Source organism: Callorhinchus milii, unplaced genomic scaffold (genome assembly GCF_018977255.1).
Source record: "Callorhinchus milii isolate IMCB2004 unplaced genomic scaffold, IMCB_Cmil_1.0 Scaffold22, whole genome shotgun sequence".
NCBI classification, from domain to species: Eukaryota; Metazoa; Chordata; class Chondrichthyes; order Chimaeriformes; family Callorhinchidae; genus Callorhinchus; species Callorhinchus milii.
In genome coordinates this window covers 1045139-1117227 of record NW_024704763.1, presented here as the reverse complement: position 1 = coordinate 1117227, position 72089 = coordinate 1045139, and the positions used below count along the sequence as shown (strand labels likewise).

At 46.7% G+C, this 72089-nt stretch overlaps 1 protein-coding gene across 2 annotated transcripts; it reads right to left on the bottom strand.

Annotated features, from left to right (window-relative positions):
• Window positions 1-26138: 26138 nt before the first annotated feature.
• On the bottom strand, window positions 26139-52503 carry smad6b (SMAD family member 6b). 2 transcript variants are annotated; one of them, XM_042343033.1, is made up of 4 exons: window positions 51989-52503; window positions 48068-48124; window positions 46918-46995; window positions 26139-27065 (listed from the first exon to the last, which is right to left on the bottom strand). In XM_042343033.1, the coding sequence occupies exons 1-4, from the start codon at window positions 52464-52466 to the stop codon at window positions 26527-26529; spliced, it is 1152 nt and encodes a 383-aa protein (XP_042198967.1). In that variant the 5' UTR covers window positions 52467-52503; the 3' UTR covers window positions 26139-26526. The 2 variants fall into 2 exon arrangements, with proteins under 2 accessions (XP_042198967.1, XP_042198968.1); XM_042343034.1 differs by lacking the exon at window positions 48068-48124.
• Window positions 52504-72089: the final 19586 nt, after the last annotated feature.

Sequence of the window (72089 nt, the reverse complement as noted above, 5' to 3'; positions counted from 1 at the left end):
CACTGCGCTGGTGCCACCCCCACCCCCAGCAGTGCACTGGTGCCAGCCCCCACCCCCAGCCTTGCGCTGGTGCCAGCCCCCACCCCCAGCACTGCACTGGTGCCAGCCCCCACCCCCAGCACTGCGCTGGTGTGAGCCCCCACCCCCAGCACTGCGCTGGTGCCAGCCCCCTCCCAGCCTTGCGCTGGTGCCAGCCCCCCCCCAGCCTTGCGCTGGTGTGAGCCGCCACCCCCAGCACTGCGCTGGTGCTAGCCCCCCCCAGCCTTGCGCTGGTGCCAGCCCCCACCCAGCCTTGCGCTGGTGTGAGCCCAGGACAGACCCTCGGAAGCTGAGCCACGAGCCACAGCTGCAGTTTATATTGTGCCTCACATAACAAGGCAGCGGTTAACACTGGTGTTTACAGCACAGAGTCGAGCAGTGGGTTAAACAGTCTGGACAGACCGGCCTTTAAACCTCCGCCAACACAGAGCCTCGGGCCGCTGTTCTGAGTCCCCGTCCGTCCAGGTGGACACTAGAGAATTGATAGGCTTTGAGGCCAATTTCCCCAGAATTCCCACCGGACACACACTCAGAGCCAAGGGAGGAAGGTCAGGACTGACCGGGGAAACCGGGTGACATCACCAACTCTTCTCACAAGGCACCAAACTCTACTGAAGTACACATACACAGCCCCCACACGCACACCCACACACACCCACCCCCCCCCACACACACACACACACCTCCACACACACACACATCCCCCACACCCACACACATCCCTCACACCCCCCCCACACACACACACAAGCACGCTCTCTCCCTCCCCACCCCGAATTACAATTCAATAATAATAATCTTTACATTTGATACAGAGCCTGATCACGCCTGTTGAGACGTCTCAAAGCGCTTCACAGGATATGCTGTAAAGTGTAGTGACTGTGTATTTTTCGGGCAAAACACAGCAGTCAATTGCACACGGCAGCGTCCCACAAACATCTGTGGATTGAGTGACCAAATTCTTTTTTCTTAACTTCAGATTACCTTTCCCTCAACACTCCCTGACCAGGACCCCCACAGCCAGCGAGAAGCGATGCTGTATGACATTCCAGTGAGCGTCACTGGCAGTGATTATTGATTATTAATCAGTCACTGAAGGTGTCCACTCAATGGGCATCTGTTACTAACGAAGCTGATCACACACCATCTCGCCTGCCGAGCTTGTTTGACTATCGCCTCTGGGGGCAGCACAGGGGGGAGGAACGAAGCTGATCTCCAGTGTTAAAGGGTTGAGCTACAAGGGATGAGGGGCTTCACAGAATATACTGTAAAGTGTAGTGTCTGTATAATTCGTGGGTGAAACGCGGCAGCCAATTGCGCACAGTGGTGTCCCCACAAACAGTCGTGTATCGAGTGTCTCTTGATGTCTAATAACCAACTACATGATAACTACCACATCACAAGTCCCAGTTTTGCCCACTCCCCGCCCCCCACTGGAATCAAAATAAACATTAAATAAAATCTGACTTTAGGGAATTGGACAGGCCGGAGATTTGGGAAAGCGAGCTGGAGCCTGGAGTGTTTAGTTACAAGAACGCTGACCACATCTTTCACGGGGGCCACAGCACCCCACACAGATCAAACACTGTCTGCCATCCACCATAATATTTGGTCACATCCATAACTGTGATATTTTTATATGAATGAAGCTAATTGAATTACTTGGAGTGTAACAAGCTGTGCTCTGTCCAGATCTCACTCGCACGGTTAATGAATTAGATTCATTGTCTGGAAGAGAGAGAGAGAGAGAGAGAGAGAAAGAGAGAACGAAACTCTATCAATTGAAATGATTTAATTTTATGTTCTGTTGGTTTGTGCCTTTTTTTTCTCCTCACTCAGTAACGGCATCAATACCTCGCAGGTGTTTATTGTAAGACGCTGGGGGTATTTTATTCTGCTATGAGGGTTAACACACAACATATTTCGCCCACAAAATGTACAGTCACTCCATTTACAATATATCCTCTGAAGCGCTTTGAGACGTCCCAACAATGTAATAAGGCGATGTATCAAATGCAAGGATTATTATTATTATTATTATTATGTGATAATTAACACATATTGGGGATTAAAACATGTTGTGTGATAATTAGCACATATTTGGGAGTTAAAACGCGGCGTGGGATAATTAGCACATATTTGGGAGGGGGTAAAATAGGAGGTGGGGTGGGGGTCGGAGATCAGAGCTGCCAGAATCCTAAATGAGCAATGCGAGCGAGATAGAGAGAGAGAGAGAGAGAGACAGAGAGAGCGCTGAGAGCAGATGGCACATACACAGGAATAGTAAATAGTTGTAATTACTGAATCATGAGAGAGGAGAAAGGTAGAGTGAGGCCGGGCCGTGTGCTTCTGGGGGGAACTTTTGCGGAGAGACTTGGAGTCATTTTATTTTAATCCTTGAGAGGAATGCGGCTCCTTTGAACAGAAACACACAAGAAATATTAATTGCATCTCTCGTCTGCCACATCCATCTTCGCAAATGATCGGGAAAACGCTCTTTAATTTCCAAGGGAATCATTTTCAAATGGGAATCATGCAAATGAGTATCTTAGCTATTCATTTGTTTTACGGCCAGCAATTTGGAAACAAATGACTTACAGCTTTCTCAAAGAATTAAACGTGAGCTCGCTGGAGACCGCTTCACTACACAGCTTTGACACGGGGAATGACCTGCCACAGCAACAGCTCGCAAAGTGTTGGCATGGTAACTTTGGCTATCTTTTATGTAAATTGGGACATATGGATGCACTCTCCTGCCCCCCCCCCACCACCGTCCCCCCCCCACCCCCCCGTTTAACTAATCATCATAAAATTAGTCTCGATATATTTTTAATGCACCCACATATTACTTTTCATCCATATGCATGAAATTGCTTCACTTAAGGACAAACATAAAATCCCAGCGTTGAGCTCGTGATCGCTGTGTGTATGTGGTGGGGGCGGGTGTCGGTTGGAGGGTGGGGTGGGGGGTTATTACCCCCCCCACCCCCGGAAAGCGATCCGCCAATCCACAGGCAACCCGGGTTCCTACTCACTGCTCGGAAACTTGCCCAATGTTTCGCCGAGCCCGGGAATCGAACCCGTGTCCTCTTGTTTATGAGGCGAGCGCTGTCACCACTGTGTTATGGGATTCCACAAATTATGCTGTATTGTAATCCCTGCCCCCTACCCCCCCCCACACACACATACACACACACATACACACACACCACCTGGACAGGACGCAGGTGTTTAACAGCACACACTCTACCTGAAGAGAGCGCATAAGAACAGATTCCTGTTCTCGGTGCTGAGTGTTTGACAGACAGACAGCAGCACATTCTTCACATTCCTCCTCCCCGCGCCCCCCTGTGCCTCATTATCCGTCCACACAGAGCTCCAAAATGACACCCAATGTCTCTTTTCTCCACCAGTAATGGCACAATAAAAATAGGCCACTGTATAAGCAATGTAAAAAAAATCACAACAGGCTTTCAAACACAATAAAAGCAATTTAATTTGTTGGCACGTGGCTGTGGAACTCATGATCATCCTCTAATCTTCCAGGAGTATTTTGTTCTCCTCTGGGCTGTTGCGACTTTTATTGGAGCTGCTTTAAAAGCGCGTTACAATATCCAGTGTCGGAGCCCTGACTAAGATTGTCGCACTCACTGCTCGTCACTCCTCTGCTCTCCTCATCCCTCCTCTCCTCTCCTTTCCTCTCCCCTCCTCTCTCCTCTCCTCATCCCTCCCCTCCCCTCCTCTCCCCCCTCCTATCCCCTCCTCTCACTCCCTGCTCTTTCTGAGGAAGAGTCAACAACACTTTGCTTCAAAGACTTTGCATTAGTGAAGACTTGACTCCTTGATGGTGAGTTTCACAATGACTCCTTCATCCATTTTTTCTTCCCTAATCAATACCTTGTGTGGATAAAAACACCTTCACTGTCTACCCAGTGACCCTCACTCCCACCCCCGGCTCGGGTGCCCGGCTTGTATTATTAAGTGCCGTGGCACGTCCTTCCTATGTGACGGGTACTGTGTAAAGGTAAATTGGTTGTGTATTGTTGGACCGAATTCAACACTGGTCCAGTGTCGAGCCCAGTGGATACAACACTCCTGATCCCGAAAGGAGAAAGAACTTGCTCCGCGGGGAATTGCCAGTAATTGGTGTCGAGTGTAGTGACTGTTTTTTTTCTGTCGGGAAATGCAACAGCCAATTAAGGCTGAGAGCTGGCTTGTGGGGGGAGCGGGGGGAGGGGGATCTGGGCTCTCTGATGTGAGTTGGGGAGTTCGTTTCACTCACAAAATACACAGTCACTCCACTTTACAGTATATTCTGTGAAGCGCTTTGAGACGTCTTGAAGACGCTGCATCAAGTGCAAGGATTACTGTATTATTATTATATCATTATTATTAATATATTATTATTGTAGTGATTTCGTTGTAATGTTCCAGAACAAAGGGAAGTATCAACGCTCACACATTCCAGGCCAACACAGGCTCTCACTCGCTCAGGATCGATCATCAATCTTGTGAGTGTTTTTTTTTTTGCAAATGCTGCACTCTCTCTCTGTGCAAATTTCATTCATTGCTAATGAACCATGCAGAGAAATCCAGGTACATTACAGGCTTTACACACAGGAGGCTTTGGGATTACCTAAATGTGAAGTGATTCACTTGTTATTATTGGCCCGGGATGAGTTGATCTGGCGATAGGAGCAGAAATGGATATTAAAGCTACAGTTAAACTCCTGATAACTCGACACTGGCTGTACTTGTCGCTACCACTTAAGTCATCTTTGCTGTGAATTGCTGTCAATATCATGTCCCCCGCACAGCTCTGCCTCACCATCAGCGGTCAGGCCTTCAGCTTTTCTGCCCCCACCCTCTGCAAATCCATCCTGGAATCCGTCCACCTTGCCCCCTCTCTTGGCTGCCGGGTTTCACCCACAAAACACACAGTCACTCCACTTTACAGTGTATCCTGCGAAGCGCTTTGAGATGTCTCAACGACGCGATAAGGCGCTGTGTCAAATGCCAGGATTATTATCATTATACTGTTGAAAGTAACCTTTTGCTGAGTAAGACACCCTTCCCTTTCCCTTTCGAAATTAAAAGTATTGAACAGCACAATTGTTACTCTTGTCATTTCTAAACTACCTAAATGCAAAAAAAAATGCTCGCAGATATAGAGAGACAAGTAATCAGTCAATCAACCTGCCGGTAGTTATAATTATACAGAACGCACTTTGCTAAACCAAGTAATGAGGTGAGGAAACAAGTGAGTTCCTTAATAGGTTTATTTAAGGGGATATCTTTTCTGTGTGTGTGTGTGTTTCAGTGTGTGTGTGTGTCTATGGTCTATGTGTCTGTGTATGTGTGTGTGTGTATGTGTGTGTCCGTGTGTCCGTGTCCCTGTGTGTGTGTGCTTATAGCCACTGACTATTAAGACAAGTTATACAGCTCTGCGGTTACTGGTATGTAAAGAAAGACATTTGCGGAGAGATCATTGCACCTCAATAATCATGATAATTTTTAGATATGATAATCGCCAGGAAAATATCTATTAACGCAAACCCTATTTGGTGAAACCAACAGGGCCTCATTCGTCACTGCGATCTGCTCCCAGGCTCCTCACCACAGGAGGGTAATAGCATGACTTAAATTGCTTGATGGTGCCCTCAGGGATGAAACATGAGATCTGAAATGAGGTTTGAAATGTGATAAAAGGATAATCTAGCATACATCCACGGCATATGTTCATTACCTGCTGAAACAGTCAGGTTGGTGATCTGCGGGGGGCGGAGGGAGGGCTGGACCCTAATAATAATAATAATAATAATCCTTTGCTTTTGACACAGCGCTTAATCACGTCTTCAAGACGTCTCAAAGCGCTTCACAGGACAGACTGTAAAGTGAATTGAATGTGTATTTTGTGGGCGAAACGCTTATGACAGGGTCGACTGACAGTCTTGGCTTGGCCGGGGAGATGGTCTTTAACTTAACCTTGGATGGACAGGGGAATTATTAACCCCCCCCGCTCCCTTGTTCACTGCCAGGGAAAAGGGAGTGGTTTGATGTGGTGGATGTAGGGAAGAGAAGTCAATCTGTGCTCAATTGGCTGCCCCATTTCGCCCACAAAATACGCAGTCACTCCACTGTACAGTGTATCCCGGGAAGCAATTTGCGACGTTTCAAAGACATAATAAGGCACCGTATCAAATACAAAGATTATTATTATTGTTATTATTATAGGCTGGACGCATACACACTGGTTGAGGTTTATCTTTGCTAAACGCTATGCAGAGAATTCTAGTCACAGCTACAGGCCAGGCTGGCAGTCTCCCCCTAATCCCCCAGTCTAATGGAATAGGATCCCATTGTGGTTTAAGTGTTCACGGCAGAAAGCAAACAGAAGCAGTGAAGTAAAGTGTCATCCTGCACTGCTCTACGCTCCACTACATATACAACCATCTTCTCACGGCAATTTCTCAAATGACTTTTTATGCAAAACCAGTGCAGTGGCATTTTAAGCTAAATGTTATTAGTGGCGTTTCAGCTCCGTAATCCTGGCCTTGCTTCTGTCAGTTCCCCTTCACTCCCCAACTCTCTCACTCCCTCACCTCACTCCCCCTCTCTCCAAACCTCACCAACCCCTACCTTCTCTCACTCTCCCTCTCTCCCTCACTCCCCCTCCTCCCTTCTCCACAGGTCACAGATGGGACCTCAGTTTAACGTCTCATGCAAAGGATGGCATCTCCGACAGTACAGTGTTTCCCCCCCCAGCATCGCTCGATCTTGAGCATCAGCCTAGACTGCGAGCTCAAAGTCCCCAACTCGGGGGCTCGAACCCACAACCTCCTGACTGACTGACTGACTGACTGATACCTGGGCTGGAGCCCAGGCTTTTCTGCTCAGCAAAGTAGAAGATTGCATTGAGCAGAATAGTGTCCAGTTATCAGCACTGTGCACAGCTGCTCCTCTCGATCCTCAGCCACTCGGTTATTATTATTATTATTACATCACGTTGCAGGAGGAGGAAAAAAAAACTAGCCACGGCTAGCTCCTCACTGAAGAATAACCCTCTTCTTCAGGCCTGTTGTTAATACGCCCCGGGGTGAAATAAGTCTTCAGAAACGAGTGTTGTCTTTAGCGATGATCTGAGCTAACACGGCATCTCCGAGCTCAGGCTGATGGACATCCTGGACCGAGTCCAAAGGAAGGCAGTGTGAGGGGAGGAGAGGCTAATGTAATGCTCCACTACAAACACTCCGCTCTGCCGTTCAGCAAACGAGAGAGAGAGAATCGACAATCAGTCGCTAATCAATCCACAACAGGATGATGACCTCACAGGGACATATGGTGTTAGAGAGAGAGTGGGAGAGAGTGAGAGAGAAAACTGGGCTGAAAGAGTTTGTTTAATTAATCGCCCCTTTCCCACAGACAGACAGTGATTAATCCTCGTGTTGCCTTCTGTGCTCTGGGAGCAGGCAGCGTTCAGCAACATGTGGCCGTCTTGTCACCAGCTCTGTGTGTGCTGGTAAACACACTTGCCCGCCCGCCCGCCCACCCGCCCGCCCGCTCGCCAGTCTAACACACCACCGTTTAAAGTGACGATGGACTCTCTCGTCGATCTGCTCTGCGTCTCTGCCTTTTGCCCACAAAAATACACAGTCAGTTCACTCTACAGTGTGTCCTGTGAAGCACTTTGAGACGTCTCGAAGACGTGATCAGGTGCTGTGTCAAATGCCAGGATTATTATTATTATTATTATCTTGAAAAGCTTCACAGGAGTTTACTGTCAAGTAGTGACGGTGCATTGAGGAGTTCCGTGTACAGCCCACAAAAGTACACAGTCACTACACTTGACAAATCGCTGTAAAGCACTCGGAGGAACTTTGACATTCTAGGAGGTTTGTATTGTACGAAAAGATTACTTGCAAAGATTATTAATATAACATTGCATTAAGCAGCAACGCTGTCAAAAAGTAATTAATTTCTGTGTGTGTGTATATTTTGGTTTATTAGCGATTAACCCAGTAAAGGGTGTAAATTGGCTCCATTGGGAATAATGAGATAATAATGAAGCAGAAATACATTTGGAAGGCGACACGCAAGGCAAAAAATTCCCCAAAATTACATTGTTTAATAGACACATAAAATGTTGTCAGAGTTTATTAATTATTGGTTATTTATTTACCGTAGACTGGAAATTACTTCACTTACTAGAAGCTCTGCCAATCATTAAAAGTACGCAAACCCTCTTTCTTTCTTTCTTTTTTTTTGCAAAATAATAATAATAACGATCCTTGTAGCTGGTATAGTGCCTTACCACGTAGTGGAGATGTCTCAAATTATTATTATTATTATTATTTGTATTATTATTACTATTATCTCTCGTGGAGCACTAGGGGGCACTCTGACCTGGCAGTGAGAGCCAAAGGGGATGGCAGAATCCCCCCCCCCCCCCACCCACTCCACTCCCACCCAATTTTTTACGGAACGTTTTTCCTGGGAATAATTGCTTCCCTTTTGCCCGGACCATTTGGGAAATGTTTGGTTGAAAGAAACCACATCTGTCGTCCCTCTGCAACATCACATCTGGATTTCCTTACTTCGTTAAAATGAAAATGTTTTATTTTAATATCTTTGTTAGAAAGGATACTTCAATATATTTTGGACTTTTTCCCACCTCCCTCCCTCCCCGCCTCTCTCTCTCTCTCGCTCACTCCCTCCCTCTCACTCCACGCTAAAAGGTAAAATGCTTTATAGTGAGAGCCACTAACACCGCCCTCCGCCCCACCCACCCCCACCTGTACGGTACACACACTGCTCGAGAGAGACTGACATAAATACTGATATAAAGGTAGCGGGAATTCGCACTGTGCCAATTTAGGCTCAACTAATAAATAGTCTGGGAAAGGAACATAGAAAGAGAAGAGGGTGTGCAAATTAACAGGGATTGTTGGGTGCTGGGTGGGGTGGGGGGGCGCATGGTCAGAGATGCCGTCCTTCTGATCAGACCTTAAACCCAGCTCCCGCCTGTGGCTGTTCACGGTAAAATATCCTGTAGGGCTATTGGTAAAGAGAAGGGAGTTTCTCTCTCCCAGTGTCCTGGTCGACAGCCCCTCAGGTAAATCAGTCACTTGGTTCCCGGCTGTTTGTAGGGACTTCGTTGTGTTACAGATGAAACGTTAAACTGAAGTCCCGTCTCTGCCTCTTCAGGTGGATATTAAAGATCCCGCAGCGCTATTGGAAAAGAGAAGGGAATTTTTCTCTCTCTCTCTTTCTCCCCCTGTTTCCTGGCCGACAATCACCCTCCCCCCCACCCCACTCTCCTTCCCCCCCCCACCCCACCCCTCCTCACAGGTAGAATTGGTTACTCACCCTATCGAGTTGCCTTTTTTTTGATGCCGGCATTTATTTATTTATTTAAGATGATAAATGTATTTATTTAAGAAGATGAATCCAAGTCGGAAAACAGCTCCGAGTGAATCTTATCGTCACCTTTCAAAATACAATGATTACAATTTAAACAAAGAAAAAGTTTTAAGGAAATTATAATAATAATAATCTGGTCACTCAATCCTCAACTGTTTGCGGGTAATTAACTGCTGTGTGTAGTGTAATTAATTGGCGGATCACGTTTCTTCCACAAAATATACAGTCGCTCCACTTTACAGCGTATTCTGTGAAGCGCTTTGAGGCGTCTCCAAGATGTGATGAGGCGCTGTATGAAATGCAGGGATTATTAATACTATTATTATTGTTATTAATATTGTTATCTTTGAATGGGAACGTGTTGGAGCATTTTGGTGCTGGGCTCCACTGTGTCGTATTGTCCACGAGGTGGCAGCTGTCATTGAGGAATCTGCCCATAAACATATTGCTCTCTCACACACACAAACTACACACACACACAAACTACGCACACACAGGACAGTCAGAAGGGCTTTGATTTGATGGGAAGGGCAATGCTGTCACCTTGTGCTTCTGCTTGAGGTGTAAGCGGTGTTACCAGAGGGGAGAAATCTAATCTAATGCCCGGGCTCTGGTTGGCAGAGTTTGCGACAGGGACAAGAGTATAATCGCTTCGTCAGGGTATCTTAAGTTGCAAATTCACCAAAACACGTAGCCTCCAAAAGAGCAACTGACCTCCCGCTGCGTTCACCAGGGGTTTAACAGCAAACCAGGCTCTCTCAAGCTCGGGTTTGTGAGAAAAATAAAGGGAGTTTTGTGACTCCGCGGACAGCAGTAAGCAGACTAACAAAGCTCAGCAGCTTTCAGTTACTAACTCCATCTGACCCAATCCGCAAACTGGGAATGCCGTCCCCCTTCTGACCCAGTTTACTCCCATTTCTTGTTCAACCTTCTGCTTGAGGTGTAAGCGTTGCTATCAGAGGGGCGAAACCTTGGGCAAGTTTCCTTACTCCACACGCCTCTGTTTATTCAGCCTTAAGTAAGAACCCGGTTGTTATAATAATAATAATAATAATAATAATAATAATAATAATAATAATAATAGTCGATTGGCGGATCGCTTTCCGGGGGCAAAAATCCCTCCAGTAAAAAATCGATCACTCAATCTGCGACTGTTTGTGGGACACTGCTGTGCGTCATTGCCCACAAAATACAGTTATTTTACAATATATCCTGTGAAGCGCCTTGAGACGTTCAGAGATGTGATAAAGTGCTGCATCAGACAAAAATGTAAGGATTATTATAATTATTTGATATATTGTGAAGTGCTCTGAGATGTCCTCCTGGCAGAAAAAGGGCAGTATAAACACACGTTGTGTTGTGTTGTGTTGTGTTGATCGCTTCAGCCCAGTCCCCATTACAGTGAGGTCCGACCTTGTCAAAATACTGTCCTGTTAGCCCAGCCAAACAGGAAACGTGCAGCTTTAATCTCAGCTGCTGTTGTCCGCTGGCTGGGTGCACAGAGGCCCCTGTCGCTTGTTTTCGTGCACAGTTGTGTTTGGCTGGAGCTGCTCCCTGTCTGTCTCCGGCCAGTTCTCACCAGCGCCAGCTCTTATCGGGAGAGGAAGAGGATGCGAGAGAGCGAGCGAGCGAGCGAACCAAGTGAACACAACCAGATCAGAAGTTTCCAGAAGAAAACGGAGGGAATCCTTGTTGTTACGGTTACTCTCTCTGGGGCTCTCTTTATAACATCTCTGTGGTCCAGGTCAAAGATTAGGTTAGCCTTGTGTCTGCTGTACTGCGTGCGCCCTGTGGCAGGGTCTTGACTCACTGTAGACCGGAGTCTCTGCCTCTGTGACTGTACAATGTCCTATAGTCAGATGGACGGTGTGAGCTACAGTCAGGGCAGGGGTGGGGGAATCTATTTGGGCCGTGTCCCTTGGAGTCCTGTAGTGTAGCAGTTGGCGAGCTTGCCTCGCAAGTGAGAGGACTTAGGTTCAATTCCCAGGTCGGGGCGAAACCTTAGGCAAGTTTCCTTACTCCCCACATCTCTGTTTAACCAACAGTGAGTAGGAACCCGGTTGTTCGTCAATTGGTGGATCGCTTTCCCGATAAGAGCTGGCGCAGAGAGAGAGAGAGAGAGAGACAGGCAGCAGCTCCAAACATACACAACTCTGCACAACTCACTGGTAATAATCCCTCAAAAAAATGGTCACTCAATCCACGACGGTTTGTGGGACGTCACTGGGAGCAATTTGGCTGCCGCGTTTCACCCACAAAACATACAGTCAATTCATTCATTTTACAGTGTATCCTGTGAAGCGCTTTGAGACGTCTTGAAGATGTGATCAGGCTCTGTGTCAAATGCAAGGATTATTATTATTATAGAGCGAGAGATAGGGAGAGAGGGAGGGAGGGAGGGAGCCACTGGTAGAGGTGGAGAGGGGCTGCCTTGCTGACCCCAGTGATAGTCTTGCTCCGGCCGGGCTGGGAGTCTGGCTGGTGTCTGGCCGCTGGGAGCTGAGGAGCCAGCAGGTCTGGTTACTGTGGTTCTGGCTATCGAGTCCATCAGATAAGCGGGAGGTCAGGGCCGCGGATGGCTGCTGACTGCTCACTGCCCAATCCACAGCCAGACAGGGCACAGGAGCCCAGCTAATCACTGTCTAATCTGCAGTCACAATCCAGTTAGAAACAGCTCTTGGGCCCCAGATACCGACCGACAGGCTGCGGAGAGAGAGAGAGAGAGAGAGATCAGCTCCTGTATAATAATAATAATACTAGTCCTTGCATTTGATATGTCGCGGTATCACGTCTTCGAGACGTCTCAAAGCGCTTCACAGGATACACTGTAAAGTGGAGTGACTGTGTATTTTGTGGGCGAAACGCGGCAGCCAATTGCGCACAGTCAGAGTGAACCACACTCTACACAGACACCACAGTGATGCTCACTCACTCGCTCTCCACACAACCTTATCTCTCCTCCTCACTGGGCTCCGCACCATTCCACACATTCCTCCTTGCACACTAATCCGCACCCCCCGACCCCTCCCCCCCGCGCCCCCCACCCCTCTCCCCCCCAGCCCCTCCCCCTTCTGTTTTTTTAAAAAACAGAAATTTAAAAGGCAGTTTGTCTGTCTCTGTGTCCAAAACAAAATATGCCCATCGCAATGTCTTCTTGTTCAGTCGGGTGCCCGACACACGCGGGAACCTCTCACCGTGCTTAAGAGCATCCCACCTACACATGGAAATCCCAGAGATAGGTTGTTGGAATGGAATGCGCTCTCTCTCTCTCTCTCTCTCTCTCCCTGGAGGGACCCCCCCACCTGCTTACCTAATTCTGGAGAGTATTAGGCCCAGGTTGGCAAGAGTCAAAGCTTGGGGGGAGCCCCGAGTGTGTGTTGGGGGTAACTGCTGGAGCCTAACCAGCTAAAACCACATTGTTTGCCATTGATAGCGCTGTCTGGCCAGCTTTCCCGCTGCTTGTCCAGCTGGGACCACCCTCCCCATCAGGGCTTTGGCTGCAGGGTTGCTTCATTTGGCCCACAAAATACACAGTCACTTCACTTTACGGTGTATCCTTGGAGCGTTTTGAGACGTCTCAACGGCGTGATGAGACGCTGCATCAAATGTAAGGATTATCATTATTATTCAGTGCTTTGATCTGAATCAAACAAAGCTCAGGTAACGACGACGACAACAACAACAACAACTTGCATCTATAGGTTGCCTGACTGTCCCGCGGGGCTGTGTCTGGGAGCGCTGAGGCCACGGAGCTTCATCAAAAGGACCAGCAACTTCCAACGCACATGTGTGTGTCAGTAACCGGAGACTTACTCACCTCAGACAATGGCTCCAGTTAGGTGCTGTGGCAGTGTAACACACACACACACACACACAGTCACAATCAGTGGCACTCGCCAGCCCCCAGTCTGATTGTTATACCTGGCGTGTGGCTGCTCCCCAGACAGCGAGCCTTTCAGAGACGTGTGATTAGCTGTTGATCACGTCCCAGGTCAAACACACTCTGTATGGCTGTTTGTAACTCATGTCAATACGATAGAGGGCGACCGGGGGAGAACCAAAGGGAAAGTCTGCAGAGGCTGAAATGACCATTGTTACAGTTTGAAAGGGGTTTATTAGTCTATTATGCATTATTTTTAAACTGTGTGTAAGCGTACGTACACACAGGGCACTTGCAGCTCACAGTCTAAGCTGACGCTCCTGTCTGTCTCTGTTCAGGTGGACCTTAAGGATCCCTCAGCGCTGTTAAGAAAGAGAAGGGAGTTTCTCTCTCTCTCCCCTGGTGTCTTGGCCAACAATCCCCCCCACCCCAGCCCCACAGATAAAGTCAGTCACTCTCTTCATAACTTCAAGACAAAATGGCCTCGCAGGCTGAGAGCGGGTGGAATTCAGGAGCCTCTGTCAAAGTGTAGCAGGTTTTAATGGAATTCTGTAGCCTTGAAGCCAACACTTCCAGGTCAGTGTTGTAAGTGACTTAAATGAGCATCTGTTTTGCAGATACACACCTGCTAATAACATGGGATCTGACATGATTTTACACAGTAAAACATGCCCAGGACAGCTGAAATATCTGAGGCTACAGAATGCCCCTCCGGCTCTCTCTCTCTCTCTCTGTAGTTTTTGTTCTTCCTTTAATGATAATCCTTGCATTTGATACAGCGCCTTATCACGTCTTCAAAACGTCTCAAAGCGCTTCACAGCATTTACTGTATATTTTGTGGGCGAAACGCGGCAGCCAATTTCGCACAGCAGCATCTCTCAAACACTCACAAATTGAGTGACCGAATTTGTCTTTGTTAGGGGATTATTACCCCCCGGAAAGCGATCCGCCAATCGACTAAGAACCGGGTTTCTACGTACTGCCGGGCAAACAGAGGCGTGTGTGTGTGGAATAAGTAAATTTGCCCAATGTTTCGCCCTGACCCGCCCGGGAATCGAACCCCGGGTCCTCTCGCTTGTGAGGCGAGCGCTCTAACCACTGAGCTCCAGGACACCACAAAGTGGGGGAAGAGTCAGGCTCGGGGCTGTTTCATACGCGGGAGAACAAACACAGTGTCGTTCTCAAACACGGAGCTTTGTTTGTTCCGCTGACAACTCCACACTGACTCATTGTCACCAGTCGAACCCCCCCCCCCCCGCGCTCCCCCCAATCGGTGCGGTGGGGGAGTGGGGGGAGGCGGTTCGACTGGTGACAATGAGTCAGTTCCTCTGGTCAGAGACAGTGTGGCTTGTGATGATGCCAGACAAGAGTCCGGTAGACAGCTCCCCCCACCCCCCACTCTCTCTCCCACCACTGTCCCCCCGCCCCCCCACCGCAGGCCTGCGAGAGCTGACTTGTAGCTTTGTGTTGTGTGAGCCCTGATCTCACGCAGTCCCAGTTGGTGTTGACTCTGTCTGTAGAGACTCAGACCCCGAGTCGCCAGTGCTGGGCATCCAATGTCGCCAGACAGCGAGTGTGGGTTGGATCCGGGACACTCACACACACACACACACACACACTATACTGCTGTACTGAGATGTCAGGCCAGATGGCAGTGCCCACAGGCTTGACACAGCACAGCACAGACACCCCGCACAGGCTGGCGACTGTCTGTGTGCGTGTGAGACTTTGCCCCTGTTTTTTGTTCTGCCCGGACTGACAAGACGAGTCCTAAAGAAGACAAGTCCATAATAAAAGGGTGTCCTCGGCACCGGGCAGAGATCCAGCCACTCAACACTGTGTCCTGTGAGGCGCTTTGAGTCGTCTCAACAACATGATAAGGGGCTAAATCAAATGTGAGGTTTATTATTATTATTTCTCCCCCTCACTCACTCACTCACTCACTCACTCACTCACTCACTCACTCACTCACTCACTCACTCACTCACTCGCTCACTCGCTCACTCAGCCTCTCCCTCACTCACACACTCACTCACTCACTCACTCTCTCACTCACTCTCACACTCACTCACTCACTCACTCACTCACTCACTCACTCACTCACTCACTCACTCGCTCACTCGCTCACTCAGCCTCTCCCTCACTCACACACTCACTCACTCACTCAGTCTCTTACTCACTCACACACTCACTTAGTCTCTCCCTCACTCACACACTCACTCAGTCTCTCCCTCACTCACACACTCACTCACCCAGTCTCTCACTCACTCTCACACTCACTTAGTCTCTCACTCACTCACTCACTCACTTAGTCTCTCACTCACTCTCACACGCACTCAGTCTCTCACTCACTCAGGCACTCACTCACTCATTCACACACACACTCACTCACTCACTCACTCAGTTACTCACTCACTTATTCACAAGGCATGAAGGGAATGGTTACGGAGTCATTGTCTGCTTTAAAAAAGCAGTCACTCCACTTTGCAGTATGTTCTGTGAAGCGCTTTGAGACGTCTCAATGACGTGATAAGGGCCCAGTATCAAATGCGAGGATTAGTATTATTAGCATTATATATAAAAAGGATCTAATTAATGTTCAGCAGTGAAGCTTCCTCCTCCTCCGCAGCCTCTGTAGCTCACACACAGGATTGCCCACCTCTATGAAGCCTGGCTGTGCCTGGCCGGTCAAGCCCTCACTCTCCACACCGAGTTTGTCTCCTCTCGCCCTGTCTCCTCGGGTTACTGGCTGCTTCCCTCTTCCTTTGTAGCTGTGCCAGGGAGGCTCCGTGCGCTGATCAAATGACGTCCGTTTAAAGGAAAGCTAGAAATTCTATCTAACGTTGTGATTCCCCCACCCCCTCTCCCGCTCAACTCAAAGAGAAGTCGGTGCAGATCATGAACGAGGGAATCATGAACGAGGGACATTTGTGGAGACTGTGGGTGTGTGTGTGGGTTTGTGTGTACGTGAGTGTTTGTCCCCGTGTGAGGAGCACTGTATAAATGCAAGTTGTTCTATATCAGTGACACACATCAGTCACACACACAGAAAGTCCCTCTTTCAACGAGTGTTTGTGTGTGTGTAAATGTGGGAATCCATGTGTACATATGAGTATTTGTGTACGTTACACGTGTGTGTGTGCGTCACTGGCTGTCCACAGCATCTCAAAGCTCTCTCGCTCTCTCTTGCGAGGGTGTGCCTGGCTTTGCATCAGGTGTTGATGGAATTTGTGAATGACTATGATTAGATGCCTTACACCAGTGAAAGTGACAGATTGTTTGGAAACTTCAACTACAGGAATGCAAATAAGGCTTATCACAGCACACACTCGGTGTGGCAGCTCACATACTCACACCTCCGTATACTCACACTCACGCACTGTGCCAGGTTCCATATACTAACACACACGCACGCACACAGGACACATTACAGGGTATATTATCGCTAACTGTATTTTTTACATAAAAAACATATTGTTACTCTGCAAACAATGGAAGTGCTGGGAGCTGGTGACGAGCGGTGAAGGGTCACTTCCTGGCTGGCTTTTGCTGTATTGACTTCAATATTTTGGACGCTTTCGGAGGGAATGTTTAAACGAATGTTTGAAGATCAGATTTTATCTTTACACAAGAGTTTGTTTATTGTACCTCACTCACACCGCACTCACTGCCTGTGGTCACTGAGACACGCGGTACATGGGTACGAGAGACCGACTGGCAGTGTATGTCTGTATGTGAAGAGAATGTCTGTGAGTGACTATTTGTGTGTGAGTGAGCGCCTGTGTGTTTGAGTGAGTGCCTGAGTGTGTGCGTATGGTAGTTAGTAGGTGAGTGTGAGAGTGGGAGTGAGTGCGTGTGGGAGTGAGTGTGTGTGTGAATGAGTGTGAGGGAGAGACACAATTGGCCTCTGTGCTAACCTGCGATAGAGCTACTGCACATTTCCTTCAATGAAACCTTGGGACGAGACAAGTTATCTCAGTGTCTGGAATCTAATCATTCCTGTTTGCTGTTCCGAGACCCCGACATTTCTACGCATGTTCCCGGCTGTAGGTTATTTGAAAAACGTTTTACAATTAAATTAAAACAATTCTGGGAGAGAGAGAGAGGGTGGGGTGGGGGGAAACAGGGCTTTAAAGACAGAAAATAGCCGGTGTGAGATGGCGGGTAACATCCTGATCAAATAAACACAGGCCACAATTTATACACAGCTTGTCCTTGGCTCATCATTTAAATTATCTTTAAGATTGAGAGCAATCAGCGAGGAGGATATGTGCTGGACTCACACATACTGTCTGACACTCACTTCCTTTTATTCCAACAAGGTTCGGTCATTGGATTAGAGACACTCACCTCGCCCTGGTGTTTCTCTCTTACATGAGTCAATCTCTTCCCACTTTCCCGCCTCCTCCCTCCCTCCCTCCCTCCCTCCCTCCCTCACCATTCCCTTTAATATTCCTCCTCTTCCAAGGATCTAACTCATTCCTACAGTGAGACCTTCTGATCTCATTCATGCCAGAGAAGCAGTGTATTGATTAATAACCATATTTGATTCAATGTCCCAAACCTCTTCACTGGTTTACTCTAACATGCACTGTAGTGACTGTGTGTTTTGTGGATGAATACAGCAGCCAATTTGCACACAGCAACAACCCCACAAACAGACATGAAGTGAGTGACCAATTTTACTACTACTACTACTAATAATCCTTGCATTTGATGTAGCGCTTTTCATGTCTTCTCGACGTCTCAAAGCGCTTCACAGAATATGCTGTAAAGTGAATTGACTGTATATTTGTGGGCGAACGCGGCAGCCAATTGCGAACAGCAATGTCCCACAAACAGTCGTGGGTTGAAAATGACCAATTTATTATTGTTTTGTTTTTTTGGAGGGATTATTATTAGGCTCTGTGTGGAGTAAGGAAACTTGCCCAAGGTCTCGCCCTGCCTGGGATTGAACCCAGGTGTCTCGCGTGCGAGGCAAGTGCTCTAACCACTGAGCTACAGGACTTTTAACTGGGGGATTGTCGGCCAGGACACTGAGAGAGGGAGGGAGAAAGAGAGAGAGAGAAACTCCCTTCTCTTTTTGAGCGGGGCTGCGGTCAGTTTTGGACCCGGGAGGAATGTGGTGATGGAGGGACGTGGGTCGTAAGATGCCTGGGCAGCAGTTAAGCCGTCGCTTGTTCTGCAGTAAACAAGAGGGTTCGACTGAAGGAAAGGGTGTCAGTTGCTAAGTGACTCTGTGCTGTGCTCAAGGCATCATCACCAACATTCAGCTCCTCTTTGTGGCACTTTGGGGAAAGAGGAATATCTGAGCTTTGACTGATGCCAACCACAGACCACACAGCCTTTGTTTCAAGAGATGCTTGAGCAGGGCACACATCTCCCACAAAGGCCAGCCGGGAGTCAGTCCAGTGCCTCCGTAACATTCTTCCGCTCAAACCCGGTACTGTTGACAAGAGCAGAAAGTGTGCAATCTTAACTCTAGAAGGCTCCTCACTTTCGTTCAAGGTTTGCCATAATTTACAGCCTGACCAGAGCCGGGTTCCCTTCCCCCTTCCTGTCCCCCCCACAGCATCCCAGGCCGCCTCTCCCCCTACATTTAAAAAAAACGTGGTCACTGAATCCACTCTACTGGTGTGTGTGTGTTTGTGTGGGGCGCTGTTGTACGCAATTGGCTGCCGCATTGCTCCCACAAAACACAGTCAATTCACTTTACCCCTGTGAGGAGCTCGGAGACGTCTGAACGACGGGATAAAGTGCTGTAAATATCAAAGGCACGGAGTATTATCCTAAAGGTTTTATAATTCATTCTCTTTCATAATTCATTCGTTTGGGTTGTAATTGGGTCCAAAGAGTTTGTCGGGGAATTAGTGTGTGGGATTTTTGGTGAAACGGACACATTTGTGTTGTGTTTTGTTGCAGACTCCACAGTTGCTGACGCATTGGGATATCTTAGCCCCCGGTCTGTGCTGCTGGTGCCTCTCTGTCTCTCCTCACTGGGCCGGCTGCTGGGATAGGGGCTTGTCAGCGACAGCCTCCAGCGCTCACCAACCTCTCCTCTCTGTTATTATACAGAGTCATACACGTACACACACAATCACTTACATACACACACACGTACACAATCACACGCACACAATCACACATACACAATCACGCACATACACAATCACGCACATACACACGCATACACAATCACACACACAATCACACGTACACAATCACGCACACAATCACACATACACAATCACGCACATACACACGCATACACAATCACACACACAATCACACGTACACAATCACGCACATACACACACATACACAATCACACGCACAATCACATGTACACAATCACGCACACAATCACACATACACAATCACACGCACAATCAAACACACACAATCACGCACGTACACACACGCACACACTGACGGATTGAAGCAAAGGAGCCCAGGGCTGCTGTGACGTCTTTGACTATGTATCAAATGCCAGGATTATTATTGTTATTATTATTATTAAAAAGGCCGTTATCGGTGTCGGTGGCTGTGACGGACTCCGTCTACACCCCACCGCTCACTAGCCAACATCGGGCAGCCACACGGCTGACCTCCGACTCTTTAGGGGAATGCGTCTGCGACACTCGCTCACTGCGTTTGTTTATTCTCCCCGCAAGTCCCACCCTCCGCGCTCCCTCCACCACACCCCACACCCCCTTACCTTCCTCCCCCTTTCCCCCTCTTCTCCCCTCCCCTATTTCCCAATGAGATTCCGCGGGTCAGGAAACCAAGAGTAATAACAAAGCTGCAATTTTTTTTAATAAGCTCGCTTCAAAGTCGCATTCCTCTCTGGATCTTGCATGTTAAGCGCAGCACAGACTCCGCATGTTAAGAGACTTTGGATCCCGTGCAGCAATGACTGCATTTCCGGAACCTTCCCCCCCACCCCCCCCCCCCTCCCCATTTAGTCTCAAAAAATGTGGAACACATTAACGGGCAAAATACACTTATTACTTAGGCTTGGCTTTAAAGTACGGAGTTTCTTGGATTTATTATTTTATGGGGTTGCAGTAAAACCTTTCTCAAGTCTTTGAAATTCCATCCCCGTCTCGGGCGAGTGAGTCCCTGTAGGGCCCCAGGTCACCATCTCTCGTCAGACTCGGGTTTTTAACCCTTTCTACGCCCTAAAACACCCCAAAACTCTGGAACCCTCTTCCTCTATCCCTCCACCTTGCCTTTTTCCTTCCCCATCTTCAGGTCAAGGTCACGCCTCAAGACCAGTACCTTCGGTCACCTCTCCCCCCCCCCTCCCCAGCTACCAACCACCCAAACTAGCAACAAACACGACAACAACAACTTGCATTAATATCGCGCCTCTCACACAGGCGGCGTCTCAGGAACCACCCAAACTAACAATGAACACTTCACGGCCTAACCAGCAGTAACTAAACTAATCGGCAAGCGCTTACGGTACAGTAAGTAGCAGCGATCAGGAACCTGCGGCCTGGTCAGCACAATAGCTGCCCATCGGCAGATCTCAGCTCTGTTAGTGTGTGTAGTGCAGACCGGCCGGGCTCCTGAACTGCTGACAAACAGATTTCACACGAGATTCCTATCTGCTCTCAAGATGGTCCTTGAACCCTCATTAGATGGTGTCTGAAGCCGGACTAATTCGTGAACCTTCAGCATGAAAGGAAACGGATAAAATCTTTCAAATCTCTGAAGGGCCCCGAATTGGGAAGGCACCGAGACTGTTTGCTCTGTGTAAGGAAATACCTACTTTCAGGCCCTTTTACTGCTGTGTCCAATCAGCCTTTTCATGCTGGTTTGCTATTTCCCTGCTCAAAACCCAGCACTGTCACACAGACCAGCATGGATGCTGTGTATCTCTCTCTACCGCCCCACTCCCCGCCTGCACCACCACCTCCACCCCCACCAGCTGTGCTCCGCAGCCCATTCCCCTCACCTTTGCCCGTGCCAGCTCTTTGCAAGAACTATTCGCTTGGCCCCACTCCCCTGCCTTTCCCCCAACCCCCTTCTAATCCCAACCCCCAGCTCAGGTGCAAATCCTGGACTGTCCAGGCCTTGAACATAGTAATAATTTTGGTCACTCAATCCACGGCTGTTTGTGGGGACGCTGCTGTGCGCAATTGGCTGCCGCATTTCACCCACAAAATACCCAGTCAATTCACTTTATAGTGTATCCTGTGAAGCGCTTTGAGACGTCTTGAAGACGTGATAAGGTGCTGTATCAAATGCAAGGATTATTATTATTATTAAATATTACCTGGTCCAAATCTCTCCCATTCACAAATAGTTGTTTTTTTCTGCACTTACTTCATGGCAAGAGTCTAAGTGACAGTTTGGCAGATTTCAGAGATACTAATTACATGATGGTACATGCATTGAATTCAAATGCTTCTGGATGTGAGTCACCTCACCTGCATCTCTGCCCGCATCAAAAAAAAGTTGTCGATGCCAACAAACAGAAATTTGCCTGTGCGCAAATACCTGAAACTAAAGAGAAACGGCAGAACATAGCTGGAAATCACCAAGCAGATAGTCAATACAGTCTGCGATTTCTCTCTCTCTCTCTCTCTCCTCCCCCTCTGTATTATATTGATGCACATTTCATCTGTCTGTTTCCTGTGCCAGCCAGTCCCATTCTCAGACTCCAGCTCCCTATCATTCACCTCCTGACTCCACCAACAGCAAATTAAGTTTATAATAATAATAATCCTTGCATTTGATACAACGCCTTATCATATCTTCGAGACATCTCAAAGCGCTTCACAGGATATACTGTAAAGTGAATTGACTGTGTATTTTGTGGTCGAAACTGCTTTATACAGTGCCTTTCACGTTGGGAGGAAGGATGTCCCAAGACACTGGACAATGAGGGGTTTGCAGCCGAGCTGCGGGTTGGGATCAGAGTGGGGTGGGGGGGCGACAGGGGTGGGGTTGGGAAGGTGACCGAGAGCATGGTCCGAAAGGAAGGTCTTGAGACTGATGGAAGGAGAATGCGGGAGAAAAGCAGATGTAATATTGACCATTGTTTGTGTGTAGGAGCCGAGGCTGGGTGGGTTAATATTGTGTGCTAAGGGAGGGTTCTGTTACTACAAAGCCTTTCTATAAGTCGCTGTAATGAAGGCGAAGAGGGGAATGTTTTGCTGATTTCTGTGATCAAACAGCATTTGCGTGCAAAGTGATGTAAACAAACCTGGAGCTCAGAGCGTGCCGAACAAACACAAATTCCTCTGAACACAGGCCAGAGACTATGGATTTGTCACACTTCACTAACATTCCACATTATTTATGACGCTTGTTCTGGCTTTTACTGCCTTCTGCGTTGATGGAGTGTTGTGTTTCAGAGCTGAGTTTCTCCCCCTCCCCCTCCCCTCTATCCCCCCACCCTCCCATCACCCGCTCCCCACCAAGGCCTGGTCTTAATAATAAATAAATACATATATACATACATTGCATAAGCATTACACATCACACGGTGCCTTTCACTTTAGGAGGCTCTCGAAGCGCTTCACAGGATTCAATGTAAAGTGTAGTGACTGTGCATTTTGATGGGTGAATTTGCTGGCGGCAGGCAATTTGCGCACTGCCACGTCCCACACTGCATTCAGCCCGCCCAGTGAATCCAGGCTAATTATAATAGCACAATATTATCTTTACTCTTGAGAATCAATGCTCCCAAGATGCTACCCCTACGTGAAGGCCACTGTAATAAATGTAAGCTGTGGTTTTGCAATTTACACCCTCTCAGAAACCAGAGGACAACTTGGGAGAAAGGAACAGACTTCTCAGCTGCTCACTGGTGGCACAGGGTCCTGCTCCCAGAGTTAAACACGGCGATTTAGGATTTCACTCTTGAATGGCCTGGCTCTAATTTTAAGATAATTATCCCCCTTATTCTGGATTCCCCCTCCCACCAGAGGAAATAGTTTCTCTGTATCAACCTATCGAATCCCTTTATTATTTTAAGAACTTCATTTGAACAGGTCGGTGCTCGTTGTCCAGCCTGGCCTTCCATCCGATCACACTGGCAAATCTAGAGGACGTTCCAAGGTTCTTCGAGCAGGCGGTGTGTCTTTAAACCCACGGCCGTGTCTCCTGGCCACAGGTCAAGCCGGCTGTGCCTGGCCGTCAGGTGGAGTTGGCTGTTTGGCTGAGAGGTAATTAGTGGACGGGGCCCTTTGTCACAAACCCTGGAGAAACACAATGTGAAATGAAGGTAAATGAAATCAAGGCAAGTCAAGTAAAGTCCTGACTCACTTCAGTCCTTGAGGTATCTGGCGTTGAGAGCTTCAGCCCTGATGTTAATGTGCGAATGAACGTGTTGCTTTCTCGCTCTTCTCTACCGTGATGTGTGTAGTCAGTGACAAGAGGGAATGTACAGCTCCCCCCTCCCCATGGCTGGTGGGTACAGGCACTGGCCACGGTGGGAATGGGCTGCACTGACCACAAGCTCCCAGACTCAACCTCTGGTCTTGTGCCTTTGATCAACTCGCCTTTAACAGAACTGGGGCCTGCGAGCGAGTGTGAGTGAGTGAGTGAGTGTGAATGAATGTGAGTGTGTGTTGGGATGGCGGGGAGTGGTGGTGGGGGGGGGGGGGGGGTTAGGTCAAGCTGCCCTTTGACCCTGCAGCTGTGTGCGGCGATGGCCATGATTTGAGGTCAGGTGATGTCACCAACGTAATAAACACACGCTGTCTGTGCGCAGGTGTTGGAAGTTTAGCCTCTGGTCCTCACTCTGTGAGGCTGAGCTCAGTGACTTGAGCCACTGCCCGTCATTACCACTTACATTGACACTCGATTCCTATTTCATGTAAAAAAGATGGGGCGGGGAGGGGGGAAGGGTTGCATTGGGGGGGGTTGTCACATGGACCCAAAGGCAAAGGAATTTCTTAAAAGAGAAACAGCCCCAATGTACAAGACTTAGGTGGACCCCACGCAGTGGAGGACGCGGAGAGGTTAAGAGAACCCCCCCCCGGATTTTCTTCCTTCCTTTCCTGATGGAAGAGGCCAACAGGAAGTCAGCTCCAAAGATCATTGACAAAGTGAATTCCAATGATTTTCATCCAAATAATGTCAAGTTAGTCAACACCCCCACCCCCCCAATTAACACTTAACAAAGCAGAAAATGTTTGATGTACAAATATTCTTTTGAAGATTGCGCATGTTTTCTGAATGGTGACTGTGGCAAAACCTTGACAGTCTGCTCAGTCACTAACTTGGCCCATGGTAATAATAATAATAATGATAACCCTTATCATGTCGTACTCAAGAGACTGAGGATCTTAGATTGTTGCGGTAACGTCAAGTTTGAATGTATTCTTCCCTCTTCCCCAGCAAACAACACAAGATTCCATTTATGGAGCGCCTTTCACGTCGGGAGGACGTCCCAAACACAAACTCCTCCCCCAAAACACACATAACCTCCCCTCCACCACCCAAAACCCACACGTTAGTTACATCCTCTATACACATGCAGATTCACACTCCCACTTCTTTCTCCTCCCTAAGCCCAGGGCACTGAGGCTGACCAGAAGCCTAGGTGGGGCTAACACTAGAGGGGAATGTCTTGGCCCAAATAGCCACTCGGGCAAGTGATAGAGGGACTTTATCCATGGGACTTTACCCCAGCACATGAGTCAATGCCTCCAGTGTAGGGCGAGCGGGAGAAATCGGCCTATTAACTAAATGCCCCTTTTCATTATCACTAAAACTAGAGAAGGAAAGCGATCAGAGGAAAAAGGGCTGTCACAGACATGAACACATGCCCAGGCTCGATTCCATAAATCATTGAGATATCACTGGGCTGATTAATAATATTTCAGTGAGATTGTAGGTGCGGAACTACAGTTAATAAATTTTTGGGAATGTTGTGTAACATCTGTTGTTAATTTATGGCCAGGGCTGGTTGTGATAGTCTAATGAATGTCTCGCTCTATCTTCCTCACTCAGCCCATGAAATCCTCACCCAATAACAACCTCTTTTCAGTGTCAGTGAATGTTACACACTTCACTGTTTGATTTGTTAAGAGACTACGCGAGAGGCAAAACCATGGAGCAAGTATCTGTGCTGGGAACAACCCTGCCGTGAAACCTAGGGATTTATATCACATCCACGGCACCTCATTCATGTAGAAGTATCTCACTCACATTACTGTGAATAATGTTTACTTATCATTTAATAAGTAGACGTTCTTAAACATAATGCATCTCTCGCGTGCCACTGAATTATATAGGAAGAATCCTCGCATCAGACAGATCATTTCAAAACGTTCCAGTTTTCCAGTGAAGTGTAGTGACCGTGTCTGTAGACAAATGCTAGTATTATACAAGGAATAAAGTATATTATATCAAACACACCCGAGCGTTACGGCTCTGTAACACACGAGTATAATACCCACAGGACTGTTGTGCCTCAGTAACAGAGTATCATTAAACAATCTGTCGTACAGGTCCCAGGTTTGTTTCCTGTTTTGTGCTTATTGATTACCTGATCATAATCAGGGCTCCAGTGGGGACCGGAGTCTCTGATTCTCTCTCCAGACACTAACTTGTAGGACAGACTCCAGAACTGTTCTGGGGGATGTTGTCGGGATCGAACCCGTGACATTCGTTGATGCTAACTTTCCGTTTTTGTTAATGGAAAAGGCGCAGAACGAAGTTTGGCCGGTGAGTAATGTTTCAGCCTCTCACCATCAAAGCTGGACTGAAATCCTGGTGTTGCAACACTCCGCCTCCTCCCTCTCTCTCACCACCATTGAACAGAGACCAGACACAAGGATGTATAATGCGAATACTTTATTATCAATGAGTGACTCATTCTTGTTGTTTTACTGGTAGTTAGCTTCTTGTCTGGGCATTAATAGCATGGTGGAACTATACACCAAAACTCAGCAGCCTCTCCTACTTTTGCTGTATAATTTATCTCTGTGTTGAATGAATATATATATAAACCAAAGTGCATTTTCCTGTTGTGTTCTGTATTCATACACATTGCACCATACATAAATAATTACAATGTAAAAATGACTCCGTATTTACAAGTATAATATATATTTCATATAATATATAAAACTTTATATTAAATCTAGGTAGATGATATTTGGAATAGTCTGGTTTTACTTAGTATAGGATTGCCTCCGCGGATGGAGGAGGGACTTGCTTTGTTATCTGTTGTTGTTGTTCAGCATGATCTCCAGCCAGCAAGGGCAAGACGTTATAAACTGTCTGGAATAGCAGGGGCCCCAGCCTTTAGCGAAGCTGATTCGAACGCTATTGGGATCGTAAGGTCCGTCTGCGTAATCCGTCATCTGCTGCAGAAGGCACGATTTTTCATAGTCGAAAACCTTTATGGAATATCCTGGCATGACTTTACGCACGATTAAAGTCCTGGAGTTGGGAATGTCCAGTGTGGGGGAGTTGACAAAGATGGGGTGCTCAGTCCGGTTGTAAGCCCAGACTCCGTCCGGTTCCTTGCTCAGTAAGATCCCGTAGCCAATTTTGCTTCGAGTCCTTTTGACAGTCTCACTCCTGTTGTCCAGTGCCAACTGTCCCAGGCAGAAGCCGTTACCGTGAGGTAGGTCGTAGAAGATGCTGACGGAGTGTTCGTAGACGGTGTAGAGACGTCCCACCCTGGTCCGGTGCTCCCAATACGCCACAATACACCAGTGGCTCTGTTTTGAGGTGTCGGGAGACAGACTGGCATCTGGAAGGAGACAAGGCACCAGGTCACAAGAGGAAACTCACAGGAGAGCATCTTTAGTAATAATAATAATCCTTGCATTTGACATCGCGCCTTATCATGTCTTCGAGGCGTCTCAAAGTGCTTCACAGGATACACTGTAAAGCGTAGTGACTGTATATTTTGTGGGCGAAACGCAACAACCAATTCCCCCACCACCCCCCGCACAAATCATTTACGAAACCTCACTTTCCCTCAACAGGGCAACACTTCTCTCCCCTTCCCCGCAATGAAATGACTGCCCCACGTTCTACAACTCAAGTGACTGTGCCAAGCCTCAGTTATCAAGTGTAGGTTTGAGCTACACAGGGGCAGGAGTTGCATACTCAATATGGGGAAGGGGGGAAAACTGGGTTGTGAAGAGAGTGGTGGGTACACTAACCTATTGAGTCCATTCTTGTAAACGTTCTGTCAGCGAAGTCGTACACACACACACGATCTCTCCCCTGTACACACACAATCTCTCTCTCACACACAATCTACCTACTTTTTCTAAAAAAAAGCCTAACAGCTTCTATCTGGGCATCAATCCCAGGTCTGTGAGCCAAGCCGGGGTAGAGCAGGGGGCGGGGGGAAGGGGGCTTGGGGAGGGGGGAGGTGCTCCCATCTCCTGACAGTGCATTCAGCTCCCTGACAACTTATCAGCAGACACTGCTCTCTCGACCCTCCTGCCTTCATGCCATCAGCTCCAATTAGCTCGCATGGAGGGTGATGCCATTATTTTCCTTCACTGATCCTATTTGCCAAAACAGATTTGAAGCCTGCCAGTGGTCCCATTCTCCAGTCCCCCCCACCCCCCCCACCTCCCCATCCTGTCTCCTCCCATTAAACATCGCTCTTTGAAAAGCACAATTCTTTCACAAGACGCGCATTTGTTTACAGAATGCACATAGCAGCTTTGTCTCTCTCTCTCTCTGTCTCTCTCTGTCTCTCTCTAGCCTCCCTTCCTCCCTCCACCGCCCACCTCAAGCTCACGACTGACCTCAGGCTCCTCAGAGATCCGAGCTGTTACCTCAATGCAGTTCACAGTCCCAGTCTGCAACTCGCAGGCATCTGAGTGTTTTTTTTAAAAAAAATGTGTGTGTGTGTGTGGGGGGAAGAGAAATATAGAGATCCCAGAATCCCAGTTGACTGCTTAGAGACATTCTTCGCACTATTTTATACTAATAATAATCCTTGCATCGGTCAGGAGAAGTCTCAAAGCGCTTCACAGGATACACTGTGAAGCAGATTGACTGTATCTCACAATTTTTTTAAATTTTCTTTTTTTAAAAAAGGGATTATTGTCCCCGGCAAAGCGATCCGACAATCGAAAACAATCAGGTTCCTACTTATTGCTGGTAAACAGAGGTGTGTGGAGTAAGGAAACTTCCTAACGTTTTATTTGCAAAGCGCTACCCAAATTTAAAAACCAAACCCTGAACAAATGGATGGTTTTGCTTTCCTGTAACACAGCCAACTGCCATTAACCATTTCACTGGACTTCTCTCTACGAACAGCTCTATCTCCACTTCATTGTGGACTTTCCTCCTCCGCTCATTTCATTCTGATCTCCACAACAACACATCCTAAACCCACGCAGGAAGTTTAGGAAAAGAAAGTTACCGCACAGAAACCGCACTGGTGGTCTCCTTGTGAGTTACTTAATATAATCGCCTGGTTATCTTCTCATCCCAAGGACGGCACCTCCAGCAACCCAGAGTACCCCCCCTGCCATCAGTGCCTTAAAGCTCTCTGAGACGCTAACCCTTTATAGAGGGCGCTATATAAGTGCAAGTTGCTGTTGTATCACTTGTAAAAAGCACTTTGAGACGTCTCGAAGACGTGATAAGGAACTATATCAAATGCATGGATTATTATTATTATATTATTAGTAACTTGAGTGTCAGGCTGACCCACAACCTTCTGTCCCAGAGGAGAGAGCGCAACCAACTGAGCCAAGCAGACAGTTTTCTACAAATGCGATGAGAATTACCCACCCAACTCCCCAGATACCCAAAACAATGTTCCCTAACCCGCCTCCAACTCTAAATTACTCACACTCTACTCCTGTTACTTAATTAGAGCAACTCCCCTCTGGTATTACACATGCCAGTCTAGTGTTGGCATCATTAGCACAGAATATCTGAACAAGAAAAAGGCCTTTCATACCATCTGACATGACAATCCTTGTCCAGGGATTAATACAGAGGCTTCTGTTGGGTAGATCTTGGTTCATTCAGTGAACTCAAGACCAATGCAATGAGCATATGTGCATGTCCACCCTTCCACTAATGCCTGGGGTTGCACTAGCTTTTACACTGGATCACATCAGTATGTGACCAGGGAGTGAACAAATTGTGGAGTCGGGTTAGTCTGGTCTTGTATTTCTTGGCAATGACTTTCACTCAAGTTGTATTTTTTACGGACACAATATAGGAACCATAACCTTATCCAGGGTGACCAAACCGTCACAATACCGTTACAATGTCTGATAAGTCTTAAAGAAATGCTGATTTTTTTTAAGATAAAAGGGTAGATATGACGACTGTTTGGTCACCCTGTTGTAACCGTGTCATATGTTTCTAAGCGTGTCACACAGTGAGTTACTTTGAAGTGTAGTGGTGGTTGTTCAGGCAAACATGGCAGCTAATTGGCACCAGCAGCCACATTCCACACACTCACCAATGATAAGACTGGAAAAGGAAGGAATACTGGGAAGAAAATCAGGGACCCCCCCCCACCCCCTGCTCTCCGTTCAAATAGTGTCACAGGATCTGCAACAGGCACCTGAAATACCCCTCCCTAACATGGACTTAAACCCAACAGGGAGAGCGGACTGCTGACTCATCATAATTGCTTACCAAGAGATAAGGGAATCAAATGGGTTAAAGTAGCCATCAATGTATGGTTAACGAGAAAGAAGAGGCCGTAAGATTGTGAGAAGGAAGAAGGATTTTGAGTAAGCGAGAGAGAAAAAAAAACAAGCAAATAGACTTAAATTAAAGACCTGTGCCTCAAAAAAAAAGCTATTTCACAGGAAAATAGCCAGGGGTCTGGTCTGGCTTGGCTTGCTCTCCGTGCTGGGATGAGAAGGCTGGCTTGTGATGTGCCGCCTTGATTAAGCTCCACTCAAATGGATTATTTTTCATTCTTTTTATCTCGAAGTGTATTCAAACAAATCTTCTAAAAAATGAACTCGAAACCCTGACGAGAAGCGGCCCCTAATACAAGGGGCCACACAGTCTCATCCAGAGCCAAAGATTAGTGTCTGCCTCCAGCCATTAGGTGCTACCATTCCACAGCAGCAAAAGGGGGGGAATTTGGGGAGATAAAAGCGAACAAGGCAAAGAAAGAAGTTGCAGTGTTATACAGCACTTTATAAAGCCAGAACAGCCCCAGTGGGTCACAATAATTTAATGCCAAATAATAATGTTGTGGCTGTTTTTGTAATAATACAGCAGGTCATTTGCACAAAGCAAAGTCCCACGAACAGCTATGAAGTAAACGCTCAATTTATCTGAAGCAGTTAGTGAGGACAGCAAGAGAAACTATTCCGTTTCCCAAACACGTCTCTAATGTCCACCAGAACAGGCACAGACATCACCTCGGTTTATTATCTCATCTGAAGGATGGCACCTCTGCCAATCTAGCCTTCCCCCAGCACTGTGCTGGATGCAGTTTCAGCCCGGACTGTGAGCTGAAAGTCCCCACATGGAGCTTGAACCCACAACATCAGGAATCTTTTCCTTGAGCCAGGTTTGAGACCACCACCAGGATTCAAATATTTTAATCCTCATCAATCCTCACCCACACACTGGTGAACTTCCACTCCACTGGCCCTTCCGACGGGGCCGTTTTGGTAAATATTTTCTCATGACACAACAGAGGTTTTTATGTAAGAAAACACGATGCACAAAGGGTGGGAACGTGGTGCCGATCGCTTCTGTTTCAGAGGCTGTTTGACTTGCTGTGCGTGGAAGTCTAACCTCCCACCCCACGCCCCAGTGCAGTGGTAAAGCCTACATTTTAAACAACTATTATCTCAGCCCAGCTCCAGCTTATAACAGCAACATTCAGGCCCGGCGTCACAGTTATCTCTTCCATCAAAGCCAAGCTTATCACCCGCCACTGGCTCCCCAGCTCCGCTCAGCTCTTTCTCTTGCTGTTGACATGCTGGCTGGCGGCGTTTCTAAAGCCGCCACCGTTTCCTCTGCCCCGACTGGACTCGTTAATCGACTCGCACAGTAATTTTACAACAGGGAGGAAACACTTTGTTTCTTTTTAAATCTTAATAAGTAATGAGGAGGGACTGCAGAGAAAGCAAAACTTTGGGAGAGGGAGTCAGTGCGAGCGCGGGCGAGGGGAGAAGCCAATCAAACAAACCAGGGCATTTCAGTCAGTCAGTCAGTGTGGTCTGGCCTCTGGAGCCTCTGATAAAGGGAAGTAACTAACTGAATGCAATTTGATCCATTAATCCTTTGCCTTAGAAGGAAACCTTCAGTTTTTTTNGGTAGTGAGGTACAATAGTGAAGGGTGTCGGTGTGTGTCAGCCTGGCTCAGTTGGTAGCACTCTCCCTCTGACTCAGAAGGTTTGGGGTTGAAGCCCACGTCGGGATTTGGAACTCATCCAGTCTCGGCTGACACTTCAGGGCGCGCTGGGAGAGTGCTGCATTGTTGGAGACGCTGTCTTTCAGATGAGACCTTAAACCAATGTCCAAATCGTGCTTATTCAGATGGACATTAAAGATCATCACTACCAGAAACAGACCCTCTCCCCCGGAAACATTTTACGGTCGAGAACTGCGCTTGGCGATGCCAAGCATCTTGCCATCCCATGTGTTACCAGGAACGTCCACTTTGCTTTGTTGGGAGTAAAATTCCTGATGAATACGATCCTTTGAGCTCCTCGGCTGAAAAGCCCTGTTTTTTCTCCCCTTCTCTAATGTCCAGCCCAGATCTCAGTGCAGACACACAATGGGGATCAGTACACATCCTAGCACATTAGCAGCTCTACAATGGGGTAGCAGAAAGGGTGTGTTCCTTCTCTCTCTCCTTTTCATTTGTTTACCTCCTCCAGCTGCCAAAATAACCGCGTCAAGTTCAAGTTACCCTTCCTCAACTTTCTAAGCACACTTTAACTGGGGGAGAGGACGGGGAGGAAAGACAGAGTTTGCTGCTAGACTCTAGCAAGCTTCACTTGAAACAGTCGAAAGTTTGGACAAAGCAGGAAACTTCAGGATTAATTGACGATAACTGATGCAGTAACCTTTAACATGCAAGAGGTCTTTGCGTCAGAGAGTGCCCCTACGACCCTCTCCCACCCTCCTCCCACTCCACATGCCTTGCTCCAGCCAAAGTGTTTCAGTAAGCCAGGCTTGAGATGTGTTTGCCGGTCTGTGGGCACTTATAGATCCCTTGGCTCGTTTCCTCTCCCAGGGTTCTCTCAGATTGCTGCTTGTTATCTATCCCAGGCACCACTGACATTCCGGGGGTTGGGTTAGGGAGGTTCCTGCAAGGACCTTATTACAAAATGTAGATGTCAAGTCTGTGAGCGCAGAGAGACCGATGACAGAACACAGCGGGAAAAGCAGGAGCTTCAACTGTCCAGAGCCTTAAACGTCCAAGTGCTTTACCGTAATGATTATCAAATGTCCTCGTATGTTCTGTTGGCAAATACAGCAGAGGTCGTTTTACAAGCAGCCATGGAGTAAAAGTGATTAATCGGTAGGACTGTTCGCCAGGAGAGTGGGGGAAACCCCTTCCTCTTTTCCAATAATGTACAAGATCTTTCAATTCCACCTGACGTGTTAACATCACCTGAGCCCTTCTCTGCAGCCTCCTTTACACTTTTAGATTTGCACTCATGAGGTCTCAGGCTGACTGACAATGGCTGTCAAATTCCCACTGAAAAGAATGAAAATTCCTGAAATTCTTTGTTGTGAAAGGGTGAATGAAGACTGGCTGCTTTTGGAGTTGGGCTCCACAGGTCTCTAATTAGCCCTGGGAATGCAAGCCTCTCTCTCTCTCTCTCTGCAAATTAATATCATGGTCATTTATGATTTTTTAGGGGACATACCTAAAGCTTTTGCCAATTTGTGAAGCATTTAATAAGTGCGAGAAAGTAATTTGGTCCATCCAGTCTCCACAGATGACACCACTTTGGAAAGAGGGCTCCTAGCGGCTGAACTCCCCCCCCCATTGTGCACTTCTGTTGGCTTTTCTCTATCTGAAAGTAGTTGTTTTCTCAAAGATGCATAAGACTGGAAAGCTCTGCCTAACTTGACATTCCGAAATTTTTTCCAATTGTGTCCTGGAGAATGAATTCCCAAAAAATCCATTGGGATGTTTCAATGGGAGACAAGATAAATGTGGGTCACAAAGGTATTGAGGGATATGGAGAAAAGGCAGGGAAATAAGATTAAAAGATCTGCCATTAACAGGATAGCGGAACGAGTCTGAACAGCCGGTCAGTCCCTTCCTGTTCCTGCGGGCTACATGACGACTTGAGATCGACCATCAGTAAAATTACAACCTGTCGAACACTCCTTCGGGCAAACAACCAGTGTCTAATTACGTAGCTGAGAAGTATTTTCCCATGGACCAGATTGAGAGGAACCAAAGAGACGTCTATATTTTACAAAGTTACTGTCATTATCTTCAATTAAGCCAAATGTGGAGCCGTGGCAGGGAGTCAATCCAAAACACCACCAGAGCAGAGTCACAAAGGCCTGAGCTACAGCGACAGGAGACCTGGGTTTGTGTTCCATTTTCCCGTGTAATCAGAACCTCATTGAAGGTGTGGGAGCAAACGTTTACAACGCCGCTCGGAAGGAGGCCATTTGGTCCATGGTATCTGTGCTGGTGTTGGCTCACCCCGGATCCAACTCCTCTAAACCGATTCCCCCGCTCTTTCCTCACACCCATTATTATCTTTCCTCAAGTATTTGGCCAACGCTATTGTGCCTTCCTCATCCATTTATGGGTAAGGCACCGAGTTAAAAAGTTCAATATTGGGAGAGCAAGAAGGTAAATCCCAAAGTAGTGGTTAGGTGACAGCACGTTTGGGATTTAAATGCAATGTAGAGCCTAGGAAAAGGGAAAGACTAAGGAAGAGAAGGAGTCTGTAGAGTGTAAGAAGATGGATAGGCCTAGAATTCCATAGGCCCGGGAAAGAATGAGTTAAAGGAGGCAATGAAGTGAGATTCTAATGCAATGAGGATGTAGGTAGGAGGAAGATCTAGAGATTAGCTCCACTGAGATCAATGACATCTCTAGGTGGCTTCTACTCGTCCTGAGGTTAGTGAAAATTATAAACGTGCAGCTCTGCGCTAGGGGCCGTCAGCGGGTCAATAAAACCTCTGGAATGAGGTCCTGTACGAAAGGTAAGAAGTCAGCAGAATGTTCCCCATATTTCACGCGGGTGACAGGGCTTTCTCTGGCAATGCATAGTGCCGTGACCCTGACAGAGCGGGGCCTCTGAATGAAAGGAAACAGCCCTCAGCAGAGGCCTGGAGCGGTTTATACAAAGTGAGCTGAACCCAGGGTCAGCCCAGCATAATCAGAGCTGCTCCTAACCCGATCAGAGCTCATTAAAGCCATGGCAGTGTTGTTGTTAGCTGTGATGTCCAGAGTGGGGGGGGAGGGCAATGCAAACAAGTGGAACCCTCTTAAAAGCCAAATCCAAACTATTTATTTGTCCTTGAGAAGGCCATTCCTTCCTCTCCGTCTACCTCTTCACCAACACCCACTAGAGAAGCTACCACTCGCTCGCTCACCAGAGGTCGTTTGGACTCTGAAGGAAGAGAACATGTTTTTTCCTGGATCATTAAACTCTGTGAAATGAATACCACAGTCTACCGGGAACAGGTTACAGCAATAACTAGCTGCCAGCCATTCAGAACAGTCGTCTCTCCAGCACCTTCTTGTCCGCCTTGGTTTAATCAATACTGCTGTGGTCACTGCTGCTCCCCAGCCTCAGACACTCGAGTCTCCTTCCTGTGTGCAAGCACACACATACACACACTCCGCATACACACAATCACACACATACACCACAGCCACACACACAAGCACCCACGGGGTCTCCGGAATGAGCAGACACATGGAACTGTCAGGAACGCATTGACCCAAAACCGTCTTAGCCTCCTTAAGACCACTGTCTCTATCACATCTTGGGAGGCGTCTCAAAGCATTTCATAGAATATACTGTAGATTGCATTGACTGTATATTTTGTGGGCGAAACGCGGCAGCCAATTGCACACAGCAGCGTCCCACAAACAGTCGTGGATTGAGTGACCACATTATTGTTTTCTTTTGAAGGGATTATTATGTAAATGTCAATAATTATTATTTAAAATACTGGAATTTCAGACCTCACCGATGAGGTTTCTGAGGTGAACATGGAGAGTGTGCGGAACTCAGCTTGGTGCAAAGCAAAGGTGATGTGCTCCAATGGTTGGGTGAAATGATTTCCCCACCTATCTGCCCCAGGCTACAGCGCGGCCTTTTTCATTACTATTAGACTGAGCTGCTGTTGCTACTGGATCTCTTCCAGAGATGCACATCTTTGCAATGCCTTGCAGCAGTGTGTCTATGCTGGAACTGTCATCAGCGCTGTCTCTACTCTTTATATAGCAGCGATGGGAAAATAATGCAAGGCACCGGCAACCTACTATCTAGCAATTTCAGCCAGACTTTCTGGCTGCTTTCTGCTCCAGTCATGTGGTCGGTGCCTGCACTCATATCTGGAGGAGAGCCAACACTGTAAGGGAGCCACCAGGCAGAGTTTTCCAAAGTGCGTCAAGATATTGTCTCTATGTAACCCCAGGATCTGCCGTTTCCTTCAGACCCCGAGAGGAGGGGGCAGAATAACAGTGACTTGGACAGCCAGGGACCAGCCCGCCTGCCTGCAAGCCCCTGTGGTTGTGTAACAATACACGTGTTTTATAAATATGTTTTGGCAGAGCTGTTTTACTGAGCAGATAAGGCTCCAGTCAAATAGCATTAACCCTTCAAATCCTGCAGGCGCTCTTTCCTGGCTGTGTTAGTAAATGAAGTCACTCACTTCACTAGGTGTCTGTGAAGCTATTCCAGTGTGCGTTGGTGCCTCAAGAGAACATTCTTCCTGGTACGCCTGCAATGGATGCGCTAGAAGCCCCCCAAATTCTACCCAGTCTGAGACCGCAAGACTGTTTTGTCTTACAATTGAAGAACTGTGGAAACTTCTTAAATTGAGTTTAAACACCGAGAAGACCGTCACGAACAATCTAGAACACCAGCAATAAACACAGCCCTCCTTCAAACACACTCACTCCATCAGCCCTGACTCCCCCAAATGTTCTTATTGTCTTCCTTTCTTCCTCCCCCTTTTCAATACTGGGGTAGAGATCCCCAGACACCAGTGCCCTCTCATATGTTCTAGTGCCTTGGGATGTCCTCCAGATGTGAAAGGCGCTATACAAATGTAATCCTGTTGTTGTAGTGCAGAGAGGCAGCATGTTGATCACCCATGGAGGGTGCCTTCCAATGGGGAGGCCACAGCGGGCGCTCTCAGCCTCAACCACCGTCACGGAGAGAGGAAGGCCGTGTGGTTTGCTTTGATCATCAACTGTGTGGAGCGTCTTATCGACAGTGTGTTTGTCTGTCAACACCAGTGATGATGAGCACATCACACCGCAGGCTTTCACCCTATTGTTTTTACAATGTGAATAATAAGTAATGTTCAACACCACCAATCAATGAATTCGACAGTCGTCCCTCTCTCTCGCTCTCTCTCTCCCCCCGACGGACCAAGGCTGATGTAACAAGAGCCCTGAGCACCTCAGTGACTGGGCTTTGAAGTTGCTGTTGGCAGCGAGCGAGTTGTCGTCCTGTCCCAGTCGCTCGGAGCCTCAGAGTCTCCCCAGAACAACGCCACATTTGATAGCCAGGAGTTCAGATAAAGGTTGCTAAACTGAAGGTCATTGGTTGCATTTAAGGAATGCTGGGAGGCATTTACGACTCAAATCAAAACTGAGCTGGTGAAAAGGGGGGCGGAAACCGGATAAAACGACTCCATGCAAAATATCGTGAGAATACAGAACAATCTCAGAGGCACTGATAAGAGTCAATTGAGGTGTTCCAAGAGAGGGAGAGATAGATAAGAGTAAAGAGGAATATCAAAGGATACAAAGAAAAGGCGGGGACTTGCTTTAGATGTATTGGTGGAGCAGACATGAAAGGCTGAATCACCTTTTACTTCTTCCTTCCTAAATGGCAGCTCACGTTCTGGGTCACCAGGTCAGTCACTCGGTTGGCAATCTGTGCTTTAACATATTGCCCGTTCTTACATTGTGCACCAACAAGCAAAATAGGTTTCTCACCAAGCGTTTCAGAGAAACAGTGACTTCTTCCTACGTGGCTCAGTTAGTAAAGGCAAAGCCTAGTGTGGAACTGAACCATACAAGTCTAGGAGAATCTGGGAGCAGGAACCCTGGCTGATATTTCCCTCCATCAACTCAAGATAACCCTGAGATCAGACAGACCAAAGACTGAATCTGGGATCTTGCCTGTATATTTCAACATCACTTGAGCACTGCCTTTACTAACAGCCATCGGAGGAGCAAACCTCCAAATCCTCATCCTTCATTTCCCTGAATACCATTCGTCCTGCAGACATGAAAGGCACTCTATGAAAGCAATTTGTTGTCGAGTCCCATGTGCTGAGCCAGATGTCACCAGAGTTTTCACAATCTCTCTCCACATCCGTTTTCCCAGCGTCTCATTGACGAGACACAGTCTTTAAGGAGGGGAATCTTGCAAAAGCCTCGAGACCAGAAAAGCAGCCTTCATCTACCGAAAGAACCTTCGCAAACTAAAGGAGAACAAACTAAAGTACCCTCAGAAGCAGCTGAACGGAAGCCAGACACTTTATTCCTCAAGTAAAAACCACTTCATGCCTCTTACTACTGCAACTCTTCAGCACACAACTAAAATTGGACCAGTTAATGGACCAGTTAATCATTATGAAGCTCTCCATCAGCCCAGCCTCCATAATTTCACAAATCTGGGCCAAGGCCCCTTTTCCATTCCATTAACTATTGAAGTGTAGAATTGTCCGACTCAAAAAAGTTTTGGTTTTGTAAGGCCACCGCTCCATGTCAGACAGAGCTGTAGAGATCATGAAGGATCCAGATCTAATCGCTGGGTCTAGTCTGGCTTCTCGATCGCAATTGGGGCCCTTTGAGTAAAGAAACAATATTGGCCAGAATTCCCACTCTTCACTGCTATGCAGTGACTCCTGCTAAGCGCAGACATCAAGAGTGAGACCCAGTACCTGCACTTTCAGAAATATAGGTCCACTGGTCTCACAGCATACTCCTCCTTCCGTTGTTGTCAGTTGCTAACTTCAGAATATGTGCTACAGAAAGAGGAAGCAAGCCATGTTGGGAAAGTGGTTCTGTTTGAACAGGGCTACCTCCCACCTCCCTGCCTTCATGTGCTCTATGGATGTTGGAATAACCTCGCCTCCTCGCGGCTTTCTTTTGCTGAACACAAGGAACATAATCAACTGGATCCTGCCTCAGGCCACAAGCCACCCCCGCAACTTGAGGCACGTGGTATCGCAAGCCTGCCGAGGGTCAGAGGCCAAGGGGAGACGGGCTGTAAATCGTGTGTGATCTGGGCAAAGGCGGAGGAAGAAGGAAATGGGACTTCCCTTCCCAGAGCTGCCAATGGGTCTCCAGTGTTCCTGTTCCATAATACTCAGAACTCTGGGTGGTCCAAACAGTGAGGTAGGTACTTGAGGATGTGTCTAAAGTTCTTGCAACCCACCTTCAGAAGACATAGGCTAAATACTGCCTGGGGAGGCGAAGAAATATACCAGACTGGACCAACACTTGATTTATTAAGCCAGAATTATTCACACGCCACTAACAAAAGCTGCCAAAATCCCATCAAATTTCAACTCCAGTTGATTATATTTATACTTGACTTCTAATAAAACATCTAACTTTTTGTTTGAACAATAACTATTCAAAAGGCCCAGCTGGAGCAGAGTGAGAAAGGTTAAACACACACGTACTCCAGGCGGGAAAGGGTTTGAGTGACAGGCCCCCGAGTCCCCAGAACGGGACGATTAATTCCTCTCTGAAAACAGCCACAAACTGTGTATTTTACAGAACGGACGTCACCTTAATGGGCCACTTGCAACCTGAGCTCCCGTGTGAATATCACCTGTGACACTGCTCACCTCCGAAGATGACAGATGTTTGGTTAGACCTGATCCAAGGCCCGATTCCCTCATGGTCTTAAGCCTTAACACCAATGGGTTGAAGTCTATCCTGGGGATTTGGGGAAAACTCTAAATGCAGTCTTGAATCTGAGGACTGGGTTCAGTATGCTGCTCTGCTCATATACCTTTCACATGGTCTGTTAATCCAACTTATTTTTCCAGGTACTGACAGGTGTCCAACTCCTTCCCTTCCTCCAACAATCTCTAGGCTCTCAAAACCCAAGCTTCCCATCACTTAACCAAACTCTATCATCATCACCATCACCCTCCTTTACACCTCGGTGCAGTCATGCTAAAAGTAACCATCAATGGCAATGAATCGAAGAAAGATGAAGGTGGAATAAATATTCCGATACTGTCTGAATCTGCCACCAGGGCTGTGACACGGCTCATCTCTCAGTTGGTTGGTCTATGGAGTTCACTAGGGGTCAAGTTCCTTGTGAACAAGGCCAATGATGGTGGGGGCAAGGGACATGTCATTCAAAGCACTTGACCACAAAAGTATCAGGACAAAATAAAACACTGATAGAGCATTCTGAGTGGGAAACCTGACCAGCAAGTGACTAACAATAACAAGTCTAAATGGGGCATGCGTTTTCAGAACTCTGAATAACAATCCAAGTCATTTTTTTTCGCAAGGAAACTATTAAAATTTGTCACGGATTAATTGTGTTCCTTTTGGAAAAGAGGACAGAGATCTCCTTCAAGTTTGTGTCTTTAACGATTAATCACAGATATTCTAAATATTCCATGCCCTGAGACAAAAAAGCATGAAAGTAGGAGGCCCACTAAGGTTGGGCCTAATCTCCCCATCTTCCCCAACAAACAATGGGTTGGGAGTGAGCTTGAGCCACTGTTTTCTCTGTATCCCTTTCCCTGATGGCTCCTGCTTGCTCAGGAACTTCAGCTCAGTTACAGGTACCCTTGAAAAACAGACGTAAAGAAAAGAGGCACTATGAGACCAGGTACGAAACTGTAGTGAACAGCCCTACAGACCAGGCTCTCTCCCCTCCAAGCACACTGACCTCTGAGAGGAACAACTCATTTCGCAGCCAGCTGTTAATAATCGGCTACTTTTTTGGTTGCAGGCTTTTTAAATGGCCTGGGGTTTTCAGAGTTAAGATAACAACTGTAAACCAACAACACTCTGCGTATGAACAGGAAGGAGAAGGAAAAACTGGTGACAAGAGGAAGGGGACTTGTGAATAAGATTGCCGTGGTGACGGATTAGAGCTGGAGATGCAACCGCCCACACCAGCAATCAACAACCAGCTCTCCCTCCCAGCCCCGCTCTCAAATATCTACATTTTGCTGACAGACCCCGGCAGCTTTGAGCACCCACCTCAAACCCCGGCTGGGGGTTGTGTTCTGCCACTGTCGAGCACTGGGATGCCACCCTGCTTTGAGGGGCGCTGGAAGGACTCTGTTCGGCTGCAAGCCTGCTGGTCAATGCAGGGATTGTCTGGAACATGGCCCCAAATCCAGGCTTCATCTCTCCCCACATGGTTGAGCAGCCCGGAGAGCGGGGAATATAGATTATAGAGCGGGGATGATGAGCTGCAGCAGCTAGTTTGATCCCTTCACCTTACCTTACCCTACACCCCCACCTGTGGTTTGACGTGGCAGTGAGCCAGTGAGGAGCAGATAAAAGTTTTGCTCTCCCAAATCATTTTTGTAAGAACATAAGAACTTGCTGGACGAAACAAGACCAAGGTCTATCTAGTTCACCTTCCCCCCATCCTGGCAGTCGCTTGACACGTCGCGTCCCAAACTATATAATGAGAACATAAGAACTTTCTCGGCGAAAGAAGAAAACAATGTTGGGCTTATTTGGCCTCTCAGCCCCACCCACCGTTATCCAAAAAAGACCCACTGTTCTTCATCTGGACACTCAAAGCCACCACGGTTACCATGATCCTTGCACATTAAACCTAAATCAACCGTCTCAACGTGGCTCAAATTTGACTGTGATGAACACTCAAACTTTCTGGTGGAATCTCTGGTCAGAAGCAGACTCCAAAGAGTGACCTAAAGAACTGCCTGGAGGCCTCGTAAAAGATTTTCTCCCTTTTTTAATAAAAAAAATCCTTGCTCGTTCGGTTGCAAAGTATAATTATGGCAGTCAGAGTGCCTGCAGACAGGGTGGAGGCTCCAGTATTAATTCTAAGCAGCTGAAATTGGACAAACATTCCCACCACTATAAACATGTGTAACTAGTAGGGATCCGAGGAATAGCTTTAAGTTCCTGAACTAATTAAATGGTTTCAATAACATGCCTTTCGCACCATCTAATGCACTAGGGCTGCTTCTGTTTATTCTAAGCATTTCAATGCAGTCTGTACATTTCCTCATCAACTCCGCCCCGGAGTCTGTGTAACATGCCCAATGCATAGGGCTGAATTGGCTTCATGTTATTTATACAGGCCCTGGCCCTGAAATCCACTCTGTAAAACCATGTCGAATGGGGGTCTCGGCTTTCATAAGGCCTTAGCAACGAACAGCTCAGTGATATTACTGCGTCTCCTGTGGCAACCACAAGGCCAGACTGAGATCTCAGATACACGCTCACACGCTGTGGAATCCCCCGGCACGACAGTACCTGTGAGGTTCCCAATGCATTTCGCTCGTTGGTCAATTTCGATGAATTGGCTATATTCATCTAACTGTATTCCTCTTTCTCTTACCCGCCCCCCACTTCCGTCAACCACCCCCAGCTCACGTGCCCAGCCAGCAGCGTCAAGCACTTGGAAACGTGCTAAAAGTTGCTGTGTATTTCAATGTGAACTATTTATTGTTTGTAGGAAGTTGCTGGTGCAGATTCTGCAAAGGCTTCAAGATGTTTCTTTTCGGTGAGTTACTTCCTCTTCAACCGTGCCTACGGGCACCTCCCCACTCCCCCCTCCCACCCCGGCTCGGTGTCGTGCTCCGCCCATGTCAAGCGCTTTGGGACACTCACTACCCTGTGTGAGGGGCGCTATAGGGAAGCTCTCCAAACCAGCGCTCATTTAAAATCCCAAAGGGACGGGGATAGAGCTTTGGAAAGGAGAGAGTTCTTGAAAGATCAGGGCAAGGGCAAGCTTATTTGTGCTTGAAGCAAGTCAAATAAGACTTAACAGGAGATAAGAGTGTATACGGCTTGCAATCATTTTTAGCTCCGAGTTTCCCCGTGCAACCAGACATTATTAACAGCGGGGGAGTGGGGACTAGCTGGTAGCTCTTTCAAAGAGCGGCACAGGCACGATGGACCGAATGGTCTCCTTTTCGCTGTAAAATTCTATTATTGCACTGAAAGAGAAGGTGAGGTAGCCATTTGTTAGAAAGAAAAAAAATCTTAAGGCATTCCACTGCATGGTTCCTTTGCAGGAGTCTGTATAACAGGAGAGGGAAAGGGGGGCTGGGAGAAAAAAGCACATTGAGATTTAATCTTAGTAAAAATGCTTTTCATGAATGAATTCAATAACCATTATCCCAACTGGCTCCAGTTATCTTTGTGCCTGATGGAAGCTCATATGATGGATTAGCTGTAGTCGTTAGCATAAATCACCGTGCAGATGCCAGGTCTGCTTTTGAAGTGTGCAACGGGGAGAAAGAAGTTTTTTTTTCCCCCAAAAAAAGTTGCCGTGCTGATAAGATCACACAATGATTCATGCATCCAAGTTCCCAGTCTGTGCTGCACTCTGAATGCTGATGTTATCAATTCCAATTGTAAAGAAAAACTTACTTTAAGAAAATATATAAAGGGATTGTGCCCAGACACAGCCAATTAACCAAAACAAAACCGGCCTCAGCGCCCCTGGGCTAGGAATGGGGAGGGGGTGGAGGAGAGAGAGAGAAGGTAAGAGAGAATCAAATTAGTCAAGAGGCCTACTCACGATCACTATCCAACCTAGTCTAGGGATCTTGATCATACAGGGGACTTCAGAGCCACTGAATTAGAGGGGCAGGAAGATTGAGGAGAGAAGAGAAATGCAGGGTTTCATTGCTATCAGGTGGCTTCGACTGAAGGGTACACCTGGGTACGTGACAGTGAGGACAGGATCACACTCAGCTATGGTGTCCCCTCAACACTGCGTGTGCTGGTGCTCGGGCTCACATGCTGGAAGAGTGACCACTTACTTGCCTGGGTCCACATAAGCCAGCACCTTTAGGGGAGGACAGAAGACATTGGAACCGGAGATCACCCAGCACTAACATCCTTCAACTCAACCCTCACACCGCAATACTCTGCAAAAGCAAAGATGCTCCCATGTGCACTACAAACAGGTCCCGTCAAGTTCAGGAGAAGAATGTGAAGTCTGGCATTGTTCAGGATAAATCCTTTCACCCAATACCAGTTAATGGATCACACTCACAACAACATCGAATTAAGAGTCTTCACTGCCATATGGGTATGCCTGCCAGCTTCCTGAGCGAGAGAGAACGTGATCAGTTTAAACTCCTTTCACTTGAGACACAGCAGGAACCTCCTAGAAGATGTGACTGTACTTCGCTGAGCACCCACACCTTCCGCGTTTTCACTGAGGGACTTACCCACTTTTCTTTATTCTGGGAGGGGGTGGCGGGGGGGAGAAGAGAAGGAAGGGGGGGGGGGCGAAGAGAGAAAATGTGTAGGTGCATGTGTCAAGATCACATCCACCAATATTCTAGTTGTCTTGTCAAATCTGCTGAATAGCTACAATGCCCAGATAAACACTACCTGATTTGACCAAAGCAAGGGATTCTGTTCAGCTCTGAAAAACATGCTCACTCAAGAGAAATTCCGCTGACACCCGGGTGATATAAAACCTTTTAAGACTGACGATAGCACTCTGCCCTTCCCCCACCCGGTAATGCTCCACGGAGCAAAGGGTTTGAAACAAACAATGGTACACCCGTCCCAAAAATGTCTGTATTTACGCAGAAGATGGCCAGAGAGATAACCTTTCCTAACTTCAGGGGGGGAAAAAAACCTTCAGCTAATCAACCTTAAGTCCTCAAACAGAAAGAAAACAAAGAGGGCGAGGGGCCTGCTTTATTGCCCCTGTACTGTTAGGCAGTCACCGGCTTTACAATGGACTGCAAGCCATTACCAGGCTCGCACAAAGGGTTAATGTGAGCCCCCGGGGTTAACGCACAGTATGGGTCATCCCATCCTCTAGCTGTATGTGGGTCCATTGGGGGAACATTAATCACCTGTTGAGCCAGGCGGTTATTAGGGGGTTTCAATACCATGAGAGGTAGAGTTGGGAAAGGGCAGGATTGGATTACAGAATGAGCTGAATCACATTTTAGCTCTGAAGATCATTCCAGGCAGGGAGGTTTTTTTTTAATATCGGTGATACCATCTGTGTACATTTGTGGAAACTAGATTCTAATATAACAACAACATGCATTTATATAGCGGCCATCACACAGTGACGGAGTCCGATACCGAACCAGGAGAGTGAAGGTGACTGTAAGCACAATGAAAAAGGAAGGTGTTTAGGCGGGATTTGAAAGTGGGGAGGGAAGGCGGACGGATTTAGGGAGAGAGTTCCAGAGTTCCAAAACTTTCCTCGGTTCATTTATTGATTCTCTCTCTCTCACACACACACACCCACCCACCCACAAGTCCTGGCAGCCATTGAGACAATGTACTGTGCAATTACAAGCTTTTCAAGAAAACAAAAAAGTAAACCCAGTTTTGGCTGTTATTGTAATTTTAACAAAAGTAAACTGATTAAATAAAGCAATCCAAGTTTTGACTACCTTCCCTATCTTCTGCTGGCTCTGTGCAGGCACATCCATCACTTCATTTGGTTAAAAGATCCAAGAAGGAAGGCACTAGCCAAACAGACATTTTATCAGCATTTTTCTGAACTGGCGCACTCTTGAGCAACACTAGAAACTACTGGCATAGGGACCGACCACTACCCCAGTACAGTTACATCTGGGCATAGTTAAAAGTAATGATGCTCTTTCGACTGGTGTTTACCAGGGCTCCCAGCTCCTGATCAGCCTTTTATTGCTTCTAAAATAACCATAAACATCTTCCAGCCTATAGTCTAAAAATCCAGCCCCACATAGTATGGAAACTTTGCAACTCTGGCGCTGCATATAAAAATATTGTCCATTTTAAGGTGGTGTTATTCATTCAATGCTTTGTTATTCAGTTATAATTCTTACAGCAATCCTTGCATTTGATATAGTGCCTTATCACGTCGTTGAGACGTCTCAAAGCGCTTCACAGGATACACTGTGAAGTGTAGTGACTGTGTGTTTTGTGATTTTTATTGCATAGTCATTCTTAGCTTTATCATGCACTGCCCTTCAGCCTGATCTGCCAGGGGAGGGCTGGACTATCGGGGAGGACTGGATTCTTGGGGAAAGGGCTGGACAGGCACTAAGGGAGGGGCTAGACCAGCAGTGGGACAAAGTGGACACATCAGAGCGAGCAGTGGGGCTGGTTCCTTCGCAAGATCATAAAAAGTGAATGAGCAGCAGCAGAGAATCAGCCTCGCACTTTGATCTACAGCCTCGCTTGCACATATGGTATATATATTTTTCAAAAACAAATTAATGGCTTCAGTCATTCAGTGGAAAGCAGCAGATAGATTAACACTTAGTGAATCAGTACTTAAATATAAATTTCCCCTCCATGTTTCCCCAGCCCCAGTTAATTAGGTCCAGTCAGAAAACCAAGCGATTTACATTTCAAATGGTACTTTCTTGCTTGGAGGCAGCGTGACAAGATTGAAGGAACGGTTTCTCTGGCCCTACGCCAGCTCCATTTTCTCCCTGCCCTGAAGGGGAGCCACAGTAACTTTTCACCCTCCTCCCCTTTCTCTCTCTGCAACAGTTTGAAACCGCCAGAATCAAAAGAAACCACAGCAATGGTAACCTATCCGTGAACTGTTAGATCAATGCATCTTTTACAGGTTTAGAAAATATGAGCATCAGAATTGACACTCCACAATTAACAACCCAGAGAAAAAAAATCTTATCTGACAAATCCACTGCAATCACATCGCAACACACACAACCTCCGACAAGGTGCAACGCAATCCGTACCTCAACACAACACAGTGGGTTCTGATTTGACGTGTGGCAAACCATCATTTGAGATCACATAATGACTGCACAAAACTGTGGATTATAAGTATTTGTTCCCTCCTCACACCGTATGGTTACATGGGCACCAGCCATCTCCTGCTACCAAACCACGTGACCATTCTTCACGTGTGGGCAACTTTACCCTGGCAGGTTCCACAGCCAAGCTTGTTCCTGCCTTTGCCAGATGATGTCAACACTTTCCAACGGGGGAAGGCACTGGGTAGGAACAATGAGGAACCGGCACCCTGGCTGACTGTTTCTCCTCCCTAGCCTTGGGGCACACAGGCCATTTGTAGTGTTTTGATCACTACTCCAGCTTAGATAACTCCGCAAACGCCAGCAATTCAACCTGGTCTATATTATTTGTTATTCTCCCAAACTTCCAAGTTATTCTCAACTAACCCTCTTTCTTCCCTTGTAGATGGGATATAACCCGAAACACAAATCTTAAATCGCTTAATAACTTTGAAAGACGTTGTTGACGAGCTTACCTGAGAAATCTCCAGAAGTGATACTAGGTGAATTGGTAGCCTCAGTTTCAGTGTAGGACACCGTGCATTCCAATGGATCTTAAAATGAAAAGAATGAGTCACTTATTTGGAGGAACTGGCAAGCAATTAATAATAATCCTTGCATTTCACGTCAGGAAGGCGTCCCAAAGCGCTTCACAGGATTTACTCTGAAGATTCGTGATTGTGTGATTTATAGGCAAAAATGGCAGCCAATTCCACACAGCAATGTCCCACCAAAGGGCATGAAGTGAATGAACAATTTTATCTCGGGGGGTGGTTGGCGAGAGTAACACCTCTCAATTAAATAACTAGTTACCCCCAGGGCACTGCTGCCCTGTACCCCCCAGGCAGAGCATTACCTCCTCACCACCCCACCGGGCCAGCCTTGCACCAGGATGGCACCCCCCCTTACCCCCTTGGGCCTGGGTGCCACATCAGGGCAAGATGAACAAGCAAATAAATCCACACGTTTCCTTGAAAGATAAATTATAACCATGAGATCTGTATATTGCAACACATGGATGGATTGACTGATTGATTGATTACCAGCATTTTCCCACCAAAATATTTTTGAGTTTTTGTTGTGGCAAAACCAGGTAAGTGGTGCCACTGCACTTCAAACACATCACCACCACATGATAACTAACTCTGACTAACCCACACCGTCTCCAGTAAAGCAATCCCAACTCACTGGGCACTGGCACTTTACACCCCACAGCACAGCACAGCACAGCCAACTCACTCACCAGAGCTGCTCAAAGCTACAGCCCCCATTACCCCCTCTGCCCCCCCCTCGGCACGGCCTCGGCTGGTGAACGATGCCTTGGACCTGTGTTTAATGACCACAATTAAAATTCCTGCCCTCCCCCAGTGATGTCTGACATGGGGAGGGGGGGGGGGGGGGAATGCTGCTGTCGGGAGGTCCCTGGAGTGGTTTACCCAGAAAATACTTCAATCAATATTCAACCAGAAAATACTTTCGGATCTCAGTGCCCCCCCTCCCCCCCCACTGGGTATCACAGCCCCCACACACTCACCGACTTGCTGCTGGGTCTCCGCCTCGCTATAAAACCTTTCCCCCCCAAATAAGCTGCGAGAGAGAGAGAGAGAGAGAGAAGTGGAGACTCACCCAATGACTTTTCCTCCTCATTGGAAGAGAATCTGGAATAAGGAGGTGGAGGAGATTCTGAAAGTAAGGACATGAAGGAGTTGTTACAGCGTGAAAACAAGTGAGTTCCAGTCTGAGGACTATCTGTGTGTGATCTCGGGTGAGGAAGGATATAGCTGTGGGAGGGAGGGAGAGGGAGGGGGGGAGGGAGGGGGGGAGGGAGAGCTGCAGTAATTGCCTGGTTGCTCAGTCGTCAGATAAACTGGAGTCAGGCTGGCGCCGAGCGTATGCAAACTGCATATTATTGCCACTCCTTCACATAAATAGCTTTGGATCTCCTTAGAAAAGGAGAGAGACAGAGAGAGAGAGAGAGACTGGGAGAGAGGGAGACTGGGAGGGAGGGAGACTGGGAGGCTTTTAAAAGCACGAGTTGAAATCGATCTCATTTCAAAGGGGTAATCTCAGCCCTCCTCCCCCCCCCCCCCCCACACACACACACACACACACACAAAGTGTTTTTTTCTGAATGGCTTTCTCTGCCTCTGAGCTACACTGAGAGCAGAAGTTGGCTGTTGAGGCTATTATTTTTTTTGCACAGCAATGAAAGCAGTGAGCAGACTCCATCCAGTGTCTGTCTCAAAACTCCACTGGGAAACTTCACTCCCTCTCACCAGGATTCAAACCCAAATCGGAAAAGGATAATAATAATAATAATAATGATAGTCCTGGCATTTGATACAGCGCCTTATCACGTCTTCGCGACGTCTCAAAGCCCTTCACAGGATACGCCGCAAAGCGAATTGACTGTATATTTTCTGGATGCATAACTGCTAATTATGAACCATTGACTTGATATATAAAATCACACGCAAACCTCCCCCCCCAAAAAAAAACATTGCAATCACAACACTTAAGAGATTTCAACTTTGCAGACAGACAGAGAGAGGGAGAGAGGATGATTTAGTCAGGGGCTGTTGCATACTGTATTAGTAAAAAAAAAATTTATATCATATATATAAATAAAATATACATAAATATATAATCATTCCACATTTAAACACCTCAAATAAAAAAAAGGCAACGTTTGTGTTATAAGGAACGAATTGCGGGTTGAGAGAGGTCAGATCGTCTATATCGGTGACATTAAAAAAAATACATCTTATCACTTGTCACGCTTCAGTTATCCCCAGCTATTTGCTAAATGCATCAGGGCTGGCAAGACAAGAGGCTTGGCTTGGGGTTTAAAGTGACAGCACAGGCCTTTTTTCAGACATGTCTGTAATGCAGCTCAGAAACAAGCCATTGGTCTGGTTTTCAACAGATTTTTAAATTCACTCCCTCCCCCCCCCCACACACAATCCATCAGTGTGTGTCCCCCTAACTTTGCATCAGTTTATTTGTGATACACAGTGCATCTGAGAGGGAGAAAGATTGCCACTAAAACAAGACGCTCTAAAGTTCTGTTGCTGTGTAACCAGCTCTGAGAAGCTTAGTTATTTATTGATGGTTGCTGTTTTTTGAGTTGCACATGTTTTTTTTTGGTGTGTATGTGGTGTGTGTGTGAAGCTTGGAGTCTTTTCATTGCCCAAGTGACTGACAATGCGGCTTTAAAAGGGCAATATTCGGATTAGCTAGTCGTTACCAACTCATTTCTCTTGACTGTTCACACGAGTCCTGTAGAGATTTACACACTTACTGGCATCTAAGAGTTAACTGTGAACACACACACACACACACAAATAATATAATTGATATTACAAAGGAAGCCATAAACAAATAAACCCCAAACAAGAAAAACAACTTGTAAAATTGAACTGCAAAGTCCTTTTGTTTTTTTTGGCTAAACTTTAAACCGATGATTTTTAGACTTTTAGACAGACAGATTAAAGTTCAAACAGTAATTTGATACAAAGGCTGAAAGGAAGAGGTAACCGCAAATGGACTTAAAATGGACAGCATTGCTTTTCAAGGTGTATTTAACAGCAATACCAAAAAGTTTTTGCCAACTTAAATGTGCGTATTTATTTTTGCAAATGGGGCTTGTCTGGGTTAACCATTTAACCAGTCATTGCCACAAAAANCCCACACGCCTGGTGCTTTAATTTTGTGCAAGCTTTGTGTAGTGAAGTCAAGACAGGTAAACTCCCCAGTGCCAAGCCAGGCCAAGCCAGTCATACCATGGGTGATTTCACATTATACATTTCATTCAATAGGCCAGACAATAAATTACAAGTGTAGGTATTGTTAGGGCCACAATAGCATAATCCTTACAGTTGATACAGCGCCTTATCACGTCTTTGAGACATCTCAAAGCGCTTCACAGAATATATTACAAAGTGGACTGAGTCTATATTTTGTGGGCACAAGTACTGACATCTTGTTTTGATTTTTTTTATCATCAAATGTGGTTAAAATATATTTTTTTATATTCCAATTTGTGCTTCCGCACATCATCGCATCACCCAATCTGAAATTAAGTCTCTCACCTGTTTTCAAACCCTGTCATTACTTGTCTGGACGGACTGATTACCGTCTTCTCTGCAACGTACACACATCTTGTCCAACTGCTGAAATATTTACGTGTTTCATATTAAAGGTAACTATCTTTCAGAGAGGAAACAGAGCTTTGGGGGATCACTTTTCCGGGGGTTACGATCCCTTCTTCAAAAATAAATAATAATAATTTGGTCACTCAATCCACGACTGTTTGTGTGGGACGCTGCTGTACACAATTGGCTGCTGCGTTTCGCCCACGAAATACACAGTCAATTCGCTGTACGGTATATTCTGTGAAGCGCTTTGAGACGTCTCGAAAACCTGATACGGCGCTGTATCCACTGCAAGGATTATTATTATTATTATTGGTCGGAAAGTAGCAGCAGTTTATAAACCCTGAATGAGAGGTTTTAGACAGAGTCCCGTCCTGTTCAGAACTCTCAGCGTTTGGTTTATAATACAATAATCCGTGTGTTATTGACAGGTATTGGTAGCAGAATATTTTCCCTTGTGAACTCCTGGAGGATGTCAGGAACCCTCCCACTTGGGGCGAATTTGACTCATAAATCGTAAAGGGATTCCTAACGGCGCCGCACTCACATGGATTCCAAAAGCCGATCAACAGATGGAGGGGGAATATTTTCACTTAACATCCCAGTGGTTCGATGGCCATCAGTCAGGTTAAACAGTGATGGTTGAATCCATCTCTCTCTCTCTCTCTCTCTCACACACACACACACAGGGAAAGAGCAGCAAACGCGCTGCTCCCACATCCCTGACAGAGCTGCACTGGTCCAGGAGTGAGTGCTCTGTCACAACGCAACTCCACTTCCAATAAACATCCGATGTGCACAGAAGCTGATCATCAAACAACAGTGAATGAAGGGCTGAGCCATGGAGGGGGGGTGGAGAGAGAGATGGGGAGGGGGAGAGAGAGAGAGAGGGGATGGGGGGAGGATGGAGAGAGGAGAAAGAGGGGAGAGAGAAAGGGAGATGGGGGGGGGGAGAGAGATGGGAAGGGGGGGGAGAGAGATGGGGAGGGGGGGAGAGAGATGGGGAGGGGGAGAGAGATGGGGAGGGGGGGAGAGAGAGGGGATGGGGAGGATGGAGAGAGGAGAAAGAGGGGAGAGAGAGATGGGGAGGGGGGGATAGAGAGAGGGGATGGGGGGAGGATAGAGAGAGGGGATGGGGGGAGGATAGAGAGAGGGGATGGGGGGAGGATAGAGAGAGGGGATGGGGGGAGGATAGAGAGGGGATGGGGGGAGGATAGAGAGAGGAGAAAGAGAGGGAGATGGGAGGGGGGGAGAGAGAGATGGGGAGGGGGAGAGAGAGAGAGAGAGAGGGGGGGGATGGGGGGAGGATAGAGAGAGGAGAAAGGGGAGAGAGAAAGGGAGATGGGGGGGGGGGGGGGGAGAGGGAGAAGGAATGGGGGAGACAATATCTCACCTGGTCCACAGAGCCGACTAAAGTGATAGGGGTTACAGCAGCAGCAGCAGCAGACGGCGGCGGCGGGTGGGGGGGCGGCGGCGGTGGTGGTGGTGGCGGCGGCGGCGGTGGGGGGGACATTGCCGGCAAAGCCCTCGCAGGAGGACAGGCGCTTGAGCTCGAGGACGTGCTTGAGGTCGGGCCACCTGAAGAGTTTGCAGAGCAGGAAGTGGGGGGCGAGCGAGTGGTGGCCCACCCGGAGCTCCCCCCGGGCCAACAGCACACAGCCCGTGTGTAAGCCGCCGCGGCTCTCCACCGCCTGAGCCAACAGGTCCAGCGACCGCTCCTTCGACCGCTTGAGCAGCGAGTGGGTGACCGACTTGAGCTCGTTCAGCGGTCCGGTCGGGTCGCACCACTCCTCCGGGTCCTGCCCATGACCCCCCGCCACACGGCTTCGCCAAAGTCGCCGCACAAGGCCTGAGCGTTTAGACCTGAACATGCGACGGGATGTGTCTCAATGCAATCCTCGTGGGGGGGGGGGGGTGTGGGGGGCACAGTTACTGCAGCTCGGGGATCCGACCCGTGTGTGTGGGGGGAGAGGGGGTGTGTGTGTGGGGGGGGGGGAGGGTGTGTGGGGAGAGGGGGTGTGTGTGTGTGTGGGGGGAGAGGGGGTGTGTGGGGAGAGGGTGTGTGTGTGTGAGAGGGGGAGAGGGTGTGTGTGTGAGAGGGGTGTGTGTGTGTGTGTGAGGGGGGAGAGTGTATGTGTACACACACACACACACATACACTACCGACTGGACTTCTCTCTCTCTCTCTTCCTTTCTCTTTCTCTCTCCTCTTCTTTTTTGTCTGTCTCTCTCTCTCTCTCTCTCTCTGGTCTCCGGTCCTAATCGGGATCAGGACAGAGACAGAGGGGAAGACGGGGCGATCAGGGACGGCATCGAGCCCCGGGGCAGCAGCCGACCGGGCGGCTCCCGGAGGCGAGCGAAGCGGCTGCGATACAATGTGACGCGGATCCGACACATTCGGCGGCGGCGGCTCCCGGAGCGGCGGAGTCACATCAAACGGTTACAGTGTCGCCGCCGGCGAACCCCCGCGACCAGGAGAGGGGATCCCCTCAGCTCCTGCACCCCCCCCCCTCACCTCACTGCTCCCCCTCACTACCCCCAACCCCCCCCCCCCCTCACTGCTCCCCTAACCCCCTCACCTCACTGCTCCCCCCTCACCTCACTACCCCAACCCCCCCCCCCTCACTACCCCCAACCCCCCCTCACTGCTCCCCCCTCACTGCTCCCCTAACCCCCCCCTCACTGCTCCCCTAACCCCCTCACTGCTCCCCTAACCCCCCTCACTACCCCCAACCCCCCCCTCACTGCCCCCCCCCTCACTGCTCCCCTAACCCCGAGTATCACCGGACTAAGTAATAAAGAGGATCCCCTCCGGAGAGGTCGCTGCTGTGTGTGTGTGTGTGTGTTTGTGTGTCTCCTAATGTGCGTCTCTAATGTGTGTGTTTCTCCTGTAACTCCTCTCTCTGCTCCAGTTACGTGTGTGTGAGGGGGAGTGTGTGTGTGAGGGGGAGTGTGAGAGGGGGTGAGGGGGAGTGTGTGTGTGATGGGGTGAGTGTGTGAGGGGATGGGGGTGTGTGAGAGGGGGAGTGTGTGTGGGAATGGGTGAAGGAGGGTGTGTGTGTGAGGGTGTGTGTGGGTGGTGTGTGGGGGTGTGAGGGGGTGTGTGTGAGGGTGTGTGTGGGGGGGTGTGTGTGTGAGGAGGTGTGTGTGTGAGGGTGTGTGTGTGGGGGTGTGTGAGGGTGTGTGTGTGAGGGTGTGTGTGGGGGGTGTGTGAGGGGTGTGTGTGGGGGTGTGTGTGTGGGGGTGTGTGTGGGGGTGTGAGGGTGTGTGTGGGTGTGTGTGTGAGGGTGTGTGTGTGGGGGTGTGTGAGGGTGTGTGTGTGAGGGTGTGTGTGGGGGGTGTGTGTGGGGGGGTGTGTGAGGGTGTGTGTGTGGGGGTGTGTGTGTGGGGGTGTGTGTGAGGGTGTGTGTGGGTGTGTGTGTGGGGGTGTGAGGGGGTGTGTGTGTGGGGGTGTGGGTGTGTGTGTGGGGGGGGTGTGTGTGTGAGGGTGTGTGTGGGTGTGTGTGTGTGTGTGTGGGGGTGTGTGAGGGTGTGTGTGTGAGGGTGTGTGTGGGGGGGTGTGTGTGGGGGGGTGTGTGAGGGTGTGTGTGTGGGGGTGTGTGTGTGGGGGTGTGTGTGGGGGTGTGTGTGAGGGTGTGTGTGTGAGGGTGTGTGTGTGGGGGTGTGTGAGGGTGTGTGTGAGGGTGTGAGGGTGTGTGTGTGGGGGTGTGTGAGGGTGTGTGTGTGGGGGTGTGTGAGGGTGTGTGTGTGGGGGTGTGTGAGGGTGTGTGTGTGGGGGTGTGTGAGGGTCTCTCTGCTCCAGTTCCGTGTAGTTTAGTTCAATGCGAATCTTTTTTTTTATAAATCCACAGTCACCGCCGTTCGGGATCTCCACAACATCGCCTTTTCCTCTCTCTCTTCTCTCGGCTTCAGCGCAGTAGGCGGTGTCCCGGGGTCGGCGAGGGTCGCGTTAAATCGTTTTCCTTCCTCTTCTGTGATATTTTTTTGTTATATATATATACAATATATATATATATATATATATGTGATGATGAGGGGAAAAAAAAGAAAAAGAAGGAACAAAGTTGATCAAAACGACGGCTGTCGGTCCTCTGGCTGCGTCCTGCCCGGGAGGTGCCCAACACTGGGAGATCGCCCCTCTCCTCTCCTCCTCCTTCCTCCCTCTCTCCTCTCCTCTCCCCTTCCCTCTCTCCTCTCCTCCCCTCTCCCTTTACAGCTCTCAGGCCTCCCTGGGACACTTTTGAGTCATTGGTTGGCTCCAATCATGTGGCCGGTCTAGACATTTTGGCGCGGCTCTCATCTGCAGCGATGGTTGCGCAAACAAGGTCTCAAGTTTCTTAACCCTTTATATGGCCGCACTCCTCACTGCACATCCCCCCCCCCCCCCTCCCCCCCTCCCTCCACACACACACCACACACACAGGAGCAGGAGGAGGCCACTCAGCCCCTCGAGCCTGTTCCGCCATTCTATAAGATCATGGCTGAACTGTAGGTCAACTCCAAACACCCACCTTCCCCCATACCCTGACTTCACACACACACCACACACAGATACACACATGTACACACATATACATGCACACACACACACAGATACACACACACAGATACACATTCACATACACATACACACGCACACACGGACACACACATATACGCGTACACACACACACACATACCCACCCACCTGCCCAGGGGCAACTGTTGGGATTAGTAAGTGTAAGCACATCAGGTACTGTTTGTCGCTGAGTTAGATGAAGAAAAGAGCTGGGATTCCCTACACCCCACAAAGTGTACAGTCAATTCACTTTACAGCGTATCCTGTGAAGCACTTTGAGACGTCTCGAAGACGTGATAAGGGGCTGTGTCATATGCCGGGATTATTGTTACTATTAATACTGTTCTTCACACCCACTATCTAACCGGTATTTCAGCCGCCCACTCTCTCTCCCTCCCTCCGTCCCTCCCTCCCACCCCCACTCTCCCTCCCTCCCTCCCTCCGTCCCTCCCTCCCACCCCCACCCTCCCTCCCGGTTCTTTCTACCTGAATAATAAGTGCCCAATATTAAAGTTTTGTGTTTCTTTTTAATTTTTTTCGTATTGTCCCATCCGCTGTTTCTTCAACAAAGCACTTCTCAGTAATCTGTGAGTAGCTTCATTTACAGGGAGGGGGAGAAAAGGAGCAACTAATAGCGCTATATGAATGCAAGTCGTTGTTGTCTCATTCTCTAGTTTTTGACTGTCCAAAGGAACACCTTCATTTCTTCACCATTCCCCTCGCGCATGTCCCGGATTAATCATTCTTACATTGAAATTAAAGGTCCTTCATTTTATTCTGTATACATCATAATCATTATTTAAAGTTTAGTGAATTTTTTTTGTCTGCACGTCAACTGATGTAGAATATACAAGGCGCTTGGGGACGTCTCAAACACGTGATAAGGCGTGATATCAAATGCAAGGATTATTATTCAATTAATCTATAATCTATAATGAAGATATAGATTATTGGGGGAAATCACAGTACAGATTTCAGATCTGTACAAAATAATAATCTTTGCATCTGATATGGTGCCTTATCATATTGTCAAAACCTCTCCGAGTGCTTCTCAGGATTTACAGTAATACGTAGTGATTGTTGTATTTTGTAGGTGAATGTGGCAGCCGATCTGTGCCTAGCAATGCCCTACAAATAGGCACGAAGTGAATGGTAAACGTGATTGTTGAGCAGGAGAAATGCTGTGAGAAATTGCCTTCTCTTTTCGAATAGTGCCACAGAATCATTTAACGTCCACCTGAGCAGAGAGATGAGACCCAGGTCTAAGGTTTTCATCCGAAAGACAGCACCTCCGACAATACCGTGCTCCCTCCCAGCACTGTACTGGCTATTAACTCAATCTCCCAATGTGTTTGAACTCAGAGGCAACAGTGCAGCCAACTGAGCTCGCCTGACACCCGGAATAGTATTGAATAACGTTACTTAATTTTACTGGAGACTTTTTTTACAGGCACCTCCACTTCCCTTCTAGATCCTTCATGGCTGATATTGAAACGGTTTGGTAGTTTAGGGGTTACAGGAGCTTCCGCAGGAGTGTCGGACACGGCTCCGCCAACCCCGCCTCTTCCAAGTGGATTGGCCACCGAGAGGAAAAGCTCCATCCTCCACACTTGTGTGGTTGAGCGTTGATAGTAGGGCCGTACCTCCTGCCTGGTCTGTGTAGCCATTGGCCACTGTGGCAGATTGGCTTTTTTCAATGCTGGTACAGTAATAAACCCGCTGCCTCCGCTCGCTCGCCCGCCCGCCCGGCTCCGGCCTCCTGTTTGTCCTTCATGCCCTCTGCCCCACCATTGGTGACCGTGCCTTCAGCCACTGTCCTCCGAAACTCTGGAACTCTCTCCCTCAATCCCTCCGCCTCTCCCCCTCCCTCCCCCGCTTTCAAATCCTGCCTAAAGACCTTGCTTTTTGATCGTGCTTACGGTCACCTCCTTCCCCCCTACCTCCTTCTCCCCACCCCCACCACTCCCCCCCCCCACCCCCATCCCTACCCCCTGGCCCCCCTGGCCCCCTGGCCCCCTGACTCGGGGTCAGGCTCCGTCACTGTGAAGCGCTCTGGGACGCTACCTCGCGGGGAAGGGCGCTGTGCAAACACAAGTTGTTGTTGCAAGTTTAGTTTGAAATCTAATGAGTTGACCAAATCCCTCTCGGCAAGTGGATAAAAGGCACCACTGTGACAGAAAAGTAATTGGTTAACATTTTTTATTAATCATTTATCAAAATATTTGGCACAGTTACGTAACTGGAACACATCAGAGTGCGTCACAAATCACATCAATGTGCACAACGCCACTGGGTCTGGACTAAAGTGCTTTCCGTGGACGGCGACATTTACATCATTCCCCACTCGGGGACACAATTTTATCTTGTTGCAAAACGTGACAGTGTCATCGAATTGCGAGGAATTTACACATAATAATAATAATAATCCTTGCATTTGACACGTCTCAAAGCGCTTCACAGCTTTATATTGTAAAGTGAATTGACTGCATATGTTGTGGGTGAAACGCAGCAGCTAATTGTGCACAGCAGTGTGCCACAAACAGTCGAGGATTGAGTGACCAAATTTTTCTAAGGGATTATTACCCCCCAGAAAGTGATCTACTGTGCGCAATTGGCTGCCGCGTTCGCCCACAAATATACAGTCAATTCACTTTACAGTGTGTTCTGTGAAGCGCTTTGGGACGTCCTCTCGACGTGAAAAGCGCTATATCAAATGCAAGGATTATTATTATTATTATTATTATCCTCCAATCAACTAACAACCAGGTTCCTGCTTACTGCGAGGTAAACGGGTTTCTGCGGAGTAAGGACACTTGCTCAGGTTCCCCCCAAACCGATTATTACAATAAAAAGTAGCTAACTTTTAAACCTTGCATAAATGGATGAAACAATGTTTGACATTGAAATGGGGACGATATCATCTTTTATTACCTCGTCCTGTGAGATCTCTTTTGCTCTGCTTGACTGTCAAGTCACTGCATATTAAACTGTCAGGTGTGTTTACACAGGGGCCTGTGGTGGAACCTGTCTTAAGTTTCCAGAAATATTTGCTGATTAAAACAGTCCTAATTTTGGACTTACAACTTCATCTCCGAGAGTCCCCAGGCGAGCTTTGCCCAGCTTGTCAAATCCTGGAGAAGCATGTCTGTATCTGGCATTTCCGACCAAGTGCTTTCTCTAGCTTCTAGTGATTCTTAAAACCCCTTGCATTTCAGATATTGATGCCTTATACTCCTCCAAATGCCACAATAGGAACCAGCAACATGAGCAACACTGCAAATATTAACTTGCTGGCACTATTCGTAAAGAGAAGGGAGTTTCTCCTGCTGTCCTGGCCAACAATCCTGCAAATACAAAAAAATGGTCAATCACTCTGTGGCTGTTTGTTAGGACATCGCTGTGCGCAACCTGGCTGCTGGGATTGTCTACAAAATAACACTGTCCTCACACTTAACATTTTCAACATTACATCAAATGCAAGGCCTACTTTAGGACCCAATGGTGACGAGACCACACCTATGTCTTACAGACCACCCTACAATCTGAAAACAGTTCAGTTTGTTTGTTGATATGGTTTGGTACATTGAAACAAAAAACACGATTTTAATACCAAAAAATATACAATAAAAAATCCTATGAATTCTTGTGAATTGTTTCAATATGTATTGAAGTATGTAATACATATTTTTCTAATTTTGAACTGAGTCAGATGAATCTATGTCTATTACCCTCAAGTAATTATTGTTTCTACAGTATACATCAAAAGTAGTTAGATTTTATCATGTTTGTTGCAGGAAAAGTTCTTAATGCGCTAGTTGATACCTTCGATAATGTGTCACTGACCAGGAATCTGGCACTCTGTTCAAGACCTTACTTGGCTCCCCATATCCATTTAATTTTACGAACAAAAACACAACTGTTTTGTATGTTTGAAAGGGCAGATAGCACAAAGCCAGCATTTGTGCTAGTGATAATGTGTAGATAATGAATGATAATGTTGCCTGTTAAAGGATTGTAGTCACCAGCAGTAAGATGGAGGAGCAGCTAGCTATACATGTCAGGTTTATTTCACTGTATTTTCACTGTAATCTGTCGCTCTGTTCCCATGAAAAAATGATCTACAATTTGAATACTCCTTTCACTAAAGCCATTATTTAGGTCTGTATGAAAAGTCAACATTTACTCCACTACCTTAGGCAAATTTACAAGGGCTCTGATGTAATTTAAGCACAATGATCAGCGTATGAATGTAATGTGCAGCAGATTTGGGCCAGCAATAGCCTGTAATCATGGGTGGGGGGGGATTCTACATTGCCTGGAAGGATTTAGAAGCATTTTTGGTCCAATTATTTTGCTGTTCAAGACAGATTTCATTCTTCTCTTGTCCTCTCCTGACATATTCCTGGGCTGCAGAGCAGGTGTTTTTTTGTTACCTTGTCCAAGTTCAATTGTTTATGTGGGAGTCTGTAGTAGGGGGGAGAAGAGCAGAAATCACAGTCGATTCTAAACCTATTGTAATCTAGGCTGCCATCTTGGAGGGCATTCCTACGCCCACATTGGGTGAAATCATCATCTGCAAATTACACACAGTCAACACTTTACAGTAAAACCCTGTGAAGCGCTTTGAGACATCCTCCCGACATGATAAGGTGCTGTATCAATTGCAAGGACAATTAGTATTTACCTTGGAGAGGAGTGGAGGCTTTTGTTCCTCTACTTACTAGCATCCAGACACGCTTTCTAATCGAGGTCCTTAGATAGCCACCAGGAGCAGGCACCCTGCCTGATTTGCTCCCCACTCTTCCACCCAACCCAGGGCGCTAACGGCAACTGTAATACTCTTAGTGCAACTGTAGCTGGGACCAGCTAACTCAGCATAAACCAAGGACTGAACCTGGAGCCTTTCTGGTCTGTATTGGGACATCCTCCCGATGTGAAAGGCGCATTACAAATGTAATTTGTCGTTGTTGTACGGCTCAGGAACACTGAGACGTGAGCTCACAAAGTGAGTCATTGAATGGAAAACCCAACACAACATTTCTCAGTGAAAGAGCAATGTTAATTATGCAAAAACCTGTCAAATATTTTAAGTTTTAAACAACCATAATCCTACAAAAGAAGAGTCAAGTCGCGTAATTCCAGAAATGCAGAAGTATTCTGAATGTACCTCATTGTCCAGGAACTGAGAAAGATATATACTTTGTGGTTACTACAATGTCTTAATAATTTCCTTTTCAGTTCCTTCTACTTTCCTTTCTCTAGTGAAGTTAAGCGACTCAGAGCTGCATTGTGTAATTGGGACAGTGTTGGGGCTGCCTGGCATTTCTGATTTCCCACGCTGTGTTTAGCAATTTTGAGTGTGGTTGCTGTGTGCCGCAGTGGAAAAAAATCCCATTCTGCAGAACTGGTGGGAAGGAATAACCAGGCGGGTCCGCAGTATCCCAGGGTACTCACTGCTGAGGACAGCACAGCCCAGCCTGGCTCATCGGCAGGACCTAGAAGGGCAAACCAGTCACCGGGGGCAGGTAGTCATCCAACTCAGCTCCTGTTAACCCTGCAAGCCAAAGCCCTAATGTGTAGGATTGTCCTAGCTGGACAAGCAGTGGGAAAGCTTGCCAGACAGCGATATCAATGGCAAGCTGAGCGGTTTTAGCTGGTTAGACTCCAGCTGTTATCCCAACGCATACTCTGGGTTCCCCCAGCCTTGGCTCTTGCCAACCTGTGCCTAATACTCTTACTAAATACTTTTTTTTGTTAGATCTTGATGTTCAAGTGCGTCTTGTTGTGAGTAATCTTTCAGCCACAGGCCAGGCAGTCAATTTGCATCCTACTTTCCCACATAAATCAAATAAAAGTCCATTCTCACAGATTGTGGGAAGAATGTCATTCTGTCTAGATTTTCCACATAAAACGTAGCAGAAAGGAGTAGCAAAGGTTGGAGTTCTCATCTCACTTAAGTTGAAGTTGTCCAAGGCAAAACCAGAATTCCCCTTTCCAAACCAATATAAGTTGGAATGGAAAATAGGGTCTTTTTTCTGCTGTACATTAATCTTCCAGTGTCTCCACTCTCTCATCCAAAAGCCTTAGAGTGTGTAATGGGGAATGGATCTTTATGGATCTAACCATCCCGGCTCAACCAAGTTTGAACATTTCGAACTGTGATTTGTGTTTTAAACATATAACATTTACATTCCCCAATCTAGGATGCCATGCCATTATAACCACAATGTCAACCCACACAGACTCATTTATCCACATTATCTCATTTTGTTCAAAACTGTTTCAAGAATGTTGGCGTCTGAGCACTGATACAATCATCTCAGGATCCTAAAAAAGGAAGTGCGGTATTGCATAAACATGTAATAGATAAAAATCCAGTCTCTCCGTCAATAAATTGCTGCCTCCACGGTCTTGAGACTTGGAAATTATTTCACAATCAGGGAAACTTCCTTGTATGAACAAGTTCACGTTGTCTATTATATTTAGAAGGATTCATAAATGATATAACAACTGTTGTTTCAATAGCACATTTTCTTAATTTTAAGGGATAAAAATGCCTAAGGAGCGAAGATCAAGCCTTTCAAAGACAAATAAAAATGCCAGACGAAAGAGAGCAGGCCGATTAAATGAAACTAGTCGCAAGCGGAGCTGCAACAGGTACAGCGAGTCCTAAATAATTCAAACACAGCACTAAATTGTATGTATACAAATTGTAAACTTTAAATGACATATCTAGATGATTCGTCACAATTTATACTGGAATGAGTGACTGTAACATAGTCATGATAAGGGATTGGTTCCATTAGGGCTGAACACCCTCTGGTAACTTGACCCAAGTGGCTGTTCATGGTGTGTGAGGCTAGACAGTGAGAATCAATATGTCACAGCCCTATATGAGATCAATTAATAGGCTATGAATCGAACCCGGGGTGTGAATGGCTCAGTTCCACACTGGGCTTTTTTACCAACAGAGCCATTTATGAACTTGTTTTCTCCTTAATCTCCACTGAAATAAAACCTGAGAGAGACAGAGAGAGAGAGAAGAAAGTCAGTTTGAACCTCAACCATGCTAGACGCTCAATCTATTGTGTTTCAGTATCAGCTTCCCTGACTTGTTCACTCGAAATTCTTCCAGGGCTTCTGTTGGATCAGTGTCATTTTTATGTGACTTTCACAGCTGTCGAACTTTCATTCCCAGTGTGTGCGCTTTTTTTTTTTGACTTGACGTGCTTTGGATCGAAAATAAAATAAATCCCTTAGAAAACCTGAATCTTTAGGTGGCTGGAAATCGGGTGGGATGACACAAGTTGCCAGAAATCTCCCGATTAGAATTTTGAAAAACCTACAAGAAAATTACTGTCAAATGTCACTAATGATACTTTTCCAGCCCAATAAATGCCCTCTCTACCTGTCAACAGCTTTGACTCTTGGTGCTCAGAGTATGCAATCTTACACTTCTTTGCACTCCTGCGGGCTTGCCAAATATTTGGCAGTTCCGTCTCCTCAAGAGTTCAGCCCAAGGACACCTCACTTACCTCTCCAGCAAGATGTTTTTCAGACCTGCCATTTATTTTACTCAACCTTGAAAGAGTGAAGAGCTGAGTGGACTCACCAGGATTTGAACCCAGAAATGTCCAGGCCTTAAATGTTTGATGGTTTCAAATGTCAGGAGCAAGACTTTCCCTCGAGAGATTAAGGTGCTCAGATAAAAAGGTGACAGTTAATGCCAGATTCTTTACATGAACAATAATAATACTCTAAACCTAATTGCTTGTGGACTTTATACGGAGCTAAGCGCAAACCAGAGACTGTTTTCGGCTTTCCCTGCTTGGACTATGTCTCAGGCAGGCAGTTATCACAGCTGTTCCTTTACGTTTTCCCTCCGAGATGGAACTGGTGCCAGGCCTGGCCCCAAGGGGCAAGAGTGAAATAAATTAATTGTCATATTGGCTTAAACAGTAGACTGTCAGGGTTCAAAAGGGGAGACAGCAGGATCATAGCTGTGACGGAGCTGAAAGATGGTGTGTGACAGAAGTTTGCTTCTGTGGGCTGGGTGTTTGGGGAGGATTGATGCATTTGACCCTGTGAGGATCACAGTCATATTTTCACACTACAACTGCACACACTTATCAATTTTATTCGTAAACTAAATTGTGATACTAGGTGTAAACGTCACTCCCTGAAATTGAACGGAACAACTGTACAATACTTAGCGTACAATGACACTTCATTCACTAGAAACATTTTTTCAATGTGATTGAAATGATTGCTTTGCGTGTTTGCTCAGCAAAAAATATTTCTCAAAGTAAGTCACAAGGGGTTCGGTGCCTTTTTTTAAAAAAAAGGAATAGGGAAATCGAGCAAAAATGGAACTCAGTAGAAATTAACCTTTTTGTGATAGAGTCCATTTACTATGCCTGCAAATCAGCCAGGAAAAGGAAAGATGCTCTTAGCTTTCAAGTTATAAATTATTCTTATAAGATGCAGACTGTTAATGGGTCGCTGGCTGAACTCCAGTTTGTGGAATTTCAAAGGAACCTTGAAACGTTTGGCTGCTGATGGCAAAGGGACATAGAACCCCTCTTTCAATGTGAACTTCTCCTGTGAAGAGATGCACAGAGACTTGAAGGAGATGCAGATTGCTGTGACATCAACGGAGTATTCTACTATGAGCTGGGGATAAGATAATCTTCATAATCAAGATTTTATAACTTCTGAAAATTTTAATTTATTAGAGACTTTTGTCGCGCAGTCAATTGCTGGCAGAAGAGATTTGAGGCTGGGGGCTGGGGGCTGTGAGCAGCACAGAACCTACAATAATAATTTGGTCACTCAATCCACGACTGTTTGTGGGACACTGCTGTGCGCTATTGGTTGCCAAGTTTTGCCCACAAAAACTTTACAGTATATCCTTTACAGTGATATACTTTACAGTATAGTCTGTGAGGCGCTTTGAGACGTCTCAACATGATAAGTCAAATGCAAGGATTATTATACTGTATATACTGAATGTACTGTAAAGTGAATTGACTGTATATTTTGTGGGCGAAACGAACTATACACTGTGTGCTGGTAAATGGAGTGAAGCAAACCTTTCGCGAGGCACCTATTCCCATTAAGAAATATTATTTCCATGAAGCAAGCAACTCTTTAAAACTTTGTGACTGTAATACTTTCGGAAACCGCAATTTTAAACGTAATGGTTTTCAAAAATGCATAAAACATTCGTCTCTGGCACCCGAAAAACATCTCAAAGAGGCGAGATTTTCCACTTGGCTCTGGTTTGACAATGGATGCTTAGAATTGGGAAACGCGGATGAATGAAAGATACAGTCTCGGTGACATCATTAAACTTCAGATATGGATCATGTGACAAGATTGAAAAACATTACGGCTCCCGCATGTTTTCCTAAAATTGAGTGAGACACAGCAGAACGCTAATAAAACTAGGAGCAATCTGCCAAGAAATGTCATACGTGGGTCCAGGTTTCTATGGCTGCTTATGAATGAATGACCGATTTGTAACATTTGTACCTCAGTCAGTGCAAGTGAATCAAAACTAGAAATGTTTCATTCTGAAAAATACATTCCTCTGCAACACACTAATGGCATAAAAAGGACGACTGATACGTGTTGGGCTGGAAAAATATATAAGCACCGCTAAACAGCAGAGTCTCAAAGAACTGGAGAATTTCAAACAACATTAGAATTATTTACTCTATTTCTGGATAAAGGATAACCCACATGGGCTGAATGACTGGGAAACTAGTTTAGCCCTTTGTAATTCTGTGTAATTGTAAAACTACACGAGTCAACCTGTTTTGGAAGAGGGAAAAAAATTGATGGGGGTGGGTGGGGATGGGAGAGGAACATTCAGATTATATTTTATGTCATTTTCAAACAGTTTTATTTTAAATTTACACCCATGGCTATAAACAGAAAAACAGCCCAGACACTTGATGGATGTGATATTTCTGAATCCACCCAGAAAGATAGGATGACAGACTCCACTCTGTACTGGCTGGACACGTTTTATATGAAAGGAAGTTTAATCTAGTTTCCAGTTCTGAGTGCTGGCCTAGTGCTGCAGAAATAAAGTTCTAATCACCCACAGTTGTCCTGATCTATTGAATGGCTGCTGGAGGATTAAAAATCTCCTAAATTAGCGGTGTTTATATTTAATTCTTTTGATCGGACAGCGAGCCAGTTCCCCGAGACCGAGTGTGAAACTGAGCCACGCACAGATCTGCAAGATCTCAAGGTTCAATCCCCTTCATTGAGTTGCTGATCGCTGTCACCCAGGGCAGCAGTAGTAAGCTACAATTTCGCCCACAAAATATATATTCACTAGATTTTACAGTGTATCCTGTGAAGCGCTTTGAGACGTCTCGAACACGTGATGAGGCCCTGTATCAAATGCAAGGATTATTATTATTATTATTATTGGCTTCAGAGGCCTGTGAGAAAATAAGTTGGGTTGGGTTCATGCTCCTAATCACTATCCATTGCCACACAGCTAAAGGTTGACTGTACACACGCGGACAGTGGGATGATAATACAGTTAGGCTCGGTTGTGATTACACACACACACACAACAACAACAACGCTGGCTACTCTCACACATAAACAATGGCTACTTGGATGAAGTAGTAGATGGCAACCAGTGCCTGTGGAACCATCCAAACCCCGGCTTGGGCCAGCACCTCAGGAGAGGAAAGTTTTATTAAAAAACTTGTTTTTCAGACATTTATTGCACTCACGGTAAACAGTTGGGAGTCCAACATGCCCTAAATCTGTATCCCTTGGTCTTGTAATGATGACAATAATTCCACATTACTTTATCTCCCTCTGCCTCTCCTACTTTTACCTATTTTAAAATAGGAGAGGCAGAGGAGATGTGTGTGTGTCCTTTTTCTCACTCCTCCCATTTTCCTGCAGCTGTCTGTTTATATTTGGCCCTCGTCCCCTCCACTCCATCATCGGTGGCTGTGCCTTCAGCCACTACGCCCCAATACTCTGGAAGTCTGTCCCTCAACCCCTCTGGCTAACCTCTGCCTCCCTCTCCATTTTCATATCTCGCCTAAAGACCTTCCATTTTGATCGTGCTTCCGGTCAACTCCCCCCTCCATCTCCCCCTGGCTTGGGGGTCAGACTCCGGCAATGTGAAGCGCTCTGGGATGCTACCCAACGTGAAGGGCATTATATAAATGCAAGTTGTTGTTGCTGTTGTTGTATTCAGTGAAGATGTGATTGTGCGGATCTGTGTGGGGAAGAAAAGACAGCACAAATCTCCAGCCAGCAGACAGAGCTATGCTAAGAATAAAGCCTGGGTCTGACTTACTGTACCCTCAATGTCACGTTTCTGAACACAGCATTAATAACATCACTCGCGGAATCTGACTAACCTAAAGGCCTCGTTTGGAATCCAAATCTCATGCACAGAGATTGGGATTCACGGAGGGACACTGGCCATTTGAAGCTTTATTTTAAAATAGTACCTTCTCAACCCCAGAACGGATCTACAATTACTTGAATAATTGTCCCTAACTCGGTGCCACTCTGACTGAACACAATGCGACAGATAAAAGGAGTTGCAGTTTAGATGTAACCAGGAGTCCAAAGACAACCGCTTAAGGCGTTGTGACATTTTTTCCACACTTTGCAATGTTTAGATCAGTCAGAGCTAAACACCAGTTGTCGATTCCATAATCCTATTACTTGCATGAAAAAATATTGGGTAACATTTGCATTCGAGACAGAGTTTCATTCACACCTACTAATTATCCTTTTTCTACACCTACATACTGTAGCTGGCATGCACATCAGACCGCCACACCTTGTGAGAATGAATGGAGGACTTCAGTATCCTGACGGGAAACTGGGCAGATCTGAGATGACTGAATGGGAGGAGAGAAAGTATAAATAATTTTGTAGAAGTAATACATTGCTGTCTCTCACCACAATAAATGAAGCAGTGATGTGTGTTATATTATGCTATTTTTGTCAATCATCCTGGATACTGGATCACCCTGGGTTGCTAGTGCTGTTTGATTGCTTTGTGATACACACAGCCTATCCTCTCCTGATATCCACACCCTTGCACTTTCCAGGAATGGTTGCTCAAAAGCCACGAGATGCAGGTCTCCTGTCTGATTCCCCCTCTTTCAGTGGCTGTGGTCAGTTGAAGTCACCCAACTGAGATCAGCTGACCAGCCCAGCACAGACTGGCAATCCAACCAGTGCCTTTTTTTCTTTCTGCGACTCAGAATCACACAGGTAAAATAGTTAGTGGCTTTACCAACTGAGCCATACAGATGCTTTTGACATCAAGCCATAAATGCTATTCCGCCCACAAAATATACAGTCAATTCACTTTACAGCATACTCTGTGAAGCACTTTGAGATGTTTCGAAGACATGATAAAGCGCTGTATCAAATGCAAGGATTATTATTATTATCATTCTATTCTTGTTTGGAGCACCTATACATTCCCGTGAAACTGTGTGTGTTAATGAGGGTCATTTCAGTTCAGGTGTGGAAGTTCATTTCGATCATTGAGCAGCGCAGACAGACACAATGTGAGCCTGATCAATGGGTCCTGCTCGTCACCCTTTGCAAATGCTAATCTGCTAATTGGTTGCTAAATGGGTCAGTCGAACACCTCATTATTTACCAGATATTGGAGTCCAACAAGTGTAAGTGCTGGGCACTTCTAAAAACTGCCCTAGACTATCCTATTACCACAAATATAAAACAGCAGGTTTCAAAATAAATTACTTTTTTGCACTACATCAACTTAATATGGAATATTATACTCCAAATAAGTATATATAAAATTGTGGATATCCATTATGTCTTTGAGAAGAGTGCATTATGCCTCTTTTTAAAAGTATTCCTTGAGTGAAATTTATTCTGTACACTACTAGAAGCAATGTTTACTGGGCTTATATCATAATAACATGTCTGTGGCACTACACTTAATGGCAGTCAGATGCTTGCAAGTTAGACATTACCCTCATTAAACTCACACAAGAGTCTTAACCCTTTCACCAGCTTTTACCCTATAGATTTGAGCAAAGTGTCAGCAAAAGTTGAACAGTGAAGCTCATCTTGCACGCATCTCTGTTGCATCCAAAATGTTTGATCAGGTTTTTTTTNAAGCTCTATTTACCGCTCTTGTCTGATTGTTCACTTTTCTGGAGTCCTGTAGCTCAGTGGTTAGACCGCTCGCCTCGCAAACAGGAGGACTTGGGTTTGATTCCCTTGCAGGGCGAAACCTTTGGCAAGTTTCCTTACTCCATATGTCTCTGCTTACCTAGCAGTTAGTAGGAACAATACAATTTACAATTATATAGAGATTTTTAGGTTGGAAGAATGTCTCAAAGAACCTGACAATATGGCCTGACCTGTGGGCAGGAGCCAAGGGGAAGCGGACGGGAAACCATTCTGGAACTGAGGGTTGGAGCCAAGGGAAAAGATGACCGATTAGAGAGGTCCTTACTGAGATCAATTTTGAAAGAGAGCAGGGTGGAAGCACGTTGGAGGGACCTGGGAATGGAGTTCCAGAGATCCAGTGACCTGGATGAAAGCCTGCCTGTCTGTTGATATCAAACACAAGGATGATTCTTATTCTAACTTTTTCTGGTGGATCAGCTCCTAGATAGTGTCACACCAGAACACAGGAGGGACTTCATAGGATTTGAACACACTGGCCTATCACTGCTAGTAGTAGCTGGGCTGGCAATGGAGGCTTGTGTGCCATGGTGATGCAGTTGAACGTACAGATTTCAAACCGTATTTTTATGGGCTTCAAACTGAGCTGACTTGATCCAGAATAGTTTCAACGCCTGTCCAGAATCAAACGAATCAATGGCTGTAACAGTATTTTATTTTCAGTTTTATTCCCAACAAACTGAGGAACAGTTCGGTGGCTGAATTAGCTCTGGGCGCAGAGTTGGAATTGATGCAAACAGCAGTTTCAGTCTAACGGGGCTATGGACAGCAGAGCAGCAAACTGTGCAGAGATAGCTGGGCTGGGTTGCGCATGCAGCACTGTAAAAAGAGAATAAGGGAGTTCAATGGGCTGGAATGTCTGGAGTTCATTATGAAGAAGGTTCATGTTGTGGGCTGGGGGAAGGTTTAAGCTATGTGGGTCTATAATTGCTGCTTCAGCTGTTTCTCATAGGAGACACACCCAGACAAGTTTGCCAGCGATCGAGGCTCCTTGATGTCATGTATTTCATTTGTAAATGGCCTCCTGAAAAGACAACAGCAAGGGAATGGAGCTAAGTGGACGTACTCTAAAGATTGAAAATGTCATTTGTTAACGCTGACATAGTTTCATCCAAATAGGTTCTTTTTACTTTTTTTATTCCTTCCCTTCCTCTCAATGTCTGAGGAAGCTTTGACTCATGCTGGGTTAGGTTCCATGGGTATCGGTTGCCTTTTGGTACTTTTTTTAGTAATAATCTAGATAATGAGTGTTAAAAGGTTATAGAACTAACATAATAAAAATACAGCAATATAGCGCCTTTCATGTGGGAAGGACGTCCCAAAACATTTCACAGGATTTACAGTAAAGTCAAGTGACTGAACTCTGTAGGTGAATCTTGCAAGTTCCGGGCGCCCCTGTGGTTCCAGCCTCACCCACCATCCACTACTTTCATGAAAAAGTCATTGAATAAGGAGTGTGGATTCCTAGTATAATCATTATCCCTTTTCTAATACAGGAATGTTAGGAGAAACTAGCTTTCTTCCCTCTACTCTGGCTGAGATCAGCTAACTTAACACAAAAAGTGATTGATCCTGGGTGAACTTCTTGTTCTGTATGGCTCTGCTTCACACTAAGCATCACTTTACCAACCGAGAAAGCCTTTTACTGTCTATTTCCATCAGTTTTTTTGTTGTTGGAAATTTGAGCAGTTTCTGGGCCAATACTGAGAGGGAGTTGGATGCAGCATAAACAACTGTAATAACAAGATCACTGAAGCAGCCTGAGCTAATGATTGTAATTTAATTTCCACTCCCTGTCATCTCAGTAATTCTTATCAGCCAATTATTCTGTCAACATCATATTTACTCAGAACTTAAACAAAAAAAACTACCTCCACAGTTATACACCCCAAAATGTTTTAATGTCAATCATAATGCTTTTTAATGTGTGGTTTCTGAAAGTGTGTGGAGCTGATGATACAAATCAACAATAATAATAATAGTCCTTGTCCACTGAATATGAAACAGCTCTGAAGCTCATCATATCATCTGCTCGATTGCTCAGTTGGTACACTGTTTAACATGGAACTGAGCCAGTCCATGTTTCCTGTATGATTGTCGGTCAGTACTGAGTTACCTGCCTCCGTTGGACAGAGTGGAGGGGCTACAGTTGGCCTCAGGAGCCGCTTAGGACGCGGAAGAGAAAAATCATCCAAAGTAACTGCTAGTGATCACTATTACGTGTTGCCTGCTGGAAACTCTGCATATGGATGTTGGGTGTGGACAGGGTGAGAGTTGGCAGCTCCAGTAAAGAGCTAGCACGATTTGGGCTTGATGAGCTGAAGAGCCTTCTCCTATGCTGTAATTTCTGTGATTGGGTTTGGCTGTGATTCCACTCCCCTCGTCACGGGTGAATAGTTTGCCAATACCTACCGGGGTCCATCAAGCACTAATCAGTAACACTTGCGATCTTTTTGTTGTGTCTTATAATAGGAAATCCTATTATAAACATGGCAACAGGGTGACATCGAGTATTCAGTAATTGGTGAGTGATAGTCCTCCTATCTTGGCTTATTCATGAAGAATAGCCATTTAGGCGATTCACTGGAGAGCAGCTGGTGCATGTGGAACTGTATGTTTCTGTAAGTACCCCAACAAGGACCAAAGCCTTCCGCGTATGTTTATGGGGGTGGGGTGGGGGGGAGGTTAAGGAGGGGAAATTGGGGTTGGGAGCTGAAAAACACACCAAGGAGAAAATAAACAAATACATAAGCACAGAAGTCTTTGTATTGTATCCACTGAAATATTTATTGTTAATGTAACGACTGTTAATCATTGCAGGCCCACAACTTCAACACATTTGTTTTTTTTAAAATAAGTGTTTTAATTGCCCGGCCTTTAATTCACTTTGACAAGAATGCATAACCAGACCACCTTTGATTTCAAAGGCATATGTTTTTAATTTGCTTTTTATTATGCTGGAAAGAATCCGTATTTATTAAAAAAAAGTATTACCGTATTCACATTTTACTCGTAGTAAATTTTCTATACTTTTTATAATGTTTATCGTGCACCATTCTGTCATAAATGTGATTGAGTACCTTTACCTAATAAATACATGTGCTTTACATTAGTATTTTATTATGGAAAATAATATTATCTGGAAATATGTTCATGCCTTTTTTAGGTACAATATATGTAAGATATATTTGTGATTTTTTTTAAGGCTTTTAATTACTTCTTATATACGTTTAGAATGTAACTTACCCCTAATGCTTTAATACGGTTTGTTTGATTAAGTGACTAGCTTAGCAGGGGTTAAAAGTAGCTTTGCTGGACCAGTTGAGATCAGCTTCTGATTACGTTTCATATTTTCCTGGGAAGATGTTCTCTCCTCTGAGATAATGACCCATCGGGTCTCGAAGCCGAGATGTAAGAACAATGGACCACAGAAAGAAAAGGCTGCAGCCCCAGACATCACACCGGCCTATCTCAAGGCTAAGAAACAGGCAGCTGTGGGAGGCGCCCAGAGGTTGTCCATATTTCTCTCTCTGCAAAGCAGCCCTGTGAGGGGTGGGGGCTGTCGCTGTGACCAGGGGAGAGGCTGTGAGGGGTGGGAGCTGTCTCTGTGACTAGGGGAGAGGCTGTGAGGTGAGGGTGGGGGCTATCACTGTGACCAGGGGAGGGGCTGTGAGGGTGGGGGCTATATCTGTGACTAGGGGAG

Coding starts and splice junctions, on each gene's coding strand:
- smad6b (XM_042343033.1), bottom strand. CDS start 52,466: ATGTTCAGGTCTAAACGCTCAGGCCTTGTGCGGCGACTTTGGCGAAGC. Junction 48,125..51,988: donor TAGTCGGCTCTGTGGACCAG/GTGAGATATTGT, acceptor CCTTACTTTCAG/AATCTCCTCCACCTCCTTAT. Junction 27,066..46,917: donor CACTTCTGGAGATTTCTCAG/GTAAGCTCGTCA, acceptor GTCTCCTTCCAG/ATGCCAGTCTGTCTCCCGAC.